Here is a 72,089-nt window from a genome sequence, read left to right on the forward strand (position 1 = left end):
TGCTGTGTGCAGTCTGTGGCTGGTTTGCATTGTTGGAATATTTGCTATTGTAGTGTTGGGCAGCTGAATGTGAACAGCGCGTAACGTTGCGCAGTTGGAGGTGAGCCGCCAGAAGTGGTGGATGTTGGGAGAGAGATGGCAGAATTTTGAGAGCGGACTATCTGGACGTGTGTCCGTCAGAAAAAGGATATATATATATATATATATATATATATATATATATATATATATATATATATATATATATATAATGGTTTTTGAACACTATTAAGGTAAATACATTGTTTCGAATGTTCAAATTTGTGTGAAATCTTATGGGACTTAACTGCGAAGGTCATCAGTCCCTAAGCTTACACACTACTTAACCTACAGTATCCTAATGACAAACACACACACCCATACCTGAAGGAGGACTCGAACCTCCGCCGGGACCAGCAGCACCGTCCATGGCTGCAGCGCCTTAGACCGCTCGGCTAATACACTGTTTATTCTCTACCAAAATCTTTCATTTGCTAACTATGCCTATCAGTAGTTAGTGCCTTCAGTAGTTAGACTCTTTTATTTAGCTGGCAGTAGTGGCGCTCGCTGTATTGCAGTAGTTCGAGTAACGAAGATTTTTGTGAGGTAAGTGATTCATGAAAGGTATAGATTATTGTTAGTCAGGGCCATTCTTTTGTGGGGATTATTGAAAGTCAGATTGCTTTGCGCTAAAAATATTGTGTGTCAGTTTAGTGTTGATCAGAATAAGTAAAGAGAGAAGCGTCTGAGTATGTTCAGTTTCGCACAGCTATTTGAAAATCAATTAACGTAAGAGGTTTTGTCAGCACTGTCATTTACAAAATTTTCAAAGGGGAAGTTTCAACTGTAACTGTGACTGCGTGGGACTGTGCCTATTAGACGGCAGTATCTGGAATAAAGAAGGATTTATTAAATGTCTCTAGCATGGAAACAAAGCGTTTCCGGACATAAGTTCTTCAGACCTTTTTTGTTTCGTATCCACTCATCGAACAATCCCTAGAGCTTTTACACCGTGGTAAAAAATCACCCTGTATAAAGTACCCCAGAAAACAGTGTAATCGTTGTCATAATGCAGAAACGGAGCGATTTATCTAACGTCCAAGGGTATGCTCACTGGCTTTTAGGTTAAGTTTGGAAGCATTTCCGAAACGGCAAAATCCGCAAATTGTTCCCCTGCCGCCGTATTTAAAGAATGCTGTGCATGACGAAATGACGCTATCGAAAACCAGCACCGAGGTAACCTGTACAGGCAGAATCTGTGACGAGAGTAACATGTGCCTGCAAGCAGGCTACGCTGCAGCTCTTCCGTCTGGTAGTAGGCCATTCAGAATCGGTTGTCAAAGGGGTTGCCAGTCTGCAAGCGTCTCGTATGTCTTGACAGCTTCTGTCTGCAAAAGCATATTTTTAAAATTCAGATGCCACAGAGGATTTTGCTGAGCTGGGGGAAGGGGTCTCACAGGGACCCTTTGCCGTTCATTTTACGCATTTAGCATCCCACCGTGATCACGCCACTGAAGGACGCAGAATAGAAGCGCCGAGAAAGCATAAGCACTCTTAGCTGCCTCGAATCATCCAAATTTCGTCAAATAGTTTTGAACGGTCCCTAGTGGCTCCAACCTGTACACGAGAGAAAAAATTGCGGTCGCGCTGCGCTCCAAACAGGTGCGATCACGTTCGACAGGCTCAGTCTCCTTACAGAAGGATTGAAATGCATGAGGTTGTCAGCAGTCTCAAAGGTTGTGAAGAGCATGTTCCTGTTGCTCTTAGCACTGCGAAGTTCGTTTTCGATCGCGAAATGTGTGGGAAACAACGCACTAGGTAAAGGCCCTTCATGCCATCCCCTCCGACTTTTCTTGCCGATTCTGAACGCCGGTGTGACTGAAATGTTTTCCTCGGCTACTCGTAAGAAAATCGGGTGATTTCAACGTTGGTTGTCGTGTTTCTGACCACCATCGCATAGGCGTCAAAAGAAGTGGTGAAACATGGGTAAGAGAGATATTACGACATTCCGATCGTGTGACGCGGTGGTAATGGACAGAACTGTAATGAAATTTGGTGCCAATGTGGTATCATCAAGCCACTTTACACGTTAGATATCCTTCTGAGCCGTGGCCTTTTCTTCGCAAGTGTTTGAAGCCTCGTTGAGCCTGAGGGTGACGTTGTAGGGCGCCATGCTTTTGCACTATACAGAGAAGACTGGACGCACCTTTCAGCCAAATTTCAAAGTTTAGTGCCGCAGTGGGTGGGAATTAATAACGTTGCTGAGTGAATTATCGCTGCATGCACTGGGTACTTTTTCGGGACAAATAGTGGTAGTACAGACTAATACGAATAAAACATTCCACATTAAGTGTGTCCATTTTTTATTACTTGCAGATAAAAAGCTGATCACCAAGTTTTCCTTCCACGTGTTGTTACAACGATTGCTGTGGGGTTATTTATCGATCGGCATGGTGGTTTTGAAGTTCATGTTTTGTGCTTGAGTACACATAATTGATTTTTTCGCCTGTGATTGTGATTTGTTGGCCAATTCTACCCTACCGTGTAAGCATACGGCACTGATTTACAAATGCTGAGGATGCCTGTGTATTACTTGTGCAGCGGTTTTGTAATGGAAGCCTTGGTGCTTGTTGTCGGGAGTAATGGGCTATTTTCTAACGGTAGAGTACCACATTCAAGAGTGTTTACTCATTTTTTCTCTAAACTGCCTGACTCTGGTGCAGCGTTCAGCAATCATTCTTCATCAACAAATCTGAACAATAGAAACAGGATACCTTGTGTGGAATATTCTATTATAATTAGTCTATATTAAATAAATAATCTTCTAAAATACTTATTATTCTTCCTGTAACCCCTTTATAGATGTGTTTCGTTTATGGATCTCTCTCTCTCCCTTTCTCTCTCTCTGTCTCTTCCCTCTCTCTCTCTCCTTTGTCGCTTGGAAGGGACCAAGTGAACGTTGGTAAAGTCAAGCACTTTGTAGAATTTCTTTGTCTTGCTGTGTTTTATATGACGTGACGATTCCTTGATGCTTCAGGATGCGCCCTTTCAACATGTCTTATTTTGGTGAAGTTGTATCGTAAAGATTCTTCCAACTTATATTCGACTTAGTCCTTCATCGGTTACCAAGTCTACCCGTCTAATCTTCAGCATTTTCCTGCAACATCGCATTTCAAATGATTAAATATACTTCTGTTGTCAACGTTTCCTCTCCGTATAAGGCAACACTTCACCAAATACTTCCATAAAAGACTTCCTAACACTTAAATTTATATTGCACGTTAACACACTTCCCTTTTTCAGAAACAATTTACGTACTGCTGCCAATTTACACTGTATATGTTACTTACTTGTGCTGTCGTTAGTTATTTTGTTGCCCTAATTAAAAACAATTAAATTTCAATGTCTCTTTTCTAATCTAATTCTCTCAGCTTTTCCTAACTTAACATGAATTCAGGCCCTTGTCCTTGATTTATTTATGTCGACATTCACCTTAAAACCTCAAGACGCTATCTACTCAGTTCAACTGATATTCCGAGTCCTTTTCGTCTCTAGCAGAATTACAACGTTATCGGTAAATATTAACTTTTTATTTCTGCCCCATAAACGCTTACCAATTTCTCCTTGATTCCCCTTACTGTTAGCTCTATACACAGATTGAACAACATGTGGGATGGACTACAACCCTAGCGTAGTTTCTTCGCCACTATCGCTCTCTGTAGTGTCCTTCGTCCTGTAACTCAAAACATAGAGCATGTGGAACCCAATTCGTACTTTTCTCACATGTCATACTGAAAGCTATAAATCAAGGCAGTCAGGTTAATGTAGTATTCCTCGATTTCCAAACAGCATTTTACTCGGTATCATATCAACGTTTCTTATCAGAACTACGTTTGTGTAGGATATAAAGAAAAATTTGTGGCTGGACTGAGAGTTTTTGCTAGGGAGGACGCGAAAAATTATCTTTTATGGAGAATCAGCGACAGATGTAGATGTTAATTCGGGTGTGCCCCAGGGAAGTGTGTTTTTGCAGTCAATGTTAATAGTAATTCAGACTTTTCCCAGACCACACAGTTATCTTCACGTATAATGAATTACTATATGAATGAAGCTGTGCAAATATTCAGACAGTTCTTGATAACATTTAAAAGAGGTGCAAAGAGTGGCAAATAGCTTTAAATGTTCAGAAATATAAAATTGTGCACTTCAAAAAACGGAAAAAACGAAGTATTCTATGACTATAATATCAATGAATCGGTCAACTCACAAAAATACCTGACTGTAACAATTTGTAGGGATATAAAATGGCATGATCACAGAGTCTCAGTCGTAGGTATGGCAGGTGGCAGACTGATTCATTGGTAGAATACAAAGGAAACGCAGTCAGTCTGTGACCTGTCCTAGAATTCTGCTCGTGTGTACGGGATCCATACCAAATAGGGCTACCAAGAGGTACTGAACGGATACAATGTAGGTCAGCACGAATAGCCACAGGTTTGTCCGACACATGGGAGAGTGTCATGAAGATGCTGAAAGGACAGAGCTGGTAGAGGCTTGTAGAAAGACGCAAACTATTCCGTGAAAACCTACTTACAAAGTTTCTATAGCCAACTTCAACTGATGAAACTAGCAATACACTACAACCACTTTTCGCGGGCTATGGCCGTGCCGCAGTGGATACACTGGTTCCCGTCAGATCACCGAAGTTAAGGGCAAACGGGTGTGGCCGGCACTTGGATGGGTGACCATCGGGGCCGCCATGCGCTGTTGCCAGTTTTCGGGGTGCACTCAGCCTCCTGATGCCAAATGAGGGGCTACTCGACCGAATAGTAGCGGCTATGGTCACAGATAACCATCGTAACGACCGGGAGAGCGGTGTGCTGACCACACGCCCCTCCTATCCGCATCCTCAGCTGAGGATGACACGGCGGTCGGATGGTCCCGATGGGCCACTTGTGGCCTGAAGAGGGAGTGCTTTTTTACATTTAGCGCCGATAGGGATCGTGAAGACAAGATAAGACTAATCATAGGACGCCCAGAGGCATTTCACCAATCATTCTTCCTGCAATTCATACATGATGGAAAGGGAGAAAGTCCTGATAATTGATAAAAGAGGAAGGCAAAGAACGAAATGCTAGGATTAAAAAGGACGCGAGACAGGGTTACTGTCTTTCGTTCCTACTTTTCAATCTGTACGAAATTAAAAGAAAGATTAAAGAGTGGGATTAAAATTCAGAGTGAAAGGATATCAGTGATAAGATTCACTAATATTGCTATCCTCAGTCGAAAGTAAAGAAGAATACAGGATCTGTTGGATGGAATGAACAGTCTAATCAGTACAGAATATGGATTAAAAGTAAATGGGAAAAAGACAGAAGCAATGAGAAGTGGAAGAAATGAGAACAGCGAGGAACTTAATATCAGAAATGGTGAATACGAAGTTGACGAAGTTAAGGAATTCTGCTACCTTGTAAGCAAAATAACGCATAACGGACAAAACAAGGAGGACATGAAAAGCTGACTAGTACTGGAAAAAAGGGCATTCCTGGGTAAGAAAGTCTACTAATATCGAACGTAGGCTTTAATTTGAGGAAGAAATTTCTGAAAACATACGTCTGGAGCATAGCATTGTGTGGTAGTGAAGGACAGTATAAAAACCGGTATAGAAGAAAATTGAAACGTTTGAGATGTGGTGCTACAGAATAGCGTTGAGAAATCCGTTGGACTGATCAGGTAACGAATGAGAGGGTTATCCGCAGAATCGGCGAAGAAAGGAACGTATCTACATCTACATCCATACTCCGCAAGCCACCTGACGGTGTGTGGCGGAGGGTACCTTGAGTAACTCTATCGGTTCTCCCTTCTATTGCAGTCTCGTATTGTTCGTGGAAAGAAAGATTGTCGGTATGGCTCTATGTGGACTCTAATCTCTCTGATCTCTCTGATTTTATCCTCATGGTCTCTTGGCGAGATATACGTAGGAGGGAGCAATATACTGCTTGACTCCTCGGAGAAGGTATGTTCTCGAAACTTCAACAAAAGCCCGTACCGAGCTACTGAGCGTCTCTCTTGCGGAGTCTTCCACTGGAGTTTATCTATCATCTCCGTAACACTTTCGCGATTGCTAAATGATCCTGTAACGAAGCGCGCTACTCTCCGTTGGATTTTCTCTCTCTCTTCTATCAACCCTATCTGGTACGAATCCCACACCAGCGAGCAGTATTCAAGCAGTGGGCGAACAAGCGTACTGTAACCTACTTCCTTTGTTTTCGGATTGCATTTCCTTAGGATTCTTCCAATGAATCTCACATGGCATCTGCTTTACCGACGATCAACTTTATATGATCATTCCATTTTAAATCTCTCCTAATACGTACTCCCAGATAATTTATGGAATTAACTGCTTCCAGTTGCTGACCTGCTATATTGTAGCTAAATGATAAGGGATCTTTCTTTCTATGTATTCGCAGCACATTACACTTGTCTACATTGAGATTCAGTTGCTATTCCCTGCACCATGCGTCAATTCGCTGCAGATCCTCCTGCATTTCAGTACCGTTTTCCATTGTTACAACCTCTCGATATACCACAGCATCATCCGCAAAAAGCCTCAGTGAACTTCCGATGTCATCCATAAGGTCATTTATGTATATTGTGAATCGCAACGGTCCTACGACACTCCCCTGCGGCACACCTGAAATCACTCTTACTTCGGAAGACTTCTCTCCATTGAGAATGACATGCAGCGTTCAGTTATTTAGGAACTCTTCAATCCAATCACACAATTGGTCTGATAGTCCATATGCTCTTACTTTGTTCATTAAACGACTGTGGGGAACTGTATCAAACGCCTTGCGGAAGTCAAGAAACACGACATCTACCTGGGAAACCGTGTCTGTGGCCCTCTGAGTCTCGTGGACGAATAGCGCGAGCTGGGTTTCACACGATCGTCTTTTTAGAAAACACTGACAAGAAGAAGGGAAAGGATGACAGGAAATGTGTTGATGCATCGGGGAATAACCTCCATAGTACTAGAGGGAGCTGCAGAGGATAAAACCTGTTGGAGAAAACAGAGCTTATAATGTATCCAGCAAAGAATTGAGGACGTAGACTGCAAGAGCTACTATGAAATAAAAAGGTTGGTGCACGAGAAGAATTCGCGGCTGGCCAAACCAGTCAGAAAACAAATGACTAAAATATGCCGGCCGGTGTGGCCGAGCGGTTCTAGGCGCTACAGTCTGGAACCGCGCGACCGCTACGGTCGCAGGTTCGAATCCTGCCTTGGGCATGGACGTGTGTGATGTCCTTAGGTTAGTTAGGTTTAAGTAGTTCTAAGTTCTAGGGGACTGATGACCTCAGATGTTAAGTCCCATAGTGCTCAGAGCCATTTGGACCATTTGTACTAAAATATGAAATAAAATTAATAAAAAATAAGAGCTGAGGTACGGTTTCACATGTAGCTGCGACCTGTCCGTAGCATAATGTACAGAGTGTGGCGGACACACGCGTCACGTGCCTTAAGCTCCTGAAGATGGGCTTATGCACTCCTGGAAATTGAAATAAGAACACCGTGAATTCATTGTCCCAGGAAGGGGAAACTTTATTGACACATTCCTGGGGTCAGATAAATCACATGATCACACTGACAGAACCACAGGCACATAGACACAGGCAACAGAGCATGCACAATGTCGGCACTAGTACAGTGTATATCCACCTTTCGCAGCAGCAGGGACCGTAGCCCAGCTTCATGGAGACGGTTGCGAATGGTCCTCGCCGATGCCCCAGGAGCAACAGTGTCCCTAATTTGCTGGGAAGTGGCGGTGCGGTCCCCTACGGCACTGCGTAGGATCCTACGGTCTTGGCGTGCATCCGTGCGTCGCTGCGGTCCGGTCCCAGGTCGACGGGCACGTGCACCTTCCGCCGACCACTGGCGACAACATGGATGTACTGTGGAGACCTCACGCCCCACGTGTTGAGCAATTCGGCGGTACGTCCACCCGGCCTCCCGCATGCCCACTATACGCCCTCGCTCAAAGTCCGTCAACTGCACATACGGTTCACGTCCACGCTGTCGCGGCATGCTACCAGTGTTAAAGACTGCGATGGAGCTCCGTATGCCACGGCAAACTGGCTGACACTGACTGCGGCGGTGCACAAATGCTGCGCAGCTAGCGTCATTCGACGGCCAACACCGCGGTTCCTGGTGTGTCCGCTGTGCCGTGCGTGTGATCATTGCTTGTACAGCCCTCTCGCAGTGTCCGGAGCAAGTATGGTGGTTCTGACACACCGGTGTCAATGTGTTCTTTTTTCCATTTCCATGAGTGTAATTGCCCAAAACCGGTCTTGATTGAACCAATAAAACTGTTTTCAACTGAAACTGTTTTTTATATGATTCTACCATGGAGGCGTCATTTTAACCAAACCTTAAACAATTTAAATAACTGATGAAATCGCGTCATGCTACATTGCAGTAATGTAGTGGTGTGCAGATACGATCATAGACATACAATTTACATTTTTAGAATACAGTGCTCCTTGATACTTCCTCCTGCTTTCGTAAATAGTCAAGTGTTGACCGTACTGCAGGCCGTAGATACCGTTCCTTCATGTTCTTCACAGTCGGCGACGGCTAAGCGATTGTACTAGCGCTCAGAGTTGACCATTTCTGGAGAGCGTGTGTCCTATTGATAAAGAAAGTCTCTCTGACGGTACAGAAACGGCAGCGGAATGCAATGATCCGGCACTGTTCAGTGTTCCAACAAATTCTAGAGATGTATGGTCATTGGTCTCACATCATAATGATCAGAGCTCGATTTTATATTAGTGACTAGTGTACTTCGGTGGTCTTCGCTCTCACGATCAGGTCCAAACTAGAAAAAGGACATAACAGTGGCGCCAAGGCATAACTACCACTCACTGCTAAACAGAAGTTCGCTCCATTCTTCCCTTTTGTTTTCTTTTCTAGCATCGAAGCTAATACACTGGGAGCAATTAATTATCTATCTACCAGGTTCCATGGGACCATGTGAGTGAAAGCTACTTGGCTGCGGAAGGAGTACATAGTTTACAGAAAACTACTTAGAAAATTTATAAACACATGCATTTCAGAATTAGCAAGTCACTAAAAAATGCTAAAATGTACACGTTACAGATAAAAGTTCCGAAGTAATACTTGGAAATCCTGGACAGAATACAAGGAGTGTCCCAAGAGAAAACCTCTCAACTTCGATTTGAATATTTGGAGTTTATCGCTTTTTTTCAGTTCTGCAGTAACCCTATTGAAAGCCAAACTTGCCGAATAGTGCACATTTACATCTACGTCTGTACTCCGCAAGCCACATTACAGTGTATGGTGGAGGAAACTTTGTGTACTTCTTGTCACTTCTCACTTTGCCTGTTTCAGTCCCGTGTGGTTCGCGGGAAGAGCCATTGTCGGTAAGTCTCCGTGTGGGCTGAAATCTCTCTAATGTTATCTTAACATTCTTTTCGCTAGATATACGTCGGAGGAAGCAATATACATTGGCTGACTCTTCTAGGAACGTACATTCACGGAACTTTAACTACTGACCACACTGTGATGCAGAAGGTCTCTCTTGCAGCGTCTGCCACTGGTGTTGACTCAGCATTTCCGTGACGTTTTCGCGCTTACAAAGGGATCCTGTAACGAAGCGAGCTGCTCTTCTTTGAATCTTCTCTATTTCGTCTACCAATCCTATCTGGTGCGGATCTCAGGCTAACGAGCAATATTCAAGTATTGTCAAACCAGTGTTTTGTAAGCTGCTTTCTTTGTTGATGGACCACATTTCCTGCGGATTCTTCCAGTGACTCTCAATCTGGCATCTGCCTTACACGCGACAAATTTTATGTGCTCGTCCCACGTCAGATAGATCCATACACGTACTCCCATATATACTGTATTTTATGGAAGTAACTGTTCCCAGGAACTGTTTTGCAATTATGTTATCATACAGTAAAAGGTGTTTCTGTATATGTTTTCGCAGTACGCTACATTTGCTTATCTTGAGGATCAATTGTCACTCCCTGCAGCAAGAGCCGATTCTCGGCGGGTCTTCCTACGTTTCGCTACAATTTTCTAGTGTTGTGACTTGTCTGTATACAACAGCATCATCTGCGAAAAGCCTTGTGGAGCTGCCGACGTTATCCACTAGTTCATTTACATACTAGGATCATTGCATAAGTCATAGCAACTATTTTTTCCCGGAAATGGTAAGTGAAAGATTAGTTCATATGTAAACATTATATGTGGGGAGATGGATGAACGCACACACTGCCATTAAGATATAGCACGAGAAAAAAAGGCTAAAAAAGTTTTTTACTGTTAGTACACAGTAGTACATTAGAAACTACGTGCATTGTATGGCATCACGAGTCTCTCCAAGAATGAACAGTAACTTGACGTGACACTAGATGGTAGACTTTTCCAGGAGAATGAAGCAAGAGCCCATACTGGAGCGTGCTTGCGAAATCTGCTCGCCTGATGGGGATGGGAACTACTGGAGCCTTATCACCTTGCGATTATGGCCTCTTACCAAAACTGAAAGATACATCGCGTGGAACGTGCTTTCGAACACGTGAAGACATTGTCACAGCTATGACACGTGAGATCCGATGACTCGCTCATGGTGAAGTCACAGTTATTCAGATTCTTCCATAGCATTTGCACTCTGTGACACATGGAAGACTATTTCCAGGGACTCTAAGATGTTACAGGTCCGCGTTCCTTCCCCGTACTTTTACGTACTGCTGCAATTGACAGTAAAACATGTTTTAAACCGCAAAATTTGTTTGGTCTTTTTTCTCGTGCTGTATGTTTATGCTGGTGTGTGTGTTCATTCATCTCCTTACACGTAGTATTTACGTATGAAATAACATTCCATTTGTAAATTTCAGAATTTTTTAATTCGTTACCATTTTCGAGACAAACATTAGTTGCCACGGTTTTTTCAATGATCCTCGCATATTGTGAAATGTAATGGTCCTCTAACACTCCCTTCAAGCACGCTCGAAGTTACTTTTACGTCTGAAGACTTCCCTCAGTTTAGAATGAAATGCTGTGTCCTGTTTGCTAGAAACTGTTCAGTCCAGTCACATATTTAGCCTGACATTCCGTGCGCTCGTATTTTGTTCATTAGGCGGCAATGCGGAACTGCATCGAAAGCTTTCCGGAAGTCAAGGAACACGGCATGTAGCCATGCGATTTCACGGGGTTTTCGAAACCCATGTTGTTTCCTACTAAGGAAATTTCCAGTCTCGGAAAATATCATAAAACTCTAGAGACATACGGCACACTGTTACTAGAAGAGAGGCAAGTTCTTTTTCACACTCTGTGTAGAATTGAACTCGTATCCCGTCAGGTCTAGCAGCATTTCTCTGATAAGTGATTTCAGTTGCGCACACCTTTTCTTGCAGTGCCTAAGGAAGCATTGTGCAAGTGCATATCGTTCATCCGTCAAGTGTTAATAAAAAAAGTGTGGTTTTTCGCTATGAGTCAATATTGTCAACAACAATCCCGTCTGTACAGGGATGGCAAAGTGAGAATTCCGAGACACCTGAACAACCGCTTTCACGAAATTCGCGAATTGATATCGCTTATCATTCTGACTACCTTCTTGTGGGCTAGCAATATTCTAGATGCGTGCCCAGAGTTGAACCAAAAGACAACACCATACAAGATAAAGGGTGGAAGTAAGCAAAAGTAGACAAGGCTTCACGTTTCAATGTCGGAGACAGCGAAGATTCTTCTTACAGTGAAAACATCGACATCTAGTTTCTGTACAAGACCTTGAACGTGATACTTTCAAGAAAGCTTTGCATCCACCCTCAGTCCTAAAACTTTCGAACAGCAGTTAAGCGTTAATTTGTTCTCTGAAAGCTATGTGCTGATGTTATCTACTATGCTATCAATTAAATCATTAACTTTATGTTCCACGTCTTTCACAATAAGACTTGTGTCATCTGCAAAAAGAAAATCTTTTGAGTTATCTGTCACGTTTAGCGACAGATAATTGGTATATGTCAAGAAAAGCAACAGATCCAGAAGAGCATTCCGTGGCACCCCTCCCTCCTGCCTTTACAGTACCACAGTCATGTTCAAACATCTTGCGAGTTTGTTGAGACAAAATTCTGCTTACTACTTTCCGGGTATGAACCATTGCTGAACTTTTCCCCTAATCCTGTAATGTTCCAGTTAGGCAAAATTAGTGTGAGGTCATAATTTGCATTTTCTTTGGGTACTCTTTTCCTGTACCCGAACTGCGAAACTGACTGCGCATTATGTTTGGTGAAATGTGCCACTAGACCCTTATATGAAGTTTTCTCAAATAAATAAATAAATTATATGGTGCACCGGTCTTCATAAACCTATCTGAAATTTATTCATAACCACTGCAGTCTTCACTTTTTAGTGATTTAATAACTGGTTCAATTTGATCTGTAGCAGCATGTGCTGTAGTTGTCTCGGATTACCAACTTTCAAGAGTTCTGCGTACTTACATGTACTAATAAAATTATAATTTAACTTGACTACTGAAACGAGAGTCCCCCGCTCGTGGTCTCTTTGTAGCGTTCTCGCTTCCCGAGTACGGGGTGCCGGGTTCGATTCCTGGCGGGGTCAGGGATTTTCACGTGCCTCGAGATGACTGGGTTTTGTGTCGTCTTCATCATCATCATTTCATCCCCATTACGGTCGGAGGAAGGCAACGGCAAACCACTTCCACTAGGACCATCCCTTGTAAGGCGGTGCGGGTCTCCCGCATCGTTCCCCTACGCTCTGTGAAAGAGTATGGGACTTCATTTCCATTGAAACGAAGTGATTATTAAGTATTTTGCTCAACTCTGGTATTCCTAACGGTTGCATTCTTACACCAGTATTTTGCCCTGATAACTTTTTCAGTATTAGCCATATAGTTTTACAGCTATGAATTAATATCACTCCTTACACGTACAATGCAACGTTGTATGCTTGAAACTCATCAACATTGGCATCCAGAAACAGACGACAAGGATGTGTACCTTCTTCATAGGATCCGCGGAACCAATACAACTTTCAGAACTTCTGTAAATTTCCCAAAAACATGGTTCAAATGGCTCTGAGCACTATGGGACTTAACTTCTGAGGTCATCAGTCCCCTAGAAATTAGAACTACTTAAACCTAACTAACCTAAGGACATCACACACATCCATGCCCGAAGCAGGATTCGAACGTGCGACCGTAGCAGTCGCGCGGTTCCAGACTGTAGCGCCTAGAACCGCTCGGCCACCCCGGCCGGCGTAAATTTCACAAACTGCGCTCTTAGACCCCGTGCCGACATCTCTGGACCGGTAAAATACTCGAAGCAGAAAAATGGTTCAAATGGTTCTGAGCACTATGGGACTTAACTTCTGAGGCCATCAGTCCCTAGAACTTGGAACTACTTAAACCTAACTAACCTAAGGACATCACACACATCCATGCCCGAAGCAGGATTCGAACCTGCGACCGTAACGGTCGCGCGGTTCCAGACTGTAGCGCCTATAACCTCTCGGCCACCCCGGCCGGCTACTAGAAGCAACGAACTGTTCTACCAATAGTGCGAATAATGTTGTTCATGCTTCGTGGAACGTGCCTACACCGTTTACAGCACTTCGCTCTTTGTCCGTGTCCCACGTAAATTTGATGTTTATTTGTATCGCCTTTAGAGGGTTTTGTTTTTCATTTTGGACTACTGTGCATTGAAATCCAGCTGCGTCCCTTCCAATCACCTCGTACGGTGTCAGTGGTAATAGTTTGCGTTCGTCAGGTGTCTCTAAAACTGATGGTTTTCGTTTTAATTTGCCTGAGATTGGTCAACAGTCCATTCCTCATTAATTATTCTGACTAACTGTGCATCTGTAGATAGTTAAAATAAATGTGCATTACTTGACGATTCCTCAGCAAGAGTAACCACTAACACTAGTAGATGAAAGTACTTACAGAACTGCTGTGAATTAAGGGGCATTGCTTTGCTCCCAATTGCACGGTTGAAAAGCAGCAGTATGATCGATTCCACAGGTTCAAATGATTAGGAGAGCTACACACAGTCTACTAATTCAGCTAGTTATTGATAAGAAATGGAGCACGCATGATCGTGAGTGTACACTCCTGATGAGTTTTACATCCAGTTGTGCTAAAAAAAAGTCCCATTCCACCGTGGGATGCTATTTGTTGAGATATCGTTGTTGTTACCTCGGTTAGCTTATCAGCTGTCTTAATATTTCGTCGACATAACGCTAAGCAGAAGTTGACTCAAAGATTATCAGAAAGAGGACTGAGAAATGGTGGTTCAACACTGGGGTGCCTGATTACATATCTCCGTTGAACCTAAAAGAAATCACAGGAGCAGTCGCGCCAGAGTTTTGCTACGGACGGAGTGTTTGCCCGCCGCATCCTGCACCGTGCATTGCACTGGAGACGGCGACCTCAGTGGTGAGCGGTCTCTGGCGTCGGGGGCGGCGGGGACGTTCTCCGAATCCCACATTTTAACGAATTGTCATGGATACACGTCTCAAATTGCGATCACTTTAAACAACTTTTCTTACCAGAGGTTCATATTTCATGAACACCGTCTTTATGGACCATCTGCACTGAACCTCGTGATGACTGGGTGTTGTGTGATGTCCTTAGGTTAGTTAGGTTTAAGTAGTTCTAAGTTCTAGGGGACTGATGACCATAGATGTTAAGTCCCATAGTGCTCAGAGCCATTTGAGCTCACTGAACCTTTTGTTTGGCAATGAAAACTGTTGACCTTTGTTCGACGATTGGCTTCAGCCTCCTGCTAACAGTGCCAATCTCTGGAAGAGTGCTCTTCCTGAGAAATTAGATTTCTGCACAAGGTTTGTGACATCATCCACATTTCCTAGGCACAGTTAAATCACGGCGGCGCCCTCACTTCTCGTCTCAAAAGGAGCTGTTGTAGGGAGTTGTCAGAAACAAAGCTTGCAAAGGTGTTTGCAGGGGAGGCTGTGCTGAGAAATAGTTCTTAAGAAAAAATTCGATACGTTGCACCGTTTCCGAGATATTTAACACTAAAGTTAGCAAATCAGATCGTCGCGCCCGAAAATTAAGGCAGCCTGTCATAGGCACTGTCGTCAAACGTGTATTGTCACATTTTAGCTAAAGCAAGTGTTTGAATTTTAGCGCGCAATGACCTTTCTTGACTAACTTCAATGCTTAATAGCTCGGAAACGGCGTGACATAGCGATTTCTTTCCGGAGCAGTTATTTCTCAGCACAACCTCCCGAGTAACACACTTACAATGTTTTCAGACTGTTTGACCACCCCGTATAAAATCGTCCCGGCACGCTGTAAGTGACTCGTTCAACGTCAAACACAGCTATTGTTATATTTTTGTACAACAGTCGCTGATGAGTGGTACGATGAGTGCTAAGTAAATCAGGCACTATCCACCTCCTATCTTTTGTCATCACTTCTTTTCCTTGGTTAGCCTTCTTGCTCGGAGCGGCTTAGGTTGTAAGCATCCTCGTAATAGCATTTAAGGGGAACAAGAAAAGAAAAAAAAATTCTTACACGTTTTCGGATTTTTATCTCATAAAATTCGCAGTTTTTCGAATGAGATGATATATATATATATATATATGTATGTATATATATGTATGTATATATATATATATATATATATATAACACTTATAAACTCACATGGGAAGTATTTTATTTTATTTTTTAAAAATATAATCTACACCGGTTGAGAATGTTAAAATTTTTACGTGCATTACTTCAAGATCTAATAAAATCGGTATTTTTTTTATATAGAAGGCTGTAGATTGCTGTGTTATAAAGGTCATGTCCAGAAGACGATGGGCCCTGGGCTGAGGAAGTTGAAACAAAGTTTGAGAGAAAAGAAACTTCCTGATGGTAAAACCATAAGAGGCAGCCTGACAGACAAAATGATTGATGAACTACAGCAATATTATGGGATGGCCAATAGAAATAATACTGAGGATCTGTTGAAAATGAAGTAGGCACTATGGACTACCTTCTTCCACAGACTGTCAACTGATGAGAAACCAGTACACCACCTTCGCCCTCCTGGACCTGATTCATGGAGTAATTAACGCAATGCACAGTACTGCTAGGGTGAAATTGCTAGAGTATGGGAATTAATCCTCGAGCAAACTGCTCCAGAGAACGTGAACGGATGGACAAGGTTCGCATTGATAAAACTGAGTATGCAGCACAGTTGGTCACTAAGGAGTCCAGAAAGAAGAAGTGAAGAAAAAACTTGGAAAAGTTCAAGAGGATGATATACAGTATGTGCAGGGTGCTTCTGAGTGACTAAAATAAAAAATTAAGTGAGTTACATTCTTTTGAAACTTTAGAAGCTGTTCCTGAAAATTTACATTATCTGTTGCAGTTTTCCCTAAATCTCAAAGACCACTTCGAGTAGAGTACTCAAATTTTCAGGGAGTGATAACATACATATCCTGAGTCTACTGAACTAAAAGAGGATCATAATGTTATGTATAATTAAAATTATTTAGGATAACGTACAAAAAGTACACAAAATTTTAACCGTGTATTTAAAAATTGTATTTCCGAAAGCAGTGGCTGAAATTCAATTATTATAGTTCAGTAGACTCAGAACATACAGTTTAATGTCCTGTAAAAGTTTCATATCAATGGCTACAGTGGTTCCTGAAATACAGGGAAGCCAAGTCACTAAATTTAACACTATCGGGGTAGGGCGTTCCAACTCCCCTACTGCTTAGGATGTAAGCATCCTCATAATAGCATTTAAAGATCTGAGTAATAATATTTGTAATTTATACCTATGTCTATGTTTCACTTTCAAAGTTCTCTGCTAACCATTATCTGTAGCGATAAGATTTATCATATTCAGTGTAACTGAAGTTGGAAGGCGATCAGTTTGGTGACGAGTCGATCTACGCCCCAACCACGCACCATTAGCACTCGTCAGGAAAGTCGAACCTTTGCAATCTAAGCGTGCTTCAGGGAGTACAATCTATTCTATTCCACGTAATGCAAAATTATTTGATGCAGCTCGTTTAATACAAACACCGTTCGCAGTCATCAAAGTTATCTGCTTACCAACAACGGTTTGACTCCTGATCCGTAAACGGATCGACAAAAGAGACCTTTCGCAGTGGAAAATACAATGTATGAGCGTTACTTGATTTAACTCTGATTTATGTATATGATTCCTGTGGTAGTCACTGTGACTCATCCCGAATTCCGAATAATCGAGATTTGGAAAACTAATTCATCAACAAAATATTCTCGAATTTAGCTCTCCTCTCTTTGTTAGGATGAGTTACAAGGCAACCAGTGCCTACCTGTGGCCAAGTATGCGCCATTATTTTCCTTTGTGCTACAATATTCTTTTTGTCCTACAACCTCCACCCTCCCCCTCCACCCCAAATGTTCGAACGCGATAACCTGCAGCTCCGTGTATTCGGCGAGGCGACCCTGTCCCGGATGGAACGTGCCTCATGGATCAACGGCGCTGGCTGGTGAGCTAATCAGCCTGGATTTTTTTTTGTCGTTTCCCCACATTGAAGGAGGTGAATACCGGGCTGTTACCCGTGTCCCACTCCAGATACAAGTTATACAAACATTTAGGAAACGTTTTCACATTTGAACAACAGATATATTTCAGACGCAGAGAGATGGGGTTCATAGACTGTGTCCCAGGATGAGTGATGGTATCAGGCAGAGCATACGGCCACCCACTGGCACGACATTGCCACGCCAACAAAACGACGCCGACCCTGCTGAGAAATGGGAGAAAACCAGAAAGGAAAAGAAGAATTCTTGTCTTCCTAAGCCTTTTATCACATAACTAATTGTTTACAACTGTGGGTAATGCTGTAGCACAGCAAATAAGTTGCTGGGCATAGCTGAGCAGAACTGAGACAAACCGACCAGAAGCCGTTATTTCATTGGCTGCCTGCACATACAATAAGAACTGCTGCTACGACATAGGGCAATTACCACATCCCCAGGCCACAAAAGGTACTAGTCATATCAGCTACGTAGCACAAAGGCAAAGCCACAATAGCATTGGTGCCCTGAACGGATCACATCCAACCCATGGTTCTGAAGGCCGTATCAATACTCGTCATTTTGAGTCAAAGGTATCGCCGTCTGCCAGCAATCGGTTCTGAGAGGCGACCTACAACATTCTACGAGCCTACACGGATCTGCCAGTCGCCACCTATGGACCCTGGCCTCGCTAGCTGCAGCCCTGCTGCTTGTGCCAAGTCCGATGCTATGGACTTAGGGCCCTACAACCATCAGGATACCCGTGGAGCTGCTTCAGCTGCTGCCGGCTTCCCACCCCGGAGGTTTACAGTTCTGGTATGAGGCCGTGCAGCCACTAGCTGCCATCGACCTCACCGCCTGCTTCTACTGATGTGGGCAGACACTGCTGCTTCTGTGAGCAGTCTCACAACCAGAACTTTACCCTGACGATCAACTATTAAATGTGGTGTAGAAAACATTTTATAGGACTAGTCTTCGACGCTCAATTGACTTGGATTCCCAATCTTCGCTTGAGTAACAACTGCTGGAATGCAGACAGCACTGCCCTTACGCAGCCTTACAAAGCCCTGATACAGTTCCATCTTGATTATGAGAGTCTGGCATACGGTTCGGCATCGACCTCAGCATTGCGGACACTGAACCTCATACGCCACAGAGGGGTTTAACTTCCAATAGGAGCCTTTCGAACAAGCCCTGTGAACAACTTCCTTGTGGAGGCAGGGGTACTTCCATTACAGATCGGGTGCCAACAACAACTTGTCAATTACGCTACATATGTTTACAGCCACCCTAAGCATCTGAACTATTGTCTCCTAGTTCCAAACATGGAAATCTATCGGTGTCGCAGATCAGGGATTACGATCGCAGTCCACATCCGGTCCCTCATCTCTGTACTCCAGTCGTTCCCTCTACCACCTCTCCTGCAGGCACACTCACGTACACCTCCGGTCACAGCTTTGTCTTGATCTATCATAAGGTCCGAAAGACTCGGTTCAGCTCAAGGCAATGTGCCACCAATTTTTCTCCATCCTTGGCGCATCTCAGGGTGCAGGCTCGATGGTTGCTGGCCATGTAGACTTTGCTTATACTCACTCGTGACATACTGAACTGCACTCCTTGCTAGGTAGCTACAGTATTTTCACTGCGGTGTTGGTAGTCATCTCTCATGCTCTTAAGCATATCCATTCCTGCAGAGGTGAGTTCCTTTCTCATCTGCAGTGACATCTTGAGCAGTCTGCAAGCTCTCAACCAGTGTTACCCTCGCCATCCCTTGATCATGGCTATCCAGGATTCCCCGTATGCCCTTGAACAATGTGGACGCTCAGTCACCTTCGTCTGGTCCCTGGGCCACGTTGGGATCCGGGGCAATGAACTTCACGATAGTTTAGCCAAACTGGCTGCCAGTAAGCCGACTCTTGAGAGCAATATTCCGGAAACGGATCTCCGATCGGTATTAGGCCTTCAAGTTTCAGGGATCTGGAATATGCAATGGGTCACTCAGACTTCACCAAATAAACCGCGCCAGCCGCTGGTGGCCGAGCGGTTCTAGGCGCTTCAGTCTGGAACCGCACGACCGCTACGGCCGCAGGTTCGAATCCTGCCTCGGGCATGGATGTGTGTGATGTCCTTAGGTTAGTTAGGTTTAAGTAGTTCTAAGTTCTAGGGGACTGATGACCTGAGATGTTAAGTCCCATAGTGCTCAGAGCCATTTGAACCATTTTTGAAATAAACCGCAGGTAATAATGGAGAGCAAGGAGCTGTGGAGGTCCTCCATGTAGGCCTCTCGCAAGGACTCCTTTGTCGGCTCGGCAACGGGCATACTTAGCTGACTTTTGGTCATCTCCTCTGTAGAGAGGACCCACTCCAGTGTCGTGGTGGTTCTCGTTTGACGGTGGTTCACATTTTGCTGGACTGTCTCAATCCAGCCGCCCTGTAGCAGACTCTTAATCTCCCCGACTCGATGCCCATAGTATTAAGAGACGATATGTCAGCAGCTGACTTAGTTTCACGTTTTGTTCGTGAAGGGGTCTCTTACCTCTCTCTATACGTGGTGGTGGTGGGGTTGGCAGAATAGACTGGGCTGCAGCTATCTGGGCTTTATGGTTTAATCCGGCTCTCACACTAGCTGCTCTTTCACTCTTCCCCCCGCCCTCTTGTGTGGTCTGTTCGACTTGTTCGTCTTGTATCTATCTGTGCTTCTCTTGCCCTGTCCGTGTTGCTGGTATTTCCTAGGCAGTTACTGAGTTGGGTATCCTTGGTAAGTGGTAGACTACCTCTGACGTGCAGTCATGCAGACCTGTCTCTTCGAGGAAAATGGGATTGATGACCTAGTGGTCTGGTCCCTTTAATCATCCGACCAACCAACACAGTGGTCATCGCAACTGAACACGCCTCCCGTCAGACCAAAATTATCAGTTTATCCACACACTACTGTTGTAGTGCCGCTGCCCATTATTCTCATTATACACGGCATTTCCCCGATTCACGTAAGAGTTCGAAACTAGCGTGTATCAGCGCTGAAGAGATCATTAGCCGTCTTCGCCTTATATATATATATATATATATATATATATATATATATATATATATTCTTTCGCACAAGTCCGAAAGAACAACGCATAAGCATAAATTTAATGTTAAGTGAAATTTTGTTACAATAACTCTGCTGAAGAAAAAGTTTTAAAAAACAGAGCTCATGCGATAAAATTTCAAGACAAATCTTATTCTTTAGTTTAAATTCAATCATTATACGAGGGTTGGAAGTTCAATAGCGACAACTATTTATTTACAACTTCTGTCTGTATGCTGTTCATTCTTGGAACACAGCCTACGACCAGCTTAGAGACAGAAGTGATGACACTTTCTGCAGGACCTGACTATCATTTTGCAGGACAATGCTCGAGCACGTACGGTGTAAGCTGTTACTGATTTGTTTGACCGATGGGGCTGCTAAATGCTATACCATCTACTGCACTCCCCTGACTTAGGCCCTCGCAAGTTCAACTCGATTGCTAAACTGAAGGAAACACTTCACGGCATTCGCTTCAGAATAGCTACAAATTCGTCGGGCAACAGACAGCGCCGCTCGAACTGTCATCACAACTGGCACTACTCAGAGTACCCTACGACTTCCACATCGCTGGCAACGGGTTATACACAATGCTGGTGACTACTTTGAAGGATAGTAAAACTTTGAAACACGTATCATTCTGTACCCGCTGTAAGTAAATAGTTGCCACTATTAAAGTTAGAACCCTCGTAAAAAGAACAAACTAAACCCCTGATGACTTAAAATCTGACAAGATTAGATACATGTTTTACTACACCAGAATTCTGTGATTTGTATAACGCTTAAAAGGAAAACAAATAATCGAAAGCTGAATCAGCCTCTACTGAACAGAATGCAAGATGTTTCTCGCCAGTCCTACATCAATCACCATGTCTGAGATGAAGGGAACAGCAGCCTAAGAATGATGTGAACGGTTCTTATTATTACAACACACCAAAATTACAGTTACACACACACACACACACACACACACACACACACTCAGCAGAGGTCTCTGTAATGTAACAGTTGAGTGTAATAAGGTAATCTCCAACAGCACTCTGACTAGAACCTTCAGATCTAGTAAGTACAATCAAGCACAACTCTGTCAGATCACTATTTAAGTTCCAACTCTCGTACAAGCTAACAGATGTACTTAAAGACCCTCATGAGCATCTTCAGTAGAAAAAAATCCTTTGCAGAATTCCACAGTTAAAGTACTGCCTGACACTAATCGATCACTGGCCATCCATGCGTTGCCGTGTCGATGTACTCGCGTCCTGCCTGTCAGAGCACAATGCTTGACTGTCGTATACGCTCTCTCGCGTAATCGGGGCGTGTGCTTTAGTTTCTGCCCACTACGCAACTGCCTACACGCTGAGAGCGAGGAACCGCACAAGTCTTAAGCAAAGATCTCCGATTAAGTTAATTCTCATTTGCTGTTCCGTTTCAGTTCACTTTTTCATTAGATTACATATTTCGATCACTCTGAGTCATCTTCAGATCTAAAATAAAGTAAAACTAAATATATACCATCTAATATTTTACAATAAGTAGGAAAGACAAGAACTGTACATAAACATGGAATTTGCCTAAGTAGTTGCGTCAGCAACCCTTCTTGTCTACTCAAAACTACATACCAGAGTATTGTGATTTAGAACTGCGGTCAGTGTTTTAAATAGGTGATTTCTCTCAGAAATTTGAACGTGTTGGGGAAGCTAGAAAATTTGGAAAGGGGAGTGCAAAGGCTCAGACTATATACAGAGTGTATCATAATTAATTGCGTAAACGCATACAGTTGAAAGTATTCGATACTAGAAGCAAAAAAGTATCAGGAAACATGGATGAAGTCACGAGGGAGGAGGTAGGCACTGCATTTATTCCATACACAGGCGCACTCTCGGGGAAAATCGCTCGCATTCTGAAGAAACACCGGGTCGGAACTGTGTTTTGTCCTCCAAATAAAACTCGTGCACTGGTGGGGAGCGCCAAAGATGACCTCGGTTTGAGGATGGCCGGCGTGTACCAGATTCCGTGTCAATGTGGCAAGTCGTATATTGGTCAGACGATGCGTACCGTCGAGGATCGATGCCGTGAACACCAGAGGCACACTCGTCTGATGTATCCGAGCAAGTCGGCGGTCGCTGAACATTGTTTGTCGGAAAATCACGCCATGGAATATGACCGCACGAGGATTCTGGTACAGACGTCGAGATACTGGGACAGCGTTGTTAGAGAGGCCATCGAAATTCGCACCAATGACGACCTCATAAACCGTGACTGTGGCTATAATCTTAGCAAGGCTTGGGAACCAGCGATCGGGTTAATCAAGAGTAAATCGAGCAAACGTATAGTTGTGACGATCACGGCGGACAGAGCCATCACTCCGACGTCATATCAGACGCCGTCGCAATCTGTTCCACCGCGCGACCGTGGCGCGGGGCGTGGACGGCGGAGGGAGCGCGCCGCGGGCGGAGGGTATTTAAATCGGCCGCCGCCGCGACCGAACCCAGTTCCCTCTGAGCAGCCATAGCGTACGGATCTCCGTGCCGGCACGTTCACAGGAGCTCAGTCCGTCAGTTCACCTGATGATGGCGACATGTATGATCGCCGAAATATTGTGCCCGTTGGACACTATAGACCGGCAGCACACCCGTGGATATCTTGACTATCAAATACGCCGGGAGAAACTCAAGAATCACAGGAAACATAGGGTCGAAAATGCACACCTTAAGAGCTATGGGCAATTCTTCATCTTCGATACTGGGAAGCAAATCTCTTCTAATGCAAGCTCTTTGCTTTCCATATTTTGGGAAGTGATAATGTGGACGAAAACAAGAAAAAAAGTCCAATAAACATGTGCTCTTAAATGCATAACTTAAGAGCTATGAGCACTTGTTCATCTGCGGTACTTTGGAACACAACTCTTCTAATGAACAAGTGCTCATAACTTTTAAGGTATGCATTTTAGAGCACATGTTTACTGGACATTTTTTCCTTGTTTTGGTACATATTATTACTTCCCAATGCCGGCCGCGGTGGTCTAGTGGTTCTAGGCGCGCAGTCCGGAACCGCGGGACTGCTACGGTCGCAGGTTCGAATCCTGCCTCGGGCATGGATGTGTGTGATGTCTTTAGGTTAGTTAGGTTTAAGTAGTTCTAAGTTCTAGGGGACTGATGACCACAGAAGTTAAGTCCCATCGTGCTCAGAGCCATTTGAACCATTACTTCCCAAAATATGGAAAGCAAAGAGCTCGCAGTAGAAAAGATTTGCTTCCCAGTATCGAAGATGAAAAATTGCTCGTAGCTCTTAAGATATGCATGTTTACTGAGACTTTTTTGCGTCTAGTATCGTGTACTTTCAACTGTATGCGTTTACGCCATTAATTATGATATACCACGTATAGCGAGGGTTTGGGAAGTTAAATAGAATAAAGACAAGAATTTAGTCAGATGGGTATAAGGTAATATCAACAGTAGCAGAAAATGGTATAACGGGAGTAGGGTTCATCACGAATAGGAAGCCAAGGCAGAGAATGAGTTACTGTGAACATGTCAGTGATTAGGTGTTCTCATGAGAATCGACAGGAAACAAACACCGACAACAATAGTTAAGGTATAAATGCTAACGTCACAAGCAGAAGATGAAGAGATAGAGAAAATGTATGAGGAAATTGAATGGATAAATCAGTACGTAAAGGGGGATGAAAATCTAATAGTCATGAGGAATTGGAACGCAATTGTAGGGGAGTGGAAGAAAGGGCTATGGGAGAATATGAGCTCATTAGTAGGAATGAGAAAGGTGAAAGACTAATTGAGTTCTGCAATAAGATTCAGATGGTAATACTCTGTGCAAAAATCACAAAAGGAGGAAGTATACCTGAAAAAGGCTAAGAGATAGGCGAAGGTTTCATTTAGATTACATCATGGTCAGACCCCCCCCCCCCCCCATGAACCATGGACCTTGCCGTTGATGGAGAGGCTTGCGTGCTTCAGCGATACAGATAGCCGTACCATAGGTGCAACCACAACCGAGGGGTATCTGTTGAGAGGCCAGACAAACGTGTGGTTCCTGAAGAGGGGCAGCAGCCTTTTCAGTAGTTGCAGGGGCAACAGTCTGGATGATTGACTGTTCTGGCCTTGTAACACTAACCAAAACGGCCTTGCTGTTCTGGTACTGCGAACGGCTGAAAGCAAGGGGAAACTACGGCCGTATTTTTTCCTGAGGGCATGCAGCTTTACTGTATGGTTAAATGATGATGGCGTCCTCTTGGGTAAAACATTCCGGAGGTAAAATAGTCCCCCATTCGGATCTCCGGGCGGGGACTACTCAAGAGGATGTCGTTATCAGGAGAAAGAAAACTGGCGTACTACGGATCGGTGCGTGGAATGTCAAATCCCTTAATCGGGCAGATAGGTTAGAAAATTTAAAAAGGGAAATGGATAGGTTAAAGTTAGATATAATGGGAATTAGTGAAGTACGGTGGCAGGAGGAACAAGACTTCTGGTCAGGTGAATACAGGGTTATAAACACAAAATCAAATAGGGGTCATGCAGGAGTAGGTTTAATAATGAATAGGAAAATAGGAATGCGAGTAAGCTACTACAAACAGCGTAGTGAATGCATTATTGTGGCCAAGATAGATACGAAGCCCACGCCTACCACAGAAGTACAAGTTTATATGCCTACTAGCTCTGCAGATGACGAAGAAATTGAAGAAATGTATGATGAAATAAAAGAAATTATTCAGATAGTGAAGGGAGACGAAAATTTAATAGTCATGGGTGACTGGAATTCGTCAGTAGGAAAAGGTAGAGAAGGAAACGTAGTAGGTGAATATGGATTGGGGGTAAGAAACGAAAGAGGAAGCCGCCTGGTAGAATTTTGCACAGAGCACACCTTAATCATAGCTTACACTTGGTTCAAGAATAATAAAAGGAGGCTGTATACATGGAAGAAGCCTGGAGATACTAAAAGGTATCAGATAGACTATATAATGGTAAGACAGAGATTTAGGAACCAGGTTTTAAATTGTAAGACATTTCCAGGAGCAGATGTGGACTCTGACCACAATCTATTGGTTATGAACTGTAGATTAAAACTGAACAAACTGCAAAAAGGTGGGAATTAAAGGAGATTGGACCTGGATAAACTGACTAAACCAGAGGTTGTACAGAGTTTCAGGGAGAGCATAAGGGAACAATTGACAAGAATGGGGGAAAGAAATACAGTAGAAAAAGAATGGGTAGCTTTGAGGAATGAAGTAGTGAAGGGAGCAGAGGATCAAGTAGGTAAAAAGACGAGGGCTAATAGAAATCCTTGGGTAACAGAAGAAATATTGAATTTAATTGATGAAAGGAGAAAATATAAAAACGCAGTAAATGAAGCAGGCAAAAAGGAATATAAACGTCTCAAAAATGAGATCGACAGGAAGTGCAAAATGGCTAAACAGGGATGGCTAGAGGACAAATGTAAGGATGTAGAGGCTTATCTCATTAGGGGTAAGATAGATACTGCCTACAGGAAAATTAAAGAGATCTTTGGAGAAAAGAGAACCACTTGTATGAATATCAAGAGCTCAGATGGCAACCCAGTTCTAAGCAAAGAAGGGAAGGCAGAAAGGTGGAAGGAGTATATAGAGGGTCTATACAAGGGCGATGTACTTGAGGACAATATTATGGAAATGGAAGAGGATGTAGATGAAGATGAAATGGGAGATATGATACTGGTTGAAGAGTTTGACAGAGCACTGAAAGACCTGAGTCGAAACAAAGCTCCGGGAGTAGACAACATTCCATTAGAACTACTGACAGCCTTGGGAGAGCCAGTCCTGACAAAACTCTACCATCTGGCGAGCAAGATGTATGAGACAGGCGAAATACCCTCAGACTTCAAGAAGAATATAATAATTCCAATCCCAAAGAAAGCAGGTGTTGACAGATGTGAAAATTACCGAACTATCAGTTTAATAAGTCACGGCTGCAAAATACTAACGCGAATTCTTTACAGACGAATGGAAAAACTGGTAGAAGCCGACCTCGGGGAAGATCAGTTTGGATTCCATAGAAATATCGGAACACGTGAGGCAATACTGACCCTACGACTTATCTTAGAAGGAAGATTAAGGAAAGGCAAACCTACTTTTCTAGCATTTGTAGACTTAGAGAAAGCTTTTGACAATGTTGACTGGAATACTCTCTTTCAAATACTGAAGGTGGCAGGGGTAAAATACAGGGAGCGAAAAGCTATTTACAGTTTGTACAGAAACCAGATGGCAGTTATAAGAGTCGAGGGACATGAAGGGAAGCAGTTGTTGGGAAGGGAGTGAGACAGGGTTGTAGCCTCTCCGCGATGTTATTCAATCTGTATATTGACCAAGCAGTGAAGGGAACAAAAGAAAAATTTGGAGTAGGTACTAAAATCCATGGAGAAGAAATAAAAACTTTGAGGTTCGCCGATGACATTGTAATTCTGTCAGAGACAGCAAAGGACTTGGAAGATTAGTTGAACGGAATGGATAGTGTCCTGAAAGGAGGATATAAGATGAACATCAACAAAAGCAAAACGAGGATTATGGAATGTAGTCGAATTAAGTCGGGTGATGCTGAGGGAATTAGATTAGGAAATGAGACACTTAAAGTAGTAAAGGAGTTTTGCTATTTGGGGAGCAAAATAACTGATGATGGTCGAAGTAGAGAGGATATAAAATGTAGACTGGCAATGGCAAGGAAAGCGTTTCTGAAGAAGAGAAATTTGTTAACATCGAGTATAGGTTTAAGTGTCAGGAAGCCGTTTCTGAAAGTATTTGCATGGAGTGCAGCCATGTATGGAAGTGAAACGGGGACGATAAATAGTGTGGACAAGAAGAGAATAGAAGCTTTCGAAATGTTGTGCTACAGAAGAATGCTGAAGATTAGATGGGTAGATTACATAACTAATGAGGGAGTATTGAATAGGATTGGGGAGAAGAGAAGTTTGTGGCACAACTTGACCAGAAGAAGGGATCGGTTGGTAGGACATGTTCTGAGGCATCAAGGGATCACCAGTTTAGTACTGCCTCGAGCATGGATGTGTGTGATGTCCTTAGGTTAGTTAGGTTAAAGTAGTTCTAAGTTCAAGGGGACTGATGACCTCAGATATTAAGTCCCGTAGTGCTCAGAGCCATTTGAACCATTCGAGGTGTAAAGCTTTGTATCGTGCAATCATCAACCGTACACGAGTGGGACTTCGGCCCCGAAAGCCCATTCGATGATGTTTCGTTGAATGTTGCACACGTTGACAGTTGTTGATGCCCAGCACTGAAATCTGCAGCAATTTGCGGAAGGGTTGCACTTCTGTCGCGTTGAACGATTCTATTCAGTCGTCGTTGTTCCCGTTCTTGCAGGATCTTTTTCCGGTCGCAGCGATGTCGAAGATTTGATGTTTCACCGGATTCCTGATATTCACAGTACACTCGTGAAATGGTCGTAGGGGAAAATCCCCACTTCATCGCTAACTCGGAGATGCTGTGCCCCATCGCTCGTGCGCCGACTATAACACCACGTTCAAACTTAAATATTGATAACCTATCATTGTAGCAGCAGTAACCGATCGAACAACTGCGCCAGACACTTGTCTTATTAGGCGTTGGCGACAGCAGCGCCGTATTCTTCCTGTTTACATATTTCTGTATTTTAATACCCATGTCTATACCAGTGTCTTTGGCGCTTCAGTGTAGATGCAGACGAAGCAGCGATACTTCCCTCCGAAGCAAGTGCGATGTATGGGAACAAGCGCCGCGTAGTGCTGGCAGCAACTGGTGGGTCGCGACAGTTAATTAGCGACGCCGGAGCGTGCCTAATTGGAATCGTCAGTGAGGCAGTGTGCCGTGGCGTGTTCAGCTCCGGCGCGCTCCGCGCTGGGCAGATGCAGGCGCCGCTTATCGCTGGGGCCGGCCGGTGCTTCTGCAGCGGCGTGGACATCGGGCTAGCGCCGGCGGCGCGGCGGCGCGCGGCGCGTCATGGCAACCCGCGGCCGCCTAATCCCGCTTTATCTCTTACTTAGCTCTCTTCCCCCGGCCCATCTGTCTCGGCACGGCCCGCTCTCGGCACGCTGACGTCACGACGGTAATCCCTCCCCCGGCCCCGCCCACAGCTCAACAAGCCAATTTATTGTTCCCTCTCAGTAGCGCGCCGCCTCGCAGGAGCTGCGCCAGCCCGTCGTCGCATGATTCAGGCGCCAGCGCGGGACAGGCTCACAGCGCCGCTGGAAGACGACTCTCGGCAGCTCTGCTTTTGATACGTCAATACACAGGCCAGCGTAGTAATAATGCGGCATAATTAATGATACAGGGTGTTTCAAAAATGACCGGTATATTTGAAACGGCAATAAAAACTAAACGAGCAGCGATAGAAATACACCGTTTGTTGCAATATGCTTGGGACAACAGTACATTTTCAGGCGGACAAACTTTCGAAATTACAGTAGTTACAATTTTCAACGACAGATGGCGCTGCAAGTGATGTGAAAGATATAGAAGACAACGCAGTCTGTGGGTGCGCCATTCTGTACGTCGTCTTTCTGCTGTAAGCGTGTGCTGTTCACAACGTGCAAGTGTGCTGTAGACAACATGGTTTATTCCTTAGAAGAGAGGATTTTTCTGGTGTTGGAATTCCACCACCTAGAACACAGTGTTGTTGCAACAAGACGAAGTTTTCAACGGAGGTTTAATGTAACCAAAGGACCGAAAAGCGATACAATAAAGGATCTGTTTGAAAACTTTCAACGGACTGGGAACATGACGGATGAATGTGCTGGAAAGGTAGGGCGACCGCGTACGGCAACCACAGAGGGCAACGCGCAGCTAGTGCAGCAGGTGATCCAACAGCGGCCTCGGGTTTTCGTTCGCCGTGTTGCAGCTGCGGTCCAAATGACGCCAACGTCCACGTATCGTCCAATGCGCCACAGTTTACACCTCTATCCGTACAAAATTCAAACGCGGCAACCCCTCAGCGCCGCTACCATTGCTGCACGAGAGACATTCGCTAACGATATAGTGCACAGGATTGATGACGGCGATATGCATGTGGGCAGCGCTTGGTTTACTGACGAAGCTTATTTTTACCCGGACGGCTTCGTCAATAAACAGAACTGGCGCATATGGGGAACCAAAAAGCCCCATGTTGCAGTCCCATCGTCCCTGCATCCTCAAAAAGTACTGGTCTGGGCCGCCATTTCTTCCAAAGGAATCATTGGCCCATTTTTCAGATCCGAAACGATTACTGCATCACGCTATCTGGACATTCTTCGTGAATTTGTGGCGGTACAAACTGCCTTAGACGACACTGCGAACATCTCGTGGTTTATGCAAGATGGTGCCCGGCCACATCGCACGGCCGACGTCTTTAATTTCCTAAATGAATATTTCGATGATCGTGTGATTGCTTTGGGCTATCCGAAACATACAGGAGGCGGCGTGGATTGGCCTCCCTATTCGCCAGACATGAACCCCTGTGACTTCTTTCTGTGGGGACACTTGAAAGACCAGGTGTACCGCCAGAATCCAGAAACAATTGAACAGCTAAAGCAGTACATCTCATCTGCATGTGAAGCCATTCCGCCAGACACGTTGTCAAAGGTTTCAGATAACTGCATTCAGAGACTACGCCATATTATTGCTACGCATGGTAGATATGTGGAAAATATCGTACTATAGAGTTTCCCAGACCGCAGCGCCATCTGTTGTTGAAAATTGTAACTACTGTAATTTCGAAAGTTTGTCTGCCTGAAAATGTACTGTTGTCCCAAGCATATTGCAACAAACGGTGTATTTCTATCGCTGCTCGTTTAGTTTTTATTGCCGTTTCAAATATACCGGTCATTTTTGAAACACCCTGTATGTACTACAATGACAAAAGTCGTGGAACAGCTGTATGCACATATACAGTTTCGCGTACTCTACATACTAAAGAACAGGGCAGTGGCGGAGCTGTCATTTATCCTCAGGTGATTCATATGAAAAGGTTTCCAACGTGAGCATGGCCGCAGGGCGGGAATTAACAGACTTCGGACGCGGAATGGTAGTTGGAGCTAGAAGCATTTAGGAACTCGTTAGGGAGTTCAGTATTCCGACATCCACAGTGTCAAAAGTGAGCCAAGAATACCAAATTTCGGGCATTACTTCTCACTACGAATAACGCAGTGGCCGTTGTCCTTCACGTAACTACCGAGAGCAGCTGCGTTTGCGTAGAGTTGTCATTGCTAACAGACAAGCTACACAGTGTGAAATAACCACAGAAATCGTTGTAGGATGCGCGGCGAACGTGTCCGTTAGGACAATGCGGCGAAACTTGGCGTTAATGAGCTATGTCAGCAGACGGCCAACGCGTGTGTCTTTGCTAAAATCCGAGCGAGGTGGCGCAGTGGCTAGCACACTGGACTCGCATTCGGGAGGACGACCGTTCAATTCCGCGTCCGGCCATCCTGATTTAGGTTTTCCGTGATTTCCCTAAATCGCTGCAGAGAAATGCCGCGATGGTTCCTCTGAAAGGACACGGCCGATTTCCTTCCCCTGATCCGATGAGACCGATGACCTCGCTGTTTGGTCTCTTCCCCCAAACAACTCAACCCTCTGCTAACAGCACGATATCGCTTGCAGGGCCTCTCGTGGGCTCGTAACCATATCGATCAGACCCTAGACGGTTGGAAAATCATGACCTGGTCAGATTAGTCCCGATTTCAGTTGGTGAGAGCTTGTGGTAGGATTCGAGTGTGAAGCAAAACCCCACGAAGCCATGAATCCAAGTTGTCAACAAGCACTGTGCAAGCTGGTAGTGGTCCCATTATAGTGTGGCTGTGATTACATGGAGTACACTGGATTCTCTGGTCCAACTAAACCGATCATTGACTCGCAGTGATTATGTTCGGTTACTTGGAAACCATTTTCAGCCGTTCATGGACTTCGTGTTCTCAAACAATAGCTGGACTCGCATTCGGGAGGACGACGGTTCAATCCCGTCTCCAGCCATCCTGATTTAGGTTTTCCGTGATTTCCCTAAATCGTTTAAGGCAAATGCCGGGATGGTTCCTTTGAAAGGGCACGGTCGATTTCCTTCCCAATCCTTCCATAACCCGAGCTTGCGCTCCGTCTCTAATGACCTTGTTGTCGACGGGACGTTAAACACTAACCACCACCACCAACCAATAGTGGACATTTTATGGATGACAATGCGCCATGTCACTGGGCCACAATTGTTCGCTATTTTTGGATAAAATTGTTGCCAATTTGAGTGAATGTGCCGCCATGAATCCTATCGATCATTTATGGGGCACAATCGAGAGGTCAGTTCGTGCACAGAAGTCTGCACCAGCAGCACTTCCTCAATTATGGACGACTAAAGAGGCAGCATTGTTCAGTATTTCTGCAGAGGACTTTCAACGACATGTTGAGCCTATGCCACACCGAGTTGCTGCACTTCGCCGGGCAAAAGGTGGTCCAAGGGTAAGAGAGATGGTGACGACCCCGATGAGCAGTCTCTGTGCCGATGGCCTGGATTTAATTCCACACCTGTCTATGTTGTCCGTCAGCAGTGTCACATGAAGTGAGGGCACGTGAAATTGTTGATGATCTGTCCATCACATGGGACGATAAGCTCAATGGTCCCACAGGTGCTGTTCGAGAGGAGTGGGCTATATGACGCTATCGGATTTCACACTCTTCATTCCCTATATCCATAACAAAATAAACCCAACGCTACACTGTACACATCACTCATCACAATGATCCGCACGACATAGATACCACCTGAAATTTCATAACAGGTAGGAGGAAGGCAAAGGTAAACCAACTCCACTACGATATTATCAAGAGCGGCGATGCAGGATCCTTGCGTCTGTTTACCTGCGCCCTTTTCCTGAGCGTGAGACCACTTTGAGTTGAAACTTTCTCAGTAGCTTTATGCGAAAAGCTGGTCTTCTTCCCTTAAAGGACTCGTATCTAATACCATCGAATATTTCTGTGACTCTTTCGTGCCACTGACGGAAAAAAATCGCAATAGAAAAAATAATTAACGTAGAGTAATTAAATCTCGGGAATACATTTGTCTTCTTAACATACTCAAGTGATTCACATTGCGAAATCATAGGTTAATCTAAGCGCGAGGTAAGCCACTGAAAATGTGAAATGCTCGTACAGTAATAACCAGTGTAACCACCAGAGTGTTGAATGCAAGCACGCAAACGTGCATGCACTGTGTTGTACAGGCGTCGGATGTCAGTTTATGGGATGGAGTTCCGCGCCTGGTGCACTGGGTCGGTCAATACAGGGACGGTTAATGCTGTTTGTAGAAGACGCTGGAGTCGTCGTCCGATGATGTTCCATATGTGCTCAATTTGAGACAGATCTGGTGATCGAGCAGGCCAAGCCAACATGTCGACACTCTGTAGAATACGTTAGGCTTCAACCGCTGTTTGTGAGCGAGCGTTATGGTTCAAATGGCTCTGAACACTGTGGGACTTAACATGTGAAGTCATCAGTCCCCTAGAATTTAGAACTACATAAACCTAACCTGCAACCATAGCGGTCACGCGGTTCCAGACTGAAGCGCCTAGAGCCGCTCGGCCACTACGGCCGGCGCGAGCGTTATCCTGTTGGAAACATCCCATGGAATGTTTTTCATGACTAGTAGCACACCACGTCGAATCATCAATTTGACCTACAAATTTGCAGTTAGGGTGCGTGAGATAACCACGAGAGTGTTCCTGCTGTCATATAAGTGGCACCCCAAACCGTAACTCCGGTTGTAGATCCACTGCGTCTAGCACACACGCAGGTTGGTTGCAGGACCTCAACTGTCCTCCTCTTACCAACACTCTGCCGTCAGTGGCACCGAGGCAGAATCAGGTTTCATCACAAAACACAACAAAACTCCAATCTGCCCTCCAATGTGCTCTCGATTTATTTCGGTGAAGTCCCGAGTGGTTTGGGGTCAGTGGAATGCGCGCTACACTGTGTCTGTCTCGGAACTGTCCTTGAAGTAACCGATTTGTAACAGTTCATTGAGTCACCGTGGTGTTAACTGCAGCTCAAATTGCTACTGCAGATGCAGCACGATGAGCTAGATCCAAATGTCGAACACGATGGTCCTCTCTCTCGGTAGTGCCAAGCGGCCGATCGGAGCCCGGTCTTCTTGCGACCGTACACTCGCGTGACCACTACTGCCAGATATCATGGACACCGTACACATTTCTGCCAAGTCTTTCTGCAATATCAAATGGTTCAAATGGCTCTGAGCACTATGGGACTCAACTGCTGAGGTCATTAGTCCCCTAGAACTTAGAACTAGTTAAACCTAACTAACCTAAGGACATCACAAACATCCATGCCCCAGGCAGGATTCGAAACTGCGACCGTAGCGGTCTTGCGGTTCCAGACTGCAGCGCCTTTAACCGCACAGCCACTTCGGCCGGCTTTCTGCAATATCACAGGAGAATATCCAGCCTCTCGTAGCCCTATTACACGATCTCGTTAAAATTCTTTGCGTTGTTGATATTGGCATCTTTGTCGTCTTGAAAGCTTTCTTGACTAACATCAGCTTATCGCGTCCAATGTCAAAGGTACCCGACGCTGACGGCCGTTACAGCGTGTATTTAAAGCAAACCTGATTTGTATTCTTATAGTGGGGCTACTAGCGCCACTCTCCTGTAACTGCGGTGAAATCTGGATAGGCATCACCTTTAAGAAGTAGAAACACGCCTACCAACTTTTGTTTATGTCGTGCAACTTCTTCTTGGTGTTGAGATTTTTTTCCGTCAGTGTACTGACTGAACCGACTGACAAGTCCAGCTGTACTCCTCTGAATTACTTCGACATATTTCTTCGTGTGTGTGCTGTGCAATCTTATGGGACTTAACTGCTAAGGTCATCAGTTCCTAAGCTTACACACTACTTAACCTAAATAATATTAAGGACGAACACACACACCCCATGCCCGAAGGAGGACTCGAACCTCCGCCGCAGGGACCAGCCGCACAGTCCATGACTGCAGCGCCTTTGCCGGCCGAGGTGGCCGAGCGGTTCTAGGCGCTACAGTCTGGAACTGGGCGACCACTACGGTCGCAGGTTCGAATCCTGCCTCGGGCATGGATGTGTGTGATGTCCTTAGGTTAGTTAGGTTTAAGTAGTTCTAAGTTCTATGGGACTGATGACCTCAGAAGTTAAGTCCCATAGTGCTCAGAGCCATTTGAGCCATTTTTTTGCAGCGCCTCAGACCGCTCGGCTAATCCCGCGCGGCCGTATTCCTTTAATCCGACCCAGTGGGTGTGTAAGGACACTACAACTCTACTCTTTTCTTAAATATCGTGTACATTTATCGTCTTTTACTACAGCTGGTTAGTTGTACCTGCTAAAATGCGTGACCTAGTTCCAACCTTGGTTGGTTCCCGTAGCGTCTAGCCACGAACTCGCGAAGAATAATAAAGTCTGCTCTTGGAGAACGGTTTTTGATTAAACTGAACCCTCTGATACATGATAATTGCTAAAAACCTGTTTGATTATTGTTAAGGCTGTGTTAATCATTATGAAGCATTTACTGAAAATTTAGGGGGTCATTCTCTATAGCTCTATAGAAACAACAATTAACACTTCAGTTCACTCTTAGCTTAATTGTAGTTTTGATGATTATATCCTCGCACTAGAACACAGTGCTGGCATTTACAACTGAGCCATGAAGAAGTACAAATCATCTTGAGTATTTTCCTTCTGAAAGTAAATAATTCGGCCTTCTACATTCAGTCACCAGTCGTGAAAAGGACACATTTTGAAAAAATTCTGTTCATTCAACTTGAAATAGTTAATGAATTTATCTTAGAATGAATGCAAATTTAGTTTTAGTATCAGAATGAAACTCACAAGGTTTTTAAAGTTTGTCTTTATAACAAAACTTTCCAAATAAACATGCAGTTAGTTATTCTTATGACTGAATTTTCTTTCGCGTTGAGAAACAAAGCAAATTAACTTAATCAAATATTATGACAGTACAAATCACCAAATTTGCATTTCTCCCCTTTTTTATGTAAATTAACAAAAAAATGTTTTTGCTAACTGCAATCTCTTTTCTAGTTAAGCAATAATATTTTAGATGGATTTAAAACAATGATTATGAGGTGCTTGTAAAAAGAATGTAACACATTTTAACAATAAATTGTTACTGTAATTCTCCAAAAAAAAAAGTACACTCTTTCTTTCAAAATGGTCTGTCTTTCCCGCTACAGTAGTAGGTACGAAACAAACTGCCAGAAGCTTACCTTTTCAGACGTAGTGCAATTGAGAGTTTGGTGAAAATGTGGTTTCACATTATCTCCATGTCTCATATGACCAAACACCCCATATTGTCTACCTTTGGAGCATTCTTGCTGTAATGATGGTGCAGTTCTTGCACACCATATTTTCGCTAGGTATATCTTGCATCCACAGCTAATATTTACGTGAGACAACTTAGTCAAGCAAAAATGCTAATTATCGCCTTTCCCATAAACTACACCATTATTAGCACAAAATGTCAAAATGGGGAAATCCACAGACATAATCAGCTTCGACAAAATGGGCAGACTGTTATGGTCTGTCGCCTTGGAACGGTGCGGAAACAATGAAGTTGAACGGCTGCTCTGTGCTACTGTTTTGAGCATCTATGGAAAGTTGTTGAAAGATGGAGAAGCTTCGAGTATGAGGTAAGTGTTGGACGTCCACGCCTCATCACAGAAGATGAGGGTATACTCAACCAATTTCATCTTAATTGTTTAACGAAATGTTGCATTCGGAAGGGGCGCCAAATACATAACTTTAGCCAAAGGTTTGAGATTTTCCCGCTACGTAATGTAGGACAGTGTAGGATGTGTGGCAGATCTGGCGACTGAGTACAATACTGGAGCAGGCACAAGGATTACGGTACTCATCTTTCAGTGCACGTAACTGAGCATGGGATTTCATAGGAGACGACGTCTACGTGTTTTCATGTTGACCCAACCACATCACAAATTACGATTGCAGTGGGCATGGGACCATCGCCATTGGGCCAGCGATCAATAGAAACGTCTCGCTTAATCGGACGATCATGTTTCTTTGTACACCAGGTAGTGTCCACATGCGCCGTCACCCAGGGAAACGTCTGCTCGAAACATGGGCTGCAGCACTTAACGCAGGCCAGGGGGAGGGGATAGTGTAATTCTATGGCGGACGTTCAGATGGGCTTCCACATGGGACTTGTGGTAGTAGTCGAAGGCACCGTGACAGGCATGCATCCCTTTGTGTTTGGTGTCTTACGCGACAGAGATGGCGTATTCCAGCAGGCCACAAGGCCAGAACTGTGTTACAGTGATCTACTGAGCATGATGTCTTGGCCTCCCAACTAGCCTGAACGTACACCTGATGGAAGACATCTGCGACGTTATCGGGCGCCAGCTTTTCGTTCGCAAACCACCGGCCCATAATTTACTGGAACTGCTTGTCATGTGCTTAGTCGTCTGGTGTCACACACGTCTAGAAACCTATGAGCACTTGTCGAATCCATGCCACGCAGAATCGCTGCTGTACTACATGCTGTTAAGCAACTAGTCATAATGATTTGTTCATCAGTATACAGGGTGGTCCATTGATAGTGACCGGGCCAAATATCTCACGAAATAAGCAACAAACGAAAAAACTATAAAGAACGAAACTCGTCTACCTTGAAGGGGGAAACCAGATGGCGCTATGGTTGGCCCGCTACATGGCGCTGCCATAGGTCAAACGGATATCAACTGCGTTTTTTTTAAAACTAGGAACCCCCATTTTTATTACACATTCGTGTAGTACGTAAAGAAATATGAATGTTTTAGTTGGACCACTTTTTACGCTTTGTGATAGATGGCGCTGTAATAGTCACAAACTTATAAGTACGTGGTATCAAGTAACATTCCGCCAGTGCAGACGGTATTTGCTTCGTGATACACTACCCTTGTTAAAATGGACCGTTTACCAATTGCGGAAAAGGTTGATATCGTGTTGATGTGTGGCTATTGTGATCAAAATGCCCAACGGGCGTGTGCTATGCATGCTGCTCAGTATCCTGGACGACATCATTCAAGTGTCTGGAACGTTCGTCGAATAGTTAAGTTATTTAAGAAGCAGGAAGTGTTCAGCCACATGTGAAACGTCAACCACGACCAGCAACAAATGATGACGCCCAAGTAGGTGTTTTAGCTGCTGTCGCGGCTAATTCACACATCAGTAGCAGACAAACTGAGCGGGAATCGGGAATCTCAAACACGTCGGCGTTGAGAATGCTACATCAACATCGACTGCACCTGTACCACGTTTCTATGCACCAGGAATTGCATGGCGACGACTCTGAACGTCGTGTACAGTTCTGCCACTGGTCACAAGACAAATTACGGGACGATGACAGATTATTTGCACGGGTTCTATTTAGCGACGAAGCGTCACTCACCAACAGCGGTAACGTAAACCGGCATAATATGCACTATTGGGCAACGGAAAATCCGTGATGGCTGCAACAAGTGGAACATCAGCGACCTTGGCGGGTTAATGTATGGTGCGGCATTATAGGAGGAAGGATAATTGGCCCCCATTTTATCGATGGCAATCTAAATGGTGCAATGTATGCTGATTTCCTACGTAATGTTCTACCGATGTTACTACAAGATGTTTCACTGTATGACAGAATGGCGATGTACTTCCAACACGATCGATGTCCAGCACATAGCTCGCGTGCGGTTGAAGCGGTATTGAATAGCACATTTCATGACAGGTGGATTGGCCGTCGAAGCACCATACCATGGCCCGCACGTTCACCGGATCTGACGTCCCCGGATTTCTTTCTGTGGGGAAAGTTGAAGGATATTTGCTATCGTGATCCACCGTCAACGCCTGACAACATGCGTCAGCGCATTGTCAATGCATGTGCGAACATTACGGAAGGAGAACTACTCGCTGTTGAGAGGAATGTCGTTACTCGTATTGCCAAATGCATTGAGGTTGTTGGACATCATTTTGAGCATTAATTGCATTAATGTGGTATTTACAGGTAATCACGCTGTAACAGCATGCGTTCTCAGAAATGATAAGTTCATGAAGGTACATATATCACATTGGAACAACTGAAATAAAATGTTCAAATGTACCTATGTTCTGCATTTTAATTTAAAAAACCTACCTGTTACCAACTGTTCGTCTAAAATTGTGAGCCATATGTTGTGATTATTACAGCGCCATCCCTCTCAAAGCGAAAAAAGTGGTCCAATTAAAACATTCATATTTCTTTACGTACTACACGAATATGTAATAAAAATGGGGGTTCCTATTAAAAAAAACGCAGTTGATATCCGTTTGACCTATGGCAGCGCCATCTAGCGGGCCAACCATAGCGCCATCTGGTTTCCCCCTTCAAGCTAGACAAGTTTCGTTCTTTGTAGTTTTTTCGTTTGACGCTTATTTTGTGAGATATTTGGCCCGGTGACGATCAATGGACCACCCTGTATATGAACGCGCCTTTTACCTGCGTGGCGCCTCTCCTGTAAGCAGATATTAGGAATGTGTCTTAAACTTTATCTGCTCACTCTCCTGATAATGGTCTCGCAAAGACTACCAAATTCCGCTCGAGATGAGACCACCCGCAGTGTGGTCATAATATTATTAGATTGAAAAGTTAATAACTGGGCCCTATGTGTGGATCTGACTGCGTTGTAGACGGAGTTCTACCCAGCGCAAAATCTTAGGTTCCTGATCTCTCAGAGTTTTTATAAATTCCAGAGATAAAATGTTCGGCTCGGTTCTCTTAATTGTCCTAAATATAAAATGAAAGATGCATTGTAAATTATTGTTCACACTAATGACCATAGTTCCTACCACACAACTAATTTCAAACCACAGAACAGAACAGGGAGATTTGCTGTAATGCATTTAAAATACGTATGTTTTTCAAGCAATGTTAGACACAATGCGACGTGTGTTCCATGTGTATATTTCAAATGTTTCGGAAATAAACTACGATAACAGTCTGGCCTGACGTAACAGGAAGTATTACGTCAGTCAATCATTTACCCAACAGCAAGACTCACGGCACAAAATTTAATTCCATATGGTCCTCGCAGTAACAGTGGCGTTGCGACGGTCAGCGGCTCGTTGAGCAGCGTTGCCATGTATCATCCTCCAGGACTACTGGATGCTGCATGGCGTCGCTACAGAATCTCTTTGTACACTACTGGCCATTAAAATTGGTACACCACGAAGATGACGTGCTACAGAAGTGAAATTTAACCGACAGGAAGAAGATGCTGAGATATGCAAGTGATTAGCTTTTCAGAGCATTCACACAAGGTTGGCGCCGGTGGCGACACCTACAACGTGCTGACATGAGGAAAGTTTCCAACCGATTTCTCGTACACAAACAGCAGTTGACCGGCGTTGCCTGGTGAAACGTTGTTGTGATGCCTCGTGTAAGGAGGAGAAATGCGTACCATCACGTTTACGACTTTGACAAAGGTCGGATTGTAGCCTATCGCGACTGCGGATAATCGTATTGCGACATTGTTGCTCGCGTTGGTCGAGATCCAATGACTGTTAGCAGAATATGGAATCGGTGGGTTCAGGAGGGTAATACGGAACGCCGCGCTGGATCTCAACGGACTCGTATCACTAGCAGTCGAGATGACAGGCATCTCATCCGCATGGCTGTAACGGTTCGTACAGCCACGTCTCGATCCCTGAGTCAACAGATGGGGACGTTTGCAAGACAACAACCATTTGCACGAACAATTAGCCGACGTTTGCAGCAGCATCGACTATCAGCTTGGAGACCATGGCTGCGGTTATCCTTGACGCTGCATCACAGACAAGAGCGCCTGCGATGGTGTACCCGACGACGAATCTGGGTGCACGAATGGCAAAACGTCATTTTTTCGGGTGAATCCAGGTTCTGTTTACAGCATCATGATGGTCGCATCTGTGTTTGGCGACACCGCGGTGAAGGCACATTGGAAGCGTGCATTCGTCATCGCCATACTGGCGTATCACCGGGCGTGATGGTATGGGGTGCCATTGGTTACACGTCTCGGTCACCTCTTGTTCGTACTGACGGCACTTTGAACAGTGGACGTTACATTTCAGATGTGTTACGACCCGTGGCTCTAGCCTTCATTCGATCCTTGCAAAACCCTACATTTCAGCAGGATAATGCACGACCGCATGTTTTAGGTCCTGTACGGGCCTTTCTGGATACAGAAAATGTTCGACTGCTGCCCTGGCCAGCACATTCTCCAGATCTCTCACCAATTGAAAACAGCTGGTCAATGGTGGCCGAGCAACTTGCTCGTCACAATACGCCAGTCACTGCTCTTGATGAGCTGTGGTATCGTGTTGAAGCTGCATGGGCAGCTGTACCTGTACACGTCATCCAAACTCTGTTTGACTCAGTTCCCAGGCGAATCAAGGCCGTTATTACGGCCAGAGGTGGTTGTTCTGGGTACTGATTTCTCAGGATCTATGCACCCAAATTGCGTGAAAATGTAACACATGTCAGATCTAGTATAATATATTTGTCCAATGAATACACGTTTATCTCTGCATTTCTTCTTGGTGTAGCAATTGTAATGGCCAGTAGTGTAATTACTGTCCTTTTTTGTATTTTGGCGTCTGATCAGGACTCATACAGCCATCATCATGCGTAGAAGGTTTACCACGCTGAAGATTAACGTATGCCTAGGATTTAATTCACTGAAGATCAAGTTGATCTGATTTTCTAACATAAAGGCATATAAAAGGCGACATATTCTCAAGTCTTCCAAGCAGGGCAGTCCGTGAAACACGTCGCCAAAGGAGCCGATGGTGAACAGACAGTAATAGAAGGCTTGTACCGTTATATTTCTTCGGGTCGCCAAAAAGGATGTAGATGACATTCTCTTCTTCATAGCAGTCGTACAATGGGGATGCGACCAGACCAGTACGTTGTAGATGTTTCATGCAACAGCCTTGGTTGACGGTGAGACGTCTTACGGTCTTCATGAGTTTTCTGGAACATCGATGTTTCTCGTTCCAGAAGTTACAAATCAGCATCGGCCTCACTTTGGCATAATCTCTGACTTTATACCTGGAGATTTTTTGAAATTCTGTGTTCCAGCTCTCTATGATTATTAATTTGATAACTTCAAAAATGGTTCAAATGGTTCTGAGAACTATGGGACTTTGCATCTGAGGTCATCAGTCCCCTAGAACTTAGAACTATTTAAACCTAACTAACCCAAGGACAGGACACACTTCCATGCCCGAGGCAGGATTCGAACCTGTGACCGTAGCAGTCGCGCGGTACCGGACTGAAGCGCCTAGAACCGCTCGGCCACCGTGGACGGCACTTTGATAACTGTTAAAAGGTCTGCAGCTGGTAGGTCCAGGGTCACCGCTCTCTGTCATAGACTGCTGCTTTGGCTATCTTGTCTAATGTTTCATTAACAGTAATCCCACAGTGTGCTTTTTCCCAGCACGAGGTAACTTCCTGATTCCTAGTTATGATCTATAATATCAGATTCATGGTGTCATATGCTTCTGGATGGCTGAATCGTTCTGTGTGCAGATGTCTTGATAGCTCGAGAGCTGGTTTGGAACTGTGCTGTCTGCCCGCATCTCGTGGTCGTGCGGTAGCGTTCTCGCTTCCCACGCCCGGATTCCCGGGTTCGATTCCCGGCGGGGTCAGGAATTTTCTCTGCCTCGTGATGGCTGGGTGTTGCGTGCTGTCCTTAGGTTAGTTAGGTTTAAGTAGTTCTAAGTTCTAGGGGACTGATGACCATAGATGTTAAGTCCCATAGTGCTCTGAACCATTTGAACTGTGCTGTTTGATGTCCGAGTAGCGTAGGTATTCGTAGGGGGGAAGGTAACTTTTGTACTCTACTGGAGGTGGTTCCTGGTCTCGTGGCATTACATGTCTTTTTGTTGATCATCACTGAACACCCGAATGAGCTGCCTTCTAATAAATCAGCTACCTCCTACCGCGATTTGTAGTATGTTATTCACCAGTAGCACTGCGATACGTCGATTTCAGGTCGGCAAATTATTTTGTTTCGACCTCCAAATTAGTTCTTTAAGGCAGTTTTGTTTTTATAAGTAAGTAATCAGATTATTTTTAAGGTATCAGGCAGCTCTACACTTGATGTTATGGTGTTTACACTTATTTGTTATCGAGCGAGGTGGCGCATTGGTCAGCTCACTGGTCTCGCATTCGGGATGACGACGGTTCAGACACGCGTCCGACAATCCTGGTTTACGTTTTCCGTGATTTCTGTAAATCGCTTTAATGCCAGGATGGTTCCTTTGCAAGGGCACGGCCGACTTTCCTCCCCTTTCCTTCCCTAATCCGATATCTTGCTATTTGGTCCCCTCCCCCGAATCAATCAACCAACCAACCAACTTATTTGTTGAATTTTATTTAGATGAGTACTTTTACACGCTGATGAAAAAAAACTCATGTCCCCTGGTTTCGTAACACAGTGGTACTACGAACATGACGATAGTCTGTCCATGTGGAGCTTTCTTCCTGTAGGTCTACAATGTAACTGGTTTCTGTTACAGGGTGTGACAATGTTTGCTCTCATTCGGCTCGCCTCAAGGCAACTTCGTTCATAGACTTTTTTGCGGGGGAGAGTCAAGGAGTCAACTTGAAGGCAGAGAAACACAGAGAGCACTGTTCCTGGAGCTCAATGACCCACACAGTAACATCGCAACGCAAGAAAAAAGTATGAGACGAAAATGTTAGCTGACTGTAAATACTGAACTTTGATGGTGGCGTATGGTAAGCCGACTGTAACAATACTTGTTTATGACGATAGCGAAAATACATGGTCATCTACTTTACGCAAGTCAGCTGATCATTTCTGGAGGAGGGTACTTTATGCACCACTAAAACTTCGCCTTTTTGTAGTTCCGTCCGCAGCTCGTGGTCGTGCGGTAGCGTTCTCGCTTCCCGCGCCCGGGTTCTATTCCCGGCGGGGTCAGGGATTTTCTCGTACGTCGGAAGAATAGTTGTTGGTAGACCCTCTAGAGTCACCTTCATGATCTTTTTGACGAGATATTCGTAAGAAGAAGCAATATTTCGGTTGACTCCTCTAGGGACGTATCGTCTCGAAATGTTAACCGTAAACCACACCATGTTGCGTAACGCCTTTCTTATAGTGTAGATATGTAATTAACGGTGACAACGAATAGGTGCATGAATGCAAGAGGAATAGTGGAGAACACTACATGTGTTACACGAACTAACTAGAAAAAAGTGACATACGTTAATATAATTTAGTGTAACAAAATACATTAGTAACTGGTAGTCGGTGTACTACGTTTAATCTACATGGAATTGTGATGAGGAACCGAACCACGTATTAACCAACGCGCTATTTATGCTAGAATAATACAAGTAGCATAATTTAGTGATACCTGCACAAAAAAACGTGGATTTACTAGTAGACAGAGAGGATTTTTCCCAGTCGTGCAGATAACATTCGAGAACTTCGACGTAGCTGCAAAACTAAACAGCATCAACAGAATACCATGCACGTGAATATTTTAAAGGCAGGTCATCACTTTCGTTTTTTATTTTGTGGTATTTTATTAACCAAACAATTATTTCCATTTCAATTTAGTCCCGTTTAATCAGAATTGCATTTTTAAATAGTTATTGTTAAGTTACCTCCAATAAATTCCTTTGCTAAATATTATCTTACCAGAGCTAATAATAAGGAACCAAATTACTATTGTATACAAGTTATTCTACGTAATGAGTATGTAGTAAGTGCTATTTTAGACATACAACAGGGCAGCTTTTAAGAAAATAGCCATGTCACTTTACGGGATTGCCTGTCTCGAAAAGATGTGGAGATCGCTGTCAGTGGCAAAGGTATATACTTTCACGACATCGTCCTTTTTAGAAGAGGAGAAGCGGATTGTTACAGGCTGGTGACTTAGGTGAATGGACGATGGTTCAGAACCTATGTTAATGATCAATGGCAACATGTAGTGTGGTGTAACTATTCTTTTTTTTTACTCTTCTCCTAACTTTACTCCCTACTTCACCTGTCAAACTTAGCAGACTAAATTTTTCGTCCAGTGCAGCGCGGTGGTTTCGCTCACACCTGATGTCACTCCAACAGTGCGTCATGTCTGGAACTGTAAAGCCACAATGGAGGCAGGCAGTATCAAGCGTTCCCCAGGGCTCGATATTAGGTCCTACACTTTTTTCATTGCATGTAAATTATTTACTGCATATACCACATGTACGGTAATGATCCCTAGTTGGATCTAAGTGCAAAATTAATAAACCAAAAGCCAGCTATCAAGAATCTCAATACCGATCTGAATGCACTATCAAAATTGGCGCAGGATACGGGCTTAATGTTCAATCCGTGCAGAACCCAGAAGGTACTCGTTGGTCATTCTACGCTCTTTAGCCAGAATTATCTGGAATCCCTACCATCTAAACTCTAAATGGTACAAACTTCAGCTTCTCTGCTTCAGCGAAAAAGTAACTGCACTGTGCAAGAAGACATCATCATCTCTCCATGCCCTGAAAAAAAAACTTCTACAAGTACTTAAACTTCCAATTATTGGTTACAGGGATCTTATCCTGCAACGCCTTTCTCAGTTAAGCTCACGGCCCCTAGAGCTGGTTATGAATGCCTGTGTTCGTTATATCTAAGCGGCTCTTTGATCATATTTCACCATCATTTACACAGCTCTCCTGGTTACGTACAGACAAGTACAGAGATTTCCATACCCTCTGTCCTCTCTACTGTCTTATCAAGGTACACTACCCCTCATATCTCTCCCCAGCGTTAACGTTCTTGTCTGAAGAATACGACGGAAACACCTGTTCCTATTAGAGCAAAATCCTCTCTGTCCCAGTTCATCGTTCTGGTATGTTCTGGATCAATGTCCCGCGTTATATTAGAGAACTGAATAACGTCTCCAACTTCAGAAGACAGTTAATGACTTTCCTACTAAAGAAATAATAAGGATTACCGTGGTCCCTGTATTCACTCTTTACCCTTGTACATCCTTCTTTCCAACCACGTCTTCTTCATCCCACATATTTTTAGCTCATGCAGTCTCCTTCAATTTCCTTGCCCCAGAATTCGCTGTATAAGAAAACATTCTTTCTATAATGAGATTTTCATTCTGCAGCGGAGTGTGCGTTGATATGAAACTTCCTGGCAAATTAAAACTGTGTGCCGGACCGAAACTCGAACTCAGGAACTTTGCCTTTCGCGGGTAAGTGCTCTACCATCTGAGCTACCCAAGCACGACTTGCGCTCCGTCCTCACAGCTTCACTTCCGCCTGTACCTCGTCTCCTACCTTCCAAACTTTACAGAAGCTCTCCTGCGAACCTTGCAGGACTAGCACTCCTGAAAGAAAGGATATTGCGGAGACATGGCTTAGCCACAGACTGGGGGATGTTTCCAGAATGAGATTTTCACGCTGCAGCGGAGTGTGCGCTGATATGAAACTTCCTGGCAGATTAAAATCGTGCGCCGGACCGAGACTCGGACTCGGGACCTATGTCTTGAAGCTGTGAGGACGGGGCGTGAGTCGTTCTTGGGTAGCTCAGATGATAGAACACTTTCCCTGCGAAAGGCAGAGGTTCCGAGTTCGAGTCTCGATCCGGCACACAGTTGTAATCTGCCAGGAAGTTTCATTCTTTCTATATCTGCCACTATCATTATTGTTAATATTATTGTCATTGTTATTATTACTATTATCACTATTACTGGCAGCAGCAGTATTAGTACAAGAACTACCAGTATTAACTTTATTACTTCGTACTCACTATTACACAAATTGTCACTGTAGTCACTCAAATTATTTTAATACTCTTTGCCATATTACATTAGTTATTCTTTGGTAACTTTGATGTAAAACAGGTACTGCATGCGTGGAACACCAGTCCGATGTAAGAGATCAGATCAGGTGAAATAAATAAATGAGAATAAAATACAGCAGTGGAGTCTATTACAGCCCAGAATCGCTTCTTCAAACTGTGAAGCCTGGTGAAGTTCTCATAAAGCTCCGAGGTGTCAAATACGGATTTCGAAACGCATTAAGAAACGAACGATGTCTTACAACGTCCATGGCCCATTTTTCAGTGAACATATTCATCCACTGTCACAGGAATGTTCCCAGCAGGATAGTAATGTCTCATTACAAACATCTCGAAGCGTCCAAGATTGATTTGATGTATATGAGAATGAAATTTCATGCTTTCGTTGGCATTGTAAACCGTAGAAATTTAATGTTACAAAAGCGGTGTAGTTTGTGGGCAACTGGACTGCAGTATCACCAAATTCTCCAATATCAACTTGTGTTGTGTTAGTAAATGACGTCTTCCAGCGGGCGATGTAATGGCAAATTGTGTGCAATCCCGTTGTATACAATTCAACCTTTACATTTATCGACCAATTTTGTTAAAGTTTGCCCTGTATTATTTTATTTAACTCTTTCATTATTTACTGCGTGGGCGAAAGTAAAGGTTTATGAAATTGATCAATAATTTATAATTTCCCCGTTCTTATTGACATCTTCAGTCCGAAGACTGGTTTGACGCTCTTCAGGATAGTCTATGCTGCACGAGACTCTTCATCCTTCCATAATTAGTGCAGTCTACATCTATTTGGATCTGCTAAATGTAGTCATCATTCTTGGTCTCCCGTCGCAATTTTTACCCCTAATACTTACCTCCACATCCAAACTGTGTATTCACTAACGTCTCAGGACGTGGCCTATCAATCGATTCCTTATATAATCAAGTTGCCACAATTTTTTTTCTCCTGAGTTCGATCCGGTACCTTTTCAATAGTTATATGCTCCACCCACAGCATTCAGCAATCTTCTGTAGCACCACATTTTTGTCTGGACTATTTCTCGTCCACGTTTAAATTCCGCACAAGGCTACATCGCCAGACGAATACCATCAGATAAGACTTCCTAACTTTTCAATTTGTATCCGATGATTATTTGAAAACGTTCCTCTTGCTGTTGCTAATTTCCGTTTCATATCCAAGAAGATATGAAACTAATGCAAGAAATAATGCAAAAAGATGGCCAGATGTGTACTGTCGTAAGGAAACAAACTGTCGTAGATGGAATCACAGTTGAATAAAGACTTTTTAGCGTGCATTTTCGGTGCCTCCACTTTGAGAGGTGTTAATCGGTGTCATTTTCTTGCCACTTATTTTTGATGAATTGTCGCAAGATTTTCGCAGTTCTGATTATTTTTACAAAAGATATTTCTGGTATATTTATTAAAACGTATTCAGAATCATGTGAAGGTTTCCTAGCTTTATGTCTTAACTCGTTGGGTCCCATGGACTTATTCATAAACAGACGTAGGACTATTAATTCAAGAAAGATGAAATCCATAATGATGTTAATAAACTTACAAGATTCCGTGACGATGTCCATCTTTCAGAGTTGATGGAGAAAGGTAAATGTATCAACTTGAGATAAGGGACCCTAGTATGCAAACGACCGAGTGGAAACGTATAAAAAAATATATGCTCAGGTTCCTTATATGTAAACTGAATGTGGAGGAGGAGGAGAAAGGAAAGTGAAGGGATTATTGATGTCAGCTGCATCGCGACATTACGCGGAATTAGCGGCGACGAGTGAAAATGTATGCCGGACCGGAATTCGAACCTAAGACGTCTTTCCTGCTATGTACCATGTTCAATGCCACAGCACGGACTATCTCTGCACGCATGTCGGCCGACCCATACTTCCATTTAGCGCCCCCTACTCGCAGTTCCTGTTCATGTCCTCCATGCTCACTACTCAGAGATTCCGGCAGGAGGTCGGACGTATTTGTGCATCCACACTGAAGAAGGCAGATTCGTTGCCCATCGAAGCGAATCAGTTATATGACTGCGTGGTGTCCGTTCTTTCGAACTTTTTTAGTCTCGCGCAGCGCTCAAACTAAGGGACACGTGCAGAATTTCCGCTGAATACTTCCCAATACCTTCATATAATTTCACTTGTTGGTGGAATAGTAACGCTGCTCGTAAAAGGGACCGAAAACCTCAAGTCTACACTACAATAATAATGAATTACATTTACAAGCACAAGTTTTAGAAGCTGCTACATTTACAATAGTTGTCCAAAACGGCGTTTCCCAGCGTCGATGCTGGGTAAGGCCACGTCGCACAAAGTTCTGCCGTAACCGTTCTAATATCCCTGGTGACGTTTGAAGAGTGTTGCAGGCAGCGAGAACTCTTACGAGGAGATCCTCATCAGTCTCGATAGGCGCATCGTACACAATACGTTTCACTTGGCCCCACACGTTAAATTAGGTGAACGTGCTGGTCGCTAAACGGGACCTCCTTTGTGTGTCCATTTTTCAGGGAACGTCTGATCCAGGTGTACATTACCCCACAGTCCAAAGTAAGATGGGGCTCCATTGTGCTGCAACCACATCTGTTGATGAATAATAAGCAGGATATGTCGGAACGATTTCCGCTTATAACTTTCCACTCGGTCGTCTCCGGACCAGGGTGCCTTACCTCAAATAGATATACACTGACGAAAGTCGCAACACCTAGTAATTAATGTAGAGTAATGTAATTTCGGGAATACAAATGTCTAGGTATTATCTTTAAGTGATTAACACTGCAAAATCACAGCTTAATGTAAGCAGGAGTTAAGCTATTACAAATTTGAAATTTTGGCACATTAATTACCGGTGTAACAGTGAGAATGTTGAATGCAACCATGCAAACGTGCTTGCATTGTCTTGAACAGATGTCGGATGTCAGTTCGTCGGACGGAGTTCCGTGCCTGTTGCACTTGGTCGGTAAATTTTGGAAGTTTTGGAATTTGTGGTTGGTTTCTATAGGACCAAAGTGCTAAGGCCATCGATCCGTCGGCTTACACACTACTTAATCTAACTTAAACTAACCTACGCTAAGAAAAACACACACACCCATGACCGAGGGAGAACTTGAACCTCCGACGGGTGTAGCCGCGCATACCGTGGCAAGGCGCCTTGGACCACACGGCTACCGCGCGCGGCTGGTCGGTAAATACAGGGACGGTTAATGTTGTTTGTGGGTGACGCTGTCCTCCGATGATGTCCCAAATGTGCTCGACTGGGCCGCTCGGGATTAGGCGAGCGGTCTCCGGCGCTGCAGTCATGCACTATGCGGCTGGTCCCGGCGGAGGTTCGAGTCCTCCCTCGGGCATGGGTGTGTGTGATTGTCCTTAGGATAATTTAGGTTAAGTAGTGTGTAAGCTTAGGGACTGATGACCTTAGCAGTTAAGTCCCATAAGATTTCACACGCATTTCATGCTCGACTGGAGATAGATCTGGAGATCGAGAAGGGCAAGGCAACATGTCGACACACCATGGGGCGAGCGTTACCCTGTTGGAAAATATCGACTGGAAAGCTGTTCATGAATGGCAGCACAACACGTCGAAACAACATATTGTCGTACAAATTTGCAGTCAGGGTGCTCGGAATAACCACGAGCGTGCTCCTGCTGCCATATGAAATCGCATCCCAGACCATAACTCCAGGTATAGGTCTAGGGTGTGTAGCACACAGACACACTGGTTGCAGGCCGTCAACAGGGGTCCTTGTAACCAACACATGGCCGTCGCTAGCACCGAGGCAGAATCAGCTTTCATCACAAAACACGATACACCTCCATCCGGCCCTCCAATGAGCTCTTTCTTGACACCACTGCAGCCGCAAATGGCGATGGTTTGGGGTCGGTGGAATGCACAAACAGGGCATCTGTTTCGGAGCTGTCCTTGAAGTGACCAGTTTGTAACAATTCTTTGTGTCACTGTGGTGCACACTGCTGTTCAGATTGCTGCTGCAGATGTAATACGACGCGACAGAGCCATAAGCCGAGCACAATGATTACGCCGAACACAATGATCTTCCGTCTCGGTAGTGCCCATGGCTGTCTGAAGGTGGGCTTCTTGCGACCATACATTCTCGTCACCACCGCTGCCAGCAGCCATGTACAGTCGCTATATTCCTACCAAGTCCTTCTGCTATATCGCAGAGGGAAGATCTAGCTTGTCATACACCTACTACACGGCGTCGTGCAAACTCAGTTAGGTGTTTGTATTGGTGCCTTTGTCGTCTTAAAAGGCATTCTTGGCTAACATCATTTCACCATATCCAATTTCAAAGGTAACTAATGCACATGATCGTTACAGAGTGTATTTGAAGCAATCCTGACTTGCATCCTTTTAGTGTACGGATGTAGAAAGGCGCCTACCAACTTTTGTTTACATCGCACAACTGCTTCTTGGTGCTGCAATTCTTTACCGTCGGTGTATTTACGCTTCTCCATCGTCCCAGAAAGTTTTTAACATCATCATGGAATCACCACTTATAATCTGCTTATCCTAAGGAAATATGCAAACCTTTTGGCAATGAAAGTAAACTTTTTTTTTCTTTCTTTTGCTACTGCCTTTATCCCGCATGACGCGCAGGGTCGGCAGGGTTAAGTACTGATTTGACATGGTTAATTTTAAGGGGTGGCCGGATGCCCTTCCTGCCACCACCCCATATCCCCGGGGACGGAATTGGTGTACCCCATCTGTCTGCGTCTAGTGTAATTCGTGAAATAGTGTGAATGTGTTTCAGATGGCTTCGAGTCGTGTAACTGAGGCGGGATGTGGGGACCAGCCTGGTATTCACCTATTAGGATGTGGAAAACCGCCTAAAAACCACATCCTGGCTGGCCGGCACACAGGCCGTCGTCGTTAATCCGCCGGGCGGATTCGATTCGGGGCCAGCGCGCCTGCCCGAGTCGAAGAAGCAGCGCGTTAGCGCTCTGGGCTACCCTGGCGGGTACCTCAAAAAACCTGTGTACCGCTATTTTAGATATGGTAAACTTTCTATGTCTCGTGCAAAATCTCTTTCTTGGTTCAAACTCCGTAAATCATTTATATTTTAGTATCTTACCCCGTTGTTGTTGTTGTGGTCTTCAGTCCTGAGACTGGTTTGATGCAGCTCTCCATGATACTCTATCCTGTGCAAGCTTCTTCATCTCCCAGTACCTACTGCAGCCTACATCCTTCTGAATCTGCTTAGTGTATTCATCTCTTGGTCTCCCTCTACGATTTTTACCCTCCACGCTGTCCTCCAATACTAAATTGGTACCGAGCGAGGTGGCGCAGTGGTTAGACACTGGACTCGCATTCGGAAGGACGACGGTTCAATCCCGCGTCCGGCCATCCTGATTTAGGTTCTCCGTGATTTCCCTAAATCGCTCCAGGCAAATGCCGGGATGGTTCCTTTCAAAGGGCACGGCCGATTTCCTTCCCCGTCCTTCCCTAATCCGATGCGACCGATGACCTCGCTGTCTGGTCTCCTTCCCCAAAACAACCAACCAACTAAATTGGTGATCCCTTGATGTCTCAGAACATGTCCTACCAAACGATCCCTTCTTCTAGTCAAGTTGTGCCACAAACTCTTCTTCTCCCCAATCCTATTCAGTACCCCCTCATTAGTTATGTGATCTGCCCATCTAACCTTCAGCATTCTTCTGTAGCACCACATTTCGAAAGCTTCTATTCTCTTCTTGTCCAAACTATTTATCGTCCATGTTTCACTTCCATACATGGCTACATTCCATACAAATACCTTCAGAAACGACTTCCTGGCACTTAAATCTATATTCGATATTAATAAATTTCTCTTCCTCAGGAACGCTTTCCTTGCCATTGCCAGTCTACATTTTATATCCTCTCTACTTCGACCATCATCAGTTATTTTGCTCCCCAAATAGCAAAACTCCTTTAATACTTTAAGTGTCTCATTTCCTAATCTAATTCCCTCAGCATCACCCGTCTTAATTCGACTACAATCCATTATCCTTGTTTTCCTTTTGTCGATGTTCATCTTGTATCCTCGTTTCAGACACAGTCCCTTCCGTTCAACTGCTCTTCCAAGTCGTTTGCTGTCTCTGACAGAATTACAATGTCATCGGCGAACTTTAAAGTTTTTGTTTCTTCTCCATGGATTTTAATATCTACTCCGAATTTTTCTTTTGTTTCCTTTACTGCTTGCTCAATATACAGATTGAATAACATCGGGGAGAGGCCATAACCCTGTCTCACTCCCTTCCCCACCACTGCTTCCCTTTCATGTCCCTCGACTCTTATAACTGCTATCTGGTTTTTGTACAAATTGTAAATAACCTTTCGCTCCCCGTATTTTACCCCTGCCAGCTACACAATTTGAAAGAGAGTATTCCAGCCAACATTGTCAAAAGCTTTCTCTAAGTCTACAAATGCTAGAAACGTAGGTTTGCCTTTTTTTAAATCGAGCTTCTAAAATAAGTCGTAGGGTCAGCATTGCCTAACGTGTTCGGATATTTCTACGGAATCCAAACTGATCTTCCCCGAGGTCGGCTTCTACTAGTTTTTCCATTCGTCTGTAAAGAATTCGCGTTAGTATTTTGCAGCCGTGACTTATTAAACTGATAGTTCGGTAATTTTCACATCTGTCAACACCTGCTTTCTTTGGGATTGGAATTATTATATTCTTCTTGAAGTCTGAGGATATTTCGCCTGTCTCATACATTTCTTTCCCACCATTCTTGTCAATTCTTCTCTTATGCTCTCCCTGAAACTCTGTGCAACCTCTGGTTTAGTCAGTTTATCCAGGTCCCATCTCCTTAAATTCCCACCTTTTTGCAGCTTCTTCAGTTTTAATCTACCCCATCTTGTGTAAATTGCAGTGGACGCTCACACGTACTCGGCGGTGTTGCGTGTAGCGTAAAGGCAACGCCGAGTCTGGCAGGAGCTACGGAGAACTGTACCTCGATCGCTTCGACAGCAGGCAACGCGAACCGACAGGCGTGTCATATTTATGTGTCGCGGTGACCAGCACGTCGGTCCACTACATTCGTTACTCGCCAGTCAACGCGAACATACGGCGACAAAAGTGCGTGCAAAACAAAACCGGAAAAGAGGCGTTGTGCGCGACAGCAGGTAGGCCGCTGGGACAGGCGGTGAAACAAAGGAAGTCCGTATCTGGCGGCGGCGAGCAAACAGCGCCGCGCTGGCAAATATAATTAAACAAGCGGCCTGCAAACAGCGCGCATGTGGCACCTCGCCTCGGCGCTGCCGCTCTGTTAATTTCATTTGATTTCGAGTGCGCAGAGCCGATCCGCGCCTCCACAAGGAGGGAAAAACGAGCCTGCTGCTGCCGCTAGCGGCCATTGATTGATGAAAACTGCGGTGTCGCTGGCGGCCTTGCTGGGCATATGGCGCCACGCCGGACACTATTTGCTCCCGCCGCTGAGCGCGTTCTGTTATTGATTCCAAACATTTGCACCCACCTCGCGCTATGCAAATTCGTGTCGTAATAGGCCGGCTGAAATTACTGCGGGCGCGCGAGCGTGCGGTCTGCGGGTGGCTCCGGCGGAAAACAGCGCCGAAAAATGTAAACACGTGCCGCGCGAAATGCAATTTCGGACGTAATTTTATAATTTCAATTTGGGGACTGACTTTCTGTTGCGAAATATCCGCAACGAGATTCGAGAACTTTTTTCCCCATTTTTTTCCAGTTGGTAAGTTAAAATATGCTGGCAGATTCTCATATTTGTTTATCAAGCTTACTGAACAAAGCCCCCTTTAAGACTATCATTGCTGTGTTGCTTGACAGTCACGACGATCAAATATCTAGGTGTAACGTTGCAAAGCGACCTGAAATAGAACGAATACGTAAGATCGTTGGTAGACAGGGCGAATGGTCGAGTTCAGTTTATGGGGAGAATTATAGGAAAGTGTAGCACATCTCCAACTGACAAGAATAATATGCACAAGAACGAAAAAGAAAATTAAGGATGTGTTAGCTGACGATCAGTCCGGCTTCAGGAAAGGTAAAGGCTCCACAGAGGCAAATATGACTTTGCAGTTGATAACGGAAGCAAGACTAAAGAAAAATCAAGACACGTTCATAGGATTTGCCGACCTGGAAAAATTAACGGAAATTGTCAGATGGTGCAAGATGATCGAAATTCTCAGAAAAATAGGGGTAAGCTGTAGAGAAAAACGGGTAATATGCAATATACAGAAAGGTCTCAGTTCGTAGTAATAGACGGAAAGTCATTGAGTAAAACCGAAGTAACATCCGGCGTTCCCCAAGGAAGTGTTATAGGCCCTCTATTGTTCCTGATCTATATTAACGACATACGAGACAATCTGAGTAGCCCTCTTAGATTGTTTACAGATGATGCTGTCATTTAACGTCTTGTGAAGTCATCAGATGATCAAAACGACTTGCAAAATGATTCAGATAAGATATCTGTATGGTGCGAAAAGTGGCAATTGACCCTGAATAAAGAAAAGTGCGAAGTTATTCACATGAGTACTAAAAGAAATCAGCTAAATTTCGATTACGCGATAAATCACACAAATCTTAGAGGGCTGTAAATTCAACTAAATACTTAGGGATTCCAATTACAAATAACCTAAATAGGAACGATTACATAGATAATATTGTGGGTAGAGCAAACCAAAGACTGCAATTCATTGGCAGAACACTTAGAAGGTGCAACAGGTCTACCAAAGGGGCTGCTTACACTACGCTTGTCAGCCCTATTCTGGAGTACTGCCTTGCGGTGTGGGATCTGCATCAGGTGGGACTGACGGATGACATCGAAAAAGTACAAAGAAGGGCAGCTCGTTTAGTATTATAGCGAAATAGGGGAGATAGTGTCAAAGACATGATACGTTAATTGGAGTGACAATCATTAAAACAAAGGCGTTTTTTGTTGTGACGGGATCTTCTCATGAAATTTCAATCATCAGTTTTCTCCTCCGATTGCGAAAACATTCTGTTGGCGCCCAACTACATAAAGAGAAATGATCATCACGATAATATAAGAGAAATCAGGGCTCGCACGGAAAAATTAAGTGCTCGTTTTTCCCGCGTGCCGTTCGAGAGTGGAACGGTAGAGAGACAGCATGAAGGTGGCTCATTGAACCCTCTGCCAGGCACTTTATTGTGAATAGCAGAGTAATCACGTAGATGTAGATGTAAATATGCAAGAGGCAAGAGGGAAGAATGAGAGTAGAAACCTAAGAAAGAGGTGCTCGGATTAAAAAGTGTGTAAGACGGGGGTGTAATCTTTCACCCCTACTGTTCAATCTGTACACTGAAGAACCAATGCTTGAAATAAAGCAAAGCTTCAAGAGTGCAATTAAAATTCAAGGTGAAAGGATGTCAACGATTAGATTCGCTGATAACATTGCTATCCTCAGTGAAAGTGAAGCAGAATTATAGGATCTGTTGAAAGGAATTAAAACTCTAATGAGTACAGAATACGGATTGAGAGTAAATCGAAGGAAGACGAAAGTAATTAGAAGTACCAGAAATGAGAACAGCGACAAACTTATAAACATAATTGGTGATCAGGAAGTAGATGAAGCTAACGAATTCTGTTACCTAGGCAGTGAAATAACCCACCGTAGATGAAGCAAGGAGGACATAAAAAGTAGATCAGCACTGGCTAAAAACGCATTCCTGGCCAAAAGAAGTCCACTAGTACCAAACATAGGCCTTAATTTGAGGAAGAACTTTCTGAGAATGTACGTCTGGAGCACAGCACTGTATGATAGTGAAACATGGACTGTGGGAACACCGAAAGAGACGAGAATCGAAACATTTGAGATGTGGTGTTACAGACGAATGTTGAAAATCAGGTGGAATGATAAAGTAAGGAATGAGGACGTTCTCCGCAGAATGTGTGAGGAAAGGAATATATGGAAAAGTCTGACAAGAAGAAGGTACAGGATGATAGGACATGATAGGACATCTGTTAAGACGTCAGGGAATAACTTCCATGGTACTAGAGGGCTCTGTAGAGGGTAAAACTGTAGGGGATGAGAGATTAGAACACATCCAGCAAATAACTGAGGACGTAGGCTGCAAGGGTCACTCCGAAATGAAAAGGGTGGCACAGGAGAGGAATTCGTGGCGAGCCAGAATGTTTTAGATAAGTGAAATGGGAATTCCTGGACGCAAGAGGACATTCTTTTCGGGAATCAGCAAGGAAAAACTTATGGAACTGGCATTTGCTGCTGACTGCAGAACAGTTTAATTGCTGCCGACGTGCATTTCGCAAAAGGACAGCGAAGATAAGATAAGAGAAATTAGAGCTCGTACGGAGGCAGACAGACAGTCGTTTTTCCCACGCTCCATTTTGGAGTGGAACAGAAAAGGGAATGACTAGCAGCGGTACAAGGTACCCTCCGCAATGCATCGTATGATAGCTTGCTATATACGTATGTACCGCATTACGAAAAACTTAAATTGGAAAGAAACATAGAAAATGATGTGGGGAAGGCAAAAAAAATAGACTGCATTTTATTGGCAGGACAGATCTACGAAAGAAGAGCTGCACGTTTTGTATTATCCCGAAACAGGGAGAAATGACATGGGGACATAGTACAGCATTTGGGGTGGACATCATTAAAACAAAGGCGTTTTTCGTTGCGGCCGAATCTTCCACGATACTTCAATCACTAACTTTGTCTTCAGAATGCGAAAATATTTTGTTGACGCCGACCTATATATGGAGAAACGATCATCATAATAAAATAAGAGCCGGCCGGTGTGGCCGAGCGGTTCTTGGCGCTACAGTTTGGAACCGCGCGACCGCTACGGTCGCAGGTTCGAATCCTGCCTCGGGCATGGATGTGTGTGATGTCCTTAGGTTAGTTAGGTTTAAGTAGTTCTAAGTTCTAGGGGACTGATGACCTCAGAAGTTAAGTCCCATAGTGCTCAGAGCTATTTGAACCATTTTTGATAATGGTGACATATTGGGTACTACGCTAATTTGCGCCATAGGTTTTATATCGGCGTGTAAACTGATTTGAGTGGTTTAAGACACCTGATGATAGTCTCAAAACTGAAACGGGTCGTAACAAGTAAGTGTTTATTATCAGCCGCTAGCAGAGAACTACAATGGTTTTGAATAGAACTAAGTTTTGAATCATACTAGTTATTTTGAATTCCTTAGTAATTATAAAGCAATTTCTACCTTCCGTCGTGTATAGTGCGCCAGGCGGTACACAAAACTGTTCAAAAGTTACCGGGCTATCGTTCAGTATAACTGGTTACATTGTACTAATTTCGATTTATGAATTTATTATTTTATATTAGATGGCCATCAGTCGTTGAAGTAGAGTCTCTATGTGCTGTTTCGTCGCTGGAGCGCATGGTTACACTTTGCTCAGTGGTTTTTGGTAGCACGAATAGACAGGAGGTGACAACGTTTTACTTCTTTTCCTGTAAGAAAAGCTGAGGGACGAGCATTGGCGATACTCCTGGGGAACGACACTGTCACGTTGGTAATGAAGCACAGTACCTCTTTGTCGATTGTTTGTTGCCTTGTAATAGCCTGTTCTCTCCAATTCTAGGTCTGTATGATGGTACAGTCAGTTTCTAATGCAGAGTAGGCGTCACAAAAGAGCCACATTGCCGCCTAACACCGACTGCAATACGGCGTCTTACGCTCGCGCTCAGAATAGATTTAATTCTATATATAAAGTCTTGAATGAAAAGGTTCTCGGTGTTGTGAAATGTAACATGGTGTTACTTTCAGTTGAAACAGTCACATCTGGGCCTATAAGAGATCGCTGAAGAAAAGTTTTGTTTGAGGATAAGGTGTAAGTAAAGAGCACGTAAAATGAACGTAACATGTTAGACAAATTGATTGAAAGAATCACTGGAAAAGGTAATTCACATACGATAGAGGTAGCCCAGTAATCACACGTTCGCCAGATTCTTGTGAATCGGTCATCGGGCTGGATGCCATAACAGGTACGACCAAAGGAAGAGCGGTGTGTTTCGTCACGGGTTCATTCATCAAGCAGTACAGGGTCACGGAGATGGTCATCAAACTCCAATTACAGACGCTACAAGAGAAGTGTTGTGAACCACAACATAGTTTACTGTTAAAATTCCAATGTGTGTAACTTCCTCACACACGTATATCTCTCGGAATGATCATGTGAAAGCTTACTTATAGTTGTTCTTCATCCTCATTGCATGCATGCTCTTTTTCCTTGTTTTACTGTAAGGTACACATCACCAATGTCAGTTCATTTCTTATATCAAGGGTAGTAATAGTCGTGCGCCATTTTCTTGAGATTCATTCCATCTCTATTGATACTGTCGTCGATGAGAGGCTAGACCATAATTTTCCTTTCTTCCTTTCTTTGGATATTCCAAAAGCTGCTCCCTCTTCTGGTGATGCATCCTGAATGAAAATCTATTAGTGACTACGGTTTGCCAGGGAATGGTATAGATTTTCGTACTGTAGGCATAAGAACTTAAAACACATCACGATGACTGAAGGGATTGTTAAAAATCTGACAATTTGCCAGAACTGCTGATTTTATCGCTTCACTACTATTATCACTTAAGTGATCTAGACAAAAATATTTGAAAATATTCTATAGAAGCTAAAAGTAGGCACAGGCGAGGGACAAAAATATGGAGACGCCAAAAACAGAGCCCAGTACCACGCGTAATACGGTGTGCAATAACTTCTACAATCGATACATACAAGTCCTGTATGATTTTTGAGGGAATCTTATACTCTTCATCCTGCAGAATAATGGCAAGTTGACGTGACAACGATGGAGGTGGTTAGTGATAATGCACCCTTCAAAAGTAGACCACGAAGGCTGAACCGTATTGAGATCTAGTAATTATGGTGGTCAGGGGAGATGCGAAAATACATCCTCGTGCTCACAAAACCAGCTATGTGAACAGGGCCCTGTTGCCTTGGAACATAGCATTACCATTGGGAAACAAAAACTGTACCATCAGCCAAAAGAGTCACATGATCCTTAACAGTATTGCTACCTTAGAAAGTACGCATGGGCCCTATCGGAAACCACGATATGGCTGCCCAAATTAGCACTCTTGGCACGTAAACTCGGCCAGAAGCGGGAAACAGTGCGAAATAAGCCAAATCGACAAGATGCTCCATTTTTGGGTTATATATCTTAGGCACCAAGTTTGCATGTTACGGGCACTTGCATCACTGATAGCGATGTGCTGTTTTGGAATTCCAGCTCGCCTTGCAATTCCCTGCCCCACCCTCCACCCCTCCCCCTCACTTCCGAGTTTATTTGGTGCTCACAGGATTCCCGAATTCGACATTCAGCTCTGCACTGACGTTCGTAGCTATCGTCCTCTTCTTTTTCGTCGCAGTCCTCTTCAATGACCGTGTCACCATTACTTACCACACACTTTCGTCCGCGTTCCGATTTAGCGGATGACGTTTTTCCGCTTTCCCAAAATGCGGTATTAATCTTCGGTGAGGTCATTCTTGAAACATCAAACACCTCGGCTACCTTACATGCGAAAGCACTCACCATACGAGCACAAACAATTTAGCTACGTTCGAATTCACTTAGCCCCGACATCATGCACTCACAACTAAACAGAACATTGACCTGACTTCGACTCACACTTCAACGTATTTACGACATTGCCCAGGTGCCGTTCGTGGTCAAATACTACATTGCAACCTGCAGACTTGGCTAGTATCTGCATTTATGTTCAAGCATACAGTTCTCCCGTTTATCCCATATTTTTGTCCAACCCCTGTACATTTAGACGGGGACGAAACAGCACCGTTTAACTCGTCTACGAAACAAACTACAACTGTACAAAGTAATAGACTCACAAACAAAGAAAGGATGCTCTTTCTCACAAAACTAAGCCAAACAACTTTATCGAAAGTACGATAAAACCTTTAAATCAGAAACACCAGGAATAAGGATAAGTGGAACGACGACAATGCATCAGGTTTTCGCGAATGACATAGCAATTCTTGCTGAAACCGAAAATAACTTGCAGAAGACGATGTATAAGTCACCGGATATTTTGGAAGAGTATCAATTACATACAGTTTAATATAACGATGGTTGATATCGTGGGCGTTACGAAACAAAAACAAAAATTAACAGCAATTATTAAGTCTCGGAGGAACAAACTAGAACAAGTGAACGACTTCCGTTACCTAGGTTCGAACGTCACAGGCGACAGCAGGTACTGCGTAGATATTGCAACAAGAACTGTTTTGGCTAAAAGAGTATCTCCAGACAAGAAACAGCTCTTCGTAAATGTAGTTTTAAGCAACGAAAAAGGAAAAATTTTGCCAAACATTCATCTGGACTATCTTTCTGTACGGCTGCGAAAGAATGATGTAAAAGAATGGTGTAAAAAGTCTGGAAGCAACAGAACAGTGACTATGGAGAAGGATGACCAAAACCAGTTGGTCTGAAAGGAAGGTAAATGAGGCAGTATTAAAAGGAGTAAGTCCACCAAAAATGCTCAGAACAATTAGGCTCGTTCTAGGGGATAAAAAATTCTCTTTTGGGGACAGAATTCTTGCGAGGAATGGAGGAGGGAACCAAGAACGAAGATCACAGAACTGGTGCAGACTATGGGGTTCCGAAAGGGTGATTTATTTATTTTCCCATAGAGAAATACAATATTGCTGTTATCTGTGGCCACGTGTTACAGTTCAAGTCATAACTTCCTTAGAACAATTACAAAACCCAATGTATCGCAATTACTTGCATATAATATGTACTAAAACTAAACAGCACTCGGAAGACTCTAACGGTAAAGACCGACCGCCGTGTCATCCTCAGCAATGGGCGACAATGGATACGGATACGGAGAGGCGAATGGTCGGCACACCGCTCTCCTGGCCGTTGTCAGTTTTCGTGACTGGAGCCGCTAATTTTCAGTCAAGTAGTTCTTCAGTTTGCCGCACAGGGACTGTAGAAATCAACATGGATTCCGGAAACAGCGATCGTGTGAGACCCAACTCGCTTTATTTGTTCATGAGACCCAGAAAATATTAGATACGGGCCCCCAGGTAGATGCCACTTTCCTTGACTTCCGGAAGGCGTTCGATACAGTTCAGCACTGTCGCCTGATAAACAAAGTAAGAGCCTGCGGAATATCAGACCAGCTGTGTGGCTGGATAGAAGAGTTTTTAGCAAACAGAACACAGCGTGTTTTCTCAATGGAGAGACGTCTACAGACGTTAATGTAACCTCTGGCGTGCCACGGGGGAGTGTTATGGGACCATTGTTTTTCACAATATATATAAATGACCTAGTAGATAGTGTCGGAAGTTCCATGCGGCTTTTCGCGGATGATGCTGTAGTATACAGAGAAGTTGCAGCATTAGAAAATTGTAGCGAAATGCAGGAAGATCTGCAGCGGATAGACACTTGGTGCAGGGAGTGGCAACTGACCCTTAACATATACAAATGTAATGTATTGCGAATACATAGAAAGAAGGATACTTTATTGTACGATTATATGATAGCGGAACAAACACTGGTAGCAGATACGTCTGTAAAATATCTGGGAGTATGCGTGCGGAACGATTCGAAGTGGAATGATCATATAAAATTAATTGTTGGTATGGCGGGTGCCAGGTTGAGATTCATTGGGAGAGCCCTTAGAAAATGTAGTCCATCAACAAAGGAGGTGGCTTACAAAACACTCGTTCGACCTATACTTGAGTATTGCTCATCAGTGTGGGATCCGTGCCAGGCCGGGTTGACAGAGGAGATAGAGAAGATCCAAAGAAGAGCGGCGCGTTTCGTCACAGGGTTATTTGGTAAGCGTGATAGCGTTACGGAGATGTTTAGCAAACTCAAATGGCGCAGTCTGCAAGAGAGGCGCTCTGCATCGCGGTGTAGCTTGCTGTCCAGGTTTCGAGAGGGTGCGTTTCTGGATGAGGTATCGAATATATTGCTTCCCTCTACTTATACCTCCCGAGGAGATCACGAATGTAAAATTAGAGAGATTCGAGCGCGCACGGAGGCTTTCCGACAGTCGTTCTTCCCACGAACCAAACGCGACTGGAACAGGAAAGGGAGGTAATGACAGTGGCACGTAAAGTGCCCTCCGCCACACACCGTTGGGTGGCTTGCGGAGCATAAATGTAGACGTAGATGTAGAGTGCGCCCCGCTCGCTAACAGCGCTCAGTTGATTGGTGACCCGTCTAGCCAAGCCCAACAGCGCGTAACTTCGGTGATCTGACGGGAGCCAAATAATACTGTGCAAACGAAGATTGTTCATTTCTTCACGGAGGAATTCTTTAATACTGTAAAAACACCTCGTAGTAAGATACTCCTTCAGTGCCACTTCATAATAATTTCTTCTTTATTAAACAATTTGGACCCATGTGTAACAGATCAGTGTGGTACTCGAAAGACAGATGTCTGTCTGCAAGCAGTCCTGTTTCTGTACTGTCATCTATCTGATAGTGCATTCCATCACTGCACCACTCTCCATTTCAAAGAGGGAACCGCTTTCCATTGTTTATGGTAATAAATGTTCCTGTTCCTTCACTTACAATTTTAGGATAATTTGTTTTTGATATTCATTGTCATGTACTGCCCATTTCGGTGCTTACTGAAGCGTTGTTTGTGTTACTTTCTCAACAATATCTGTTCTTTAATGGTTTGCTAGGTAAGTTTTATAGAACTGCATTGTAAGTTTCCAGGAGACTGATTTGTTGAACATGTACTGCAGTGGTTGGCAAATTTGCAATTTAAGTGTAATGACAGTTTAGATGGTACAAGCGTCCTTGGCCACTGGGCTAATTCTAATAAACATCCCTGTTCCCTAACTATCACTTCGCAAATTTTTTTCTAATTCGATGTTATAGTGCTTTTAACATTGCATGGGGGCTTAATTAAATAATATTGAAAATATTTTTAGTAGCTGTATGTCCGATTACGTAAGTCTCGTAATCGGCTGGCCCTGACTAGTATTATTACGCTATCTGACTGCAACAAACAATGTAAGAAAATTTTCGTAAACACAGTTAATTAATTAAGACCCCAGCAACTATAAAAATCTACAAAACCAATAAGCACTAGTGTAGCTGTTCTGTATGTGGGAGTGTGACTCAACGTCCACATCTGGCACGGTTCTTTTCCAACAAGACAAGAATTTTGATACCAATTATACTGACGTGACAAAGAAATTTAGAAAAACTATGATTACGCAAGAAAACCAGAATTCACTCTAATACAAGAACACAAGCCAGATGCTTTGTTGACTGAACCTGTAGTGACGCATTATTTCAGATACACAAATAAATAAACGAACATGGTAAATTTTACCTTCATATATATTGACGAATGCACTCATTACAATATCATCTGCTATCTCTCCCATCAAATAACTGCATAAGACATGAAACAACGCTCTTTACTACAACATCTCGCTCCAACTTCACGACAACCCCGAGCTCTGCCCACGCACACACTGTCTCTATGAGTTCTTAACACGCACTGTCCTCTCCGATCTCTTAACAACCACTGACTGCCACGAACTCTAAACAGGCACTGTGGAGGCGGCTTAATAGTACTCTTTGGCGCAATCTCTGGCGCAGTGGCACAGTGTAGCCACCTTTCATATGCCCCTCCTCCACAGGCCAGAATTTGATGGTATTTTTGCCAGCATTGGTGGTGAAAATACCACCAAATTCGTCCAGAAAAATACAGACAAAAATAAAAGATAATATTAATACCTAAACATCACATAATTAGTTAAAAATTTTGGCTTTGCACTGACCTTTTACTAACCTAACATATGAAATACAGAAGGCAATACAAATTATTTTCATACATGTGACTTTACATAATAGTTTACACAATATACAAAAAATCAGTTTATACAAATGTTCACATAAAATGCTTTCAATGATTAGTTTATACAAAAAAGAACACCAACAGGTAACATCTTTTCAGTAGAAGCAGTCCATCAGTTGCACCCAGTAAAGTTTAGCAGGTACACCCAGCAACAAGTCACATTAGTTCAGTAGAAGCAGTTCATCAGTTGCACCCAGCAATGTTGAGTAGGTGCAGACAGCAACAAGTGACTTCGAGCAGGTGCAGACACCAACAAGTGATACCATTTCAGTAAAAACAGTCCATCTGTGGCACCCAGCAATGTTGAGAAGGTGCAGACAGCAACAAGTGACATTATTTCAGTAGAAGCAGTTCCATCTGTGGCACCCAGTAAAGTTCAAGAGGTACACACAGCAACAAGTCACATTAGTTCAGTAGAAGCAGTTCATCAGTTGCACCCAGCAATGTTGAGTGCAGGTGCACACACCAACAAGTGACTTCATTTCAGTAGAAACAGTTCATTAGATGCACCCAGCAATGTTGAGCAGGTGCAGACAGCAACAAGTGACATTATTTCAGTAGAAACAGTTCATCAGTTGCACCCAGCAATGTTGAGCAGGTGCAGACACCAACAAGTGATATCATTTCAGTAAAAACAGTCCATCAGTTGCACCCAGCAATGTTGAGCAGGTGCAGACAGCAACAAGTGACATTATTTCAGTAGAAACAGTTCATCAGTTGCACCCAGCAATGTTGAGTAGGTGCAGACAGCAACGAGTGACATTATTTCAGTAGAAGCAGTCCATTAGTGGCATCAGCAATGTTGATCAGATGCAGACAGCAACCAGTGACACCATTTCAGTAGGAGTAGTCCATCAGTTGCACCCAGCAATGTTGAGCAGGTGCCGACAGCAACAAGTGACATTATTTCAGTAGAAGCAGTCCATCATTAGCACCCAGCAATGTTGAGCAGGTGCAGATAGCAAAAAGTCACATCTCTCAGCAGAAGCAATTCCATCAAATTCACTAGCACTGATCACTCTGTTCATCAGCAGAAATTAAACACGACCAAATGTCACACATCATGTTGAAAAGTGCAGGTAACAGTTCAGAATATTTATCTTCACTAATCAGACAGTTCAGGCATGAACAATAGTTTGAATACACATACAATGCTTTTACAGTAACATACAAATCATAACAAACACACAAATGATGTCAGATAATTGTCCTATTAACTATTACAATACACAAATACCAGTAAACCTATAATATTTATGGTGTCAGTGCAAGCCACTACCAACAAATAAAATAATATTTAGGAGATAGGTGGGTAGGATTAGTAAAGGAAAACACACAGAACACACTCACTCATCTCTCATCCACACTAAGTACTACTGTGTAACTGAATAGTGTTAATTGTGTAAATGAAATTCTGTCTAAATCTGATGTTCATCATGTGTATCAAGTAGTAGTGGCAGCAATGTATAACAGTCAATAATAGTTAGTCAACGTCATAGTCATCATGTCAAGACCAATGTTTGCCAAGCCAGATCAAAATGTACTGTTGTTGAACAACTGTCAGTGAGCCAAGATATGCAATTACTTCCTCTCTCCAAAAAAAGTATATACTGCTTAGTTATTTAACAAAGCGTGTGTACAGACTATCTTCCTTCTACTTTAGTGTTCTAGTCTGCTATCTTCATCCTCCTTGTTCCATAAGACCAACAAAAAAAGAATATGCTCCTCACTTACTTTACCTCTTATACACCAAAACTTCAATAATCATCAACTTAATCTCAATACGTCACTAATACTTCTACAATACGTCGATACATATAACTCTTATCATCAATATCATTTACCTTACCTCTTGTCCACAAACAACTTCATATACTCTCAATACCTATAATAATACGTCGATAAATATAAACCTCATTACCAATATCATCTCACTTCCAACACAACTCTTTCCTCTAGTCAGTCTCCTTGAACAAGTACAGATAAAATCCTAATGCAACTTCAATTCAGCATCCCATACAATCCGAAGACACAGTGTCCACACACAACCTCTGTGTAATCCATCTGAGCCCAATCTTCTACTCATTATAAATTATAAGATACATTTTGGTTCCTTGTTCATCATTAAATAAAAGAAATACATACCTGACCTCTAACAGACTTAGTTAGAATAACTCTCAGTAATTAAGTACGATTACGGAGCGTGAATGATCATAATGTTTCACAGTGTGTACACCACTTCAAGAATTATGGCAGACAGAAGCAAACATGTGGAGTATTTCTTGTGTCAAGTGTCACTTCCTATTTCAATTGCTCACGAAAAATGCAGTGTAATAACTGTTAATGGTCTAAACCTAGTTTTGGTCTGTCATGTCGTTAGCTTCCTTCCTATTAGCATAAATGTATACAGCTTCCATAAAACCTCAGCTCATGTGACTTCTATGACTTTCTTGTACTAATGTCGTTCGTCGAATGATAGCAGTTAATTTTTTTATCTTAAAATATGTAAGACACTGAGCGTAAGCAAAACTTGCAATAGCGAGTAAATATACCAGTAAAGAACAGAATGTCAACAAGTGGATGCAGCACAATTCCTACAACGAGGCTCTGCCAAGCGAACAATCTATAATCAATACAGTAGTGTGACCTAAGCTCTATGTTTATACACAGTATATCAGCATTTCTATACACCAAATTAAAGAGTAGTTGTGACGACAAACAGATATGTATAAATGTGCAATCCATACGCATAGCAGCAAACATGTTATTAGCATCATATCAGCATAAGCAAATAAATGTTCATATGTCATCTTAATAAGTAAACATGGAGGCGCAAGCAGATAAATCACAAAGTATAACTTACATACCTAAACATATCAGCACAATAAATCAGGTTACAATTATAATTTAAATAAATAAGCTCAGCAGGCACATAATTAAAAAAAAAAATATGACATCAGTGAAAAAGCAGTGCAACCAAGCGATGCATAATATATACAAATAACAACCCTGTTCATTAATCAATAATTGTCAAAATCAGTAAATGTACGCAAGCACGTCGCTTCACACGTAAATTCATAGAACATGAAATTAGCACAAAGTATGAATCACGTAATCGCGAGCAGCAAATTACGTCTAAAGTACGTACCTAAGTGGAAATATGTTACCTGAAAAATAAACTCAATTAATAGTTACCCTTTTTTAGTTTATTACTTTCTTCTTCGAAATTACATTCTTCCTGAAATTTTCTCGATAGCAAGTCGTCTTAACGTCGGACACGCACAGAATTTACCTGAAGGTCTTAAATACTTTATACAACCGTATCCTGAAAAATACTGAATGTTAATAACACAATTCAACAAGTCACTATAGCTTTATACTGAATTTAGTCGAAGAAATTAGACTGTGTATTTGTTTACGGCTGTCAGTGCATTCGCACTGAGCGCTCGATCAGCTGTAGGCGCGTGACGTAGGAAGCTATTGTTCGCGGTCAACGACTGCCTTGTGCGGCGCGCAGACTTGACTGTTGCTTTGAGTATGTGCCGCCGCCAAAACACAGCGCGGTATCCTTGTACTCTCCGCATGTTTACATCTAGCTGTTAGTTTCTCACAAGTATGTTATTCCACAAAAATTTTAACGTTTGATATGTGATGTATTCCTTTAGAGCGTCGAGATTTAAGAGTTTCTACTTCAACAGTGTTATCATGTATAATTTTGCGAATTCTATATGGACCGTTATAAAGCAAAAAAAATTTGCGACATAAGCCTTTTCTTTTATGAGACAAACGGTGAGACTTAATTAACACTTTCTGACCAACTGACAAGATTTTTAAACGACCAGGACGTTTAGCTGATTTCTCTCTTCTTGCAGCCGCAGACGCAATATTTCGTAGAGCCAGGTTGACAACTTCAGAATGCCGCAGTTTCCGTGAAGGCGGAAAAGGAACGATTTCAGAAATGCGATTTGTTGGTGCTTTATTTTTTAATGTCAATAAAGGCGGTAAAGAAGTTGAATCATTAGGAAGTTCATTCAGAATGTTTTGAAAAATATGAAGATACTGATCCCAAGTTCTGTGATTCTGATGACAATAAAGACGGCACAATTTATTGATTTCCTTCATCCATCTCTCTGAAGCGTTAGATTGAGGGTGAAAAAGTGAAATGAAGATTGGTTTAATTTTACGACGCTGTAGAGTACGAAGCCAAATTTTAGAACGAAACTGTGATCCATTATCTGATATGACCTTGTCAACATGACCAACTTCTTTAAGAAAATGTTTGATGAAAGCGTTAGATACTGAACGAGCTGTTGCTTTGCGTAAAGGTGTAAAACACACATATTTTGACGTCAACTCCACTGCTACGAAAATGTACGCAAAACCATTAGTAGAACGAACCACTGGACCGAACAAATCGACTGCAGCCATCTCCTTTAATTTCGCTGGAATGACAGGAAACAACGGTGCTCTGTGAGAAATCGTTGGAGGCTTAGCCATTTGACATAATTTGCATTTGGCAAGAACAGATCGAATACGTTTTTCCATATTACTGAAATAGCAATTTTCTCGTAATTTATGAAAGCATTTTCTGGGACCAAAGTGCGCATAACTGAGATGCGTATACCAAATCAATTTATTGACCCACTCATCAGGAATACAAACTAACCAAACGGAGTTGTCGACCGATTTTCGTTTAAAAAGAATGTCATTGCGAACTAAATAATGCTGTCTAATCGCCACGCTTTCCTTTCTCCTCCATTTCTCCTTAATGTCCTTCCAGATAGGATCCTTATTTTGCTCCTTAGCGATGTCCTGGAGCGAAGACGAAATAAAGGTCTCAAACGCAACACCTTGAATATACATCAAACAATAATTGTTTTCCTTGTAGTCCTCTTCAGCACTTTGTTTCAAACCCATAGGTGCACGTGATAAAGCATCGGCAACAATATTAGAAGAACCCTGTATGTAAACAATACTAAAGTCAAATTCCTGTAGGTACAACGCCCATCGTGACAATCTGCCGTGAGTTAATTTTGTTGACATAAGAAATTCCAGAGCTCGATGATCGGTGTAAACCTTAGTATGTCTGCCAAACAAAAATGTGCGAAATTTTGTAAAAGCCCAAACAACAGCCAAAGCTTCAAGTTCCGTAATCGAATAATTCTTTTCTGATTTAGAGAGAACGCGACTTCCAAATGCAATAGTTTTCTGTACTACAACGCCGTTTTCTTCTATCTCTTGAAATAAGTGTGCCCCTAGGCCTTTGTATGATGAATCCGTTGCCAAACAAAATTCTTTAGATAAATCCGGATGTGAAAGAAGTGGAGCAGCAACTAAAGCATCACGAAGCTGTTCAAATTCTGACTGAGCTTCCTCATCCCAACACCAATTAGATTTCTTTCCAGATAGTTCACATAAACGAGGTGTGGCCAAATCGTCCAATTTAACAAAGCGTCGCAGAAAATTACAGACACCAAGGAAACTACGAACATCACGTTTTGTAGTAGGAACAGCATAATTACGAATAGCGTCTATTTTCTCTGGATCAGGAAGAATACCTTCTGTAGAAATAATGTGACCGAGAAATTTCACCTGAGAACGACCAAATTCAGATTTTTCCAAGTTTACTGTAATGCCAACTTTTGCAAAGACACGTAATAATGAGTCCAAAATTTTGTTGTGTTCACTCCAAGAACGTTTAGCAATAAGAATATCGTCAACATATGAAGTAATATTGTCACGAAGATAAACAGGTAAAATTTCATTTGAACTACGAATGAATGCTGCTGAAGATACAGTAAGTCCAAACGGTAATTTCCGAAATTGGTAACAGTTACCAAAGGCTAAAAAGGCAGTATATTTTCTACAATCAGGGTGGAGTTCTATTTGCCAAAAACTTGCGCGCATATCAATCGTGGATAAGACTTTAATTCCATGGAAATGTTGAAGAAGTTCATCTAAATTTTGTGGGCGGTCAGTCTCAGGAATGATGATATTATTTATCTGTCTGGAATCCAGAACCAGACGAATTGATCCATCCTTTTTAAGAACAACGTGTAATGGGCTAGTATAAGGACTGACTGCAGGCTCAATAATGCCCTGATCTAACATGTACTGAAGTTCATTCTTAACCTTGTCTCTGTAAGCCAAAGGAATAGCGTACGTTTTCCCGCGAAATGGTGTGTGTTCTTTCACTTTAAATAAATATTGTAAGCCTTGTATAGTTCCTGTGTGATGACTAAACACTGTAGCATGTGAAGTTAAAATGTGGTGCAGCTCTTCTCTTGCAACGTCATCTGGCACTTCAGCTTTCTTAACCTTTTCATTAATTAACTCTTCACTATTAATTATATCATCCATCGCGTCTCTGTATCTATTGTCATTATCATGAATAAACACATTGTCGTCATAATGCTCAACGAAAACATCAGAAGTAAGAAACCTTAAACATTTTGTATCTGACTCAGATCTTGTTAAACACTCGAAGAATTTTAGCCATTTCGGCATTCCAGCAACAGTCAAATTTACACTTCCTTCTTTAAAGTTCAAAATTGCCTTATGTGCGTTAAGAAACTCCATACCTAATATAATTTGTGTACTGAGTAATGGAACAATGATAAAATTAGCAGAAAATTCGTATCCTTGACAAATGAAATTTAAATTGGTCTGTTGTTTGACCTCCACACTTTTTCCGGAAATCGCTCCACGAATTGTAGTTTTAGAAATAGGTAACACAGGACAGGCAATAGTTCTTTCACATATACGAAAAACTGATTCACTAATGACATTCAATGGGCTCCCAGAATCTAAAACTGCAGTGAACTTATTCCTACCCACACATACTTCAATAACAGGATGTAAAAATGCGTCTACATTATTTTCCTTTTCATCTAACAAAATGTCTCTCATGTCTTCCAGGCGTACGTAGTGTAAAGTCGTAGTGTCATTACTTTCTAAACCGTCTATATTGCTGCCAGAAGCCGAAGCTGCAAGTCATTGTCGATTGTTTGCGTCACGTCTTTGAGTATTCGCGTCATTTCGCGGACCAATTTCTACTATTTGCACTTGTCTTTCTGAATTTCTGTCACGTGGAGGATGCCAATTAGGTCCCTCCTGTCTGTTAGATGCAAATTCTTGGTTGTGTCTGTTATTAAAATTTCTGTTTTCCGGTCTGTCTGCATAACTACTTCTTGTGTAATTTCGACTGTCACTTCTGAAATTATTGTTGTATCTACTACCCTGATTATTTCTGTAGTAAGAATTTCTATTACTGTTTGAATAATTTCTGTCCTGATGATACCGATTACTGTTTCCGTATGATTGATCATTCCGGTACGAATTACCGCTATTGTCTGTATAATTTCTGTTAGAACGTCTGTTATTGTCATAGGGCTGGTATCTATTGTCCTGTCTGTTACGTCTATCGTTCTCAAAGTTACTCACATAACGCCCGTTCCGATCACTATCTCTTTTCTCTGGAAATCTACTGTAAATACTGTTACTGAAAAAGTTACAAGAGGTCCCGTCGTCGTTGTCATACTCAAGTTCTTGCAACAAAGTCTTAAAAGTCTCGATGTCGTCTTTACATCTTCCAGCTAAAGCAATTTGTCTTATGGATTGCGGCAACTTAGTTAAACAAATGCGAATTAATTCAGTCGGGCTATAAGGGTTGGACAGGAACTGATTCTTTCGAATCATGTCTTCAAAGTACTCTGCCG

The sequence above is a fragment of the Schistocerca piceifrons genome, chromosome 1 (assembly GCF_021461385.2).
Source record: "Schistocerca piceifrons isolate TAMUIC-IGC-003096 chromosome 1, iqSchPice1.1, whole genome shotgun sequence".
NCBI lineage: Eukaryota > Metazoa > Arthropoda > Insecta > Orthoptera > Acrididae > Schistocerca > Schistocerca piceifrons.